Here is a 72089-nt window from a genome sequence, read left to right as displayed (position 1 = left end):
TGAGATAACAGAGCGGAGCAGGGATCAAAGATGTGTTTGCAGGTGTGATCAAGGTGGAGGACGAAGTGATGGAACAAGAGAAAGTAGTGTAGATGAAACAAATGCTTGTGAGTGTCACCAAAACGAGAATGCTTCAACCTGAGCTACCTGTGACATAAAATCAATGAACAGCAATATAAATTGTGAAGGAAACTCATGCATGGCAGTGGAATGAAGAAGCAATGCTAAATATGAAAGTGCATGAATGGATCTAAGTAATGCCTCAGCCTACTTCCAAACAACTACAGCAGTTCTAACTAATAAAACCAATCTATTTGACTTCTACAGGAAATCTAAATCAGCAGCTATACTCAAATGCATGTAAAGGAAAATGGAAACGAAATGCTAAAGGAACAATATTGATACAAAGGAGGGAGGCCTGAGCTCTCAGGTTGGGCCCAACCCCGAGAGCTTTAGGCTCCTTTAAAAACTCAAAATCTGATCCAAAACTGCTTGCTTTTATTCATAATCAAAAGTCTAATGTCATGCCAAAACTGGCTTACAAAGAGCGAAAACCAAATTGACTAACTAGCTGCTACGAAATGACTAACTACTAGCTACCAAAAATGACTACCAACTAGCTACAGAATGACTACCCACTAGCTAACCAAAATGAGGCCCCAAGCCTTCTTATTTATACAATTTGAGGACCCAACAGTCCTCCTAAAAGTTAGGGACTTGGCTGCCCAAGACTTGGAGTTAACAGCAGTCCAACTTGACTTGCTTGGCTGCCCTTGTGCTCATTAATTCGGTGGCCCTTGAACTCTGAGCTGATGGTGGAGAATTCGAGGTAAGGGTCCATAAATGAGGGGGACACCTTCCTACAAATCCTCTAGCTTGTTCTCCCACGAATTTGGCTGCCAAGTGCTCATTAAGACCTTCAATTTTGTCTCCAAGTTGACCAACAAGGCTACACAAAGCACCCATTAGACTTGTTGGCATAATGACTAACCAAATTCACTCTATTAACATAAAAATAATCAAAAACATGCAATAAACAAATGAGAATGGTGGACTAAGCCAACTTAGGAGGTTGAATGAGCCCAAATAATTGTACATTTTTGGGGCTCATCACAAGGAACCCACAAATTTGGAGGAGGGACTACCTGACGCTCAGCTTTTTGCTGTGCGCATCGTGGACGGACACTTCGAAGGTATAATCCACTTTCTGACCATAGGGACCACGCTGAAGGAATACTCTGTCCAACAAAAGAAGGAATTGGTGGTGTGCACTGTGGATTTTTCTGTCATCGCGGGGCACCTATATAAAATGGGAAATGATGAGATATTGCGAAGATACGTACCTAAATTTGAATGAAGTCAGATCCTCACAGAAGCACATGGGGGCACTGTAGGAGGACACTATGCAGGACGAGTAATTGTACAAAAAATTCTCCATGCAGGGTTGTGGTGGCCAACCCTGCACCAGGATTCGAAAGCACACTGTAAGGCCTGCGATATATGTAAAATGATTGGAAAACCATCACAGAGGGATTAGATGCCATTAAATCCAAATATGACATTGCAACCATTCGAGAAATGGGAATTTCACTTTGTGGGACCAATCAAACCTTAGGGAAATACGGGTGCGCGCTACATCATCACCGTAACGGAGTACCTGACACGATGGGTGGAGGCGCAGTCGGTCAAAGACTGCACGGCCGCTACAACTGCAAAATTTTTGTTTGAAAATGTGTTGGCTATATTTGGCTATCCGAAAATCTTAATGAGTGATCATGAAACACATTTCCTGAGCAAAACCATCAGCGCGCTCACAGAAGAGTTCTAGGTGTATCATCAGTAAAGTACACTATACCACCCACAAGCCAATGGGACTGTAGAAGCTTTCAACAAAATACTGGAGACTACACTGACCAAAGTGTACAACGCGCAGCAAAATGATTGGGACCTGCAAGTACCTACTGTGCTATGGGCTTACAGGACAACATGCAAGAAACTGATGGGACCGACACCTTTCTGGTTAGCTTATGGCATGGAAGTTGTGATGCCGATGGAATATATCGTACCTAGTCTATGAATAGCAGCACTCACAAGGATGACGGACCGCAAAGATCTGGAGAAAAGGCTTTCACAATTGGAAGAACTTGAGGAAGAATGGTTTTTGGGTGGGTTTCATCAGCAGGTACAAAAGCAGAGTGAAAAAGCCCGGCATGACTACCATATCAAGCTGCACACCTTCAAGATAAATGACTTAGTGCTACTATATGACAGTAAGTTTGAAAAATTTCTGGGAAAATTTAGAATTCCTTGACTGGAACCATACGTGGTTAAGGAATTCATAGATAGAGGCGTAGTCTAGCTAGTCAAACTAAATGGAGAACCCTTCCCAGGCAAAGTAAATGGCAACCACTTGAAGCCCTACATGGGTGAGCCGACTATCTGACTAGCTGACTGAAGCACATTCTTCGCGATTCGAGGAGACAGACAAAGGCACGAGACTATAAACATACGTAACAGATGCTAGTATAGATGTAAGGAAACAATTCAACCACGGAGGTCTCAGAACAGAGGATGCAACAGACTCAGCAAGTAGTGACGCAGTGCACTACCGACATCAGCACAGTTCAAGGACAGTTGGAGGGACTTCGCACCAAGATCGTCGTACCGACAGAGTGACTCGAGGGCGAGTCACGATGTTTGTGTTGGGGGCCTGTTGGGCATGGAATCCCCCCATGGCATGTTTTGGGGCTCAAAGCCCAAGTTTTGAGTTGATATTGTTGTAAAGCTCCACGAATTGTGGGCGTGAAATGTATGTTAGAGTCATAGGGCTATCCACCCTAGTTTTGAATGTAATGTCAGCCTACCCATGGTCTGCAGACCATGGGATTGTATAAATAGAGTGAGGCTCTAAGTTGTAAAGATAGCTAATGGAATAGAAAAATAGGCATGAAGGGTCTTAGAGATTAAGAAAAAGTGTGAAATGTGTCTTGGGTCATAGAGTAGGAAAAGGCTCTGCAGTTGAGAGCATAGAGGCCTAGTAGAGTTCACAGCTGAGTGTGTGGACCCCTGTAGCTAAGTGCACAGGGCATAGTCAAGTCTGTAACTGGAGAAGAGAATAATAAAATAAGTTCATTCCAAATTCTGTGTATCTGTTCTTGAGTTATTACATGTGTGATATCAATTGCTAATGTACTATTTTATTACTATGCGCCCTTGTATGAATGATTTAAATTGATAAGTATACTTTACACATGCAAGTAAGCTAAGTTAATCAACTAATATTAGATTACTAATAAGGACTTGGATAATAACACTGTTTGGCCCCCGAGTAGGGCTACGTGAAGGTAGCACCTCTGGCTGCGAGGAACGGGTAAATGCACGTAGCAATGTGCGCATAGGGTCAAACCACGGACCACTTAAACCCATCAGACATCTCTAGGGTGCAGAAACCTGGTTCTAGCACCCTCCCCTACTACTTCAGGTGAGACCTCAGTCTACGCTTTGTGGACTATTGTCGAATGGGCTAGTAGTGCCAGGATTTGTTTGGCTAAATCACCCCCGAACCTAGGTCAGGCCCAACAAGCCAACAAGCCTACTAGGAAGAAGTGAGAGGAGTTTGGGAACAAGTTGAAAAAGTGGTAACCAATTGTATGACCCAGATAGAAAATCAAGAAAGAAACAAGAGAAGCAATAGAAAATGGTTGAGGAATTAGAAGAGAAAGTGCATCTACTGATGGTTGACAAAAATTGAAATGTTTTCTTTGGCACAGCGAGCGATGGCGTGCTGACCTACTGCTCAAAGTTATGCTCTTATCCTCCATGAACAATACTTGTTCTTCTATTTGGAGAGAATCCATAAGGAGATAAGCCATGAAATCCAAGATCCGATACAATTTCTACGGATCCTGAGGGGTCACAATATCCTGAACCAACACTTAATGTGCGAACTCTACATGCACGATTATTTTCTAGGGAATGATAAATCGTTCAATCCAGTGCCATATGTGGAGGACATTTAGCTTAGAACTTTCACCTCCTTCACAATTAACCAGGTTAAATGGAAGAAAGTCTTCGACACGTTCAAAGAGAACCCAGTGAATAGGCCACTTGTAATTCGAAGGGAGCATTTTCAGGTTGTGAATATTTTTAACAAACATCGTACCTTCTTGGAAATAGAAGGACGGAAGGGTCATATTCTGGCAACACAGAAGTGGTGTGCTGACATGTGTACAAAGCATATTTTTACATGTTAGGAGGAGGCCCGTGATAGCTGTCAAAAATGATGGATGTTGTCATCATCAATAGTAAGGACACGCGAACCTTTTGGGGCCCCTAATTTTGTTTGGGATTTGGAAAGAATACCACGATATATCACATGTATTCAACATTGTGGGACCTGATGGATGGGTCTGAGATTTCGGTTTCCCATTGTTTGGCTGCGAGGTAAGAAGTACACACCAGCTTATGTGGTAGACAAGGATTGGTGGAAGGAAGTCCTTCACACAGTTGGATATAAGGTTCCCGGAATAGAAATGGCCATGAAATATGACCTTGCACAACTTTATGCTGACCACAGTATCTCTAACGTAGATCTGCGTAGAAGACGAGTTGCATGAGGACATGTAGAAAGGCTAGTTGGGGGGAGATGTTGGTTTCTAAATTTTCCTACTTTTTACCTGCCTTTTTATCCCTTTCTTGTACTCATTTCATAGTCAATTTTTACTCTGAACAACAAAGGTATAACTATTGTCATGTCTTTGTGAATTACTAATCGATGAAGCATAGTTGTAGGGGATTATTGCCTAAAGCAACTTTCTAACTTAAGTTTCCTTGCAAATTCGAAGGAATGATGATCAAGACCATGATTCAGCGTATGATGACTATTGAAATGGCAACACTACCTTTGGATATAAGCTGAAATGATGGTTCAACATATCTACCAGCAGAAGTTCTATCTTTATATTCTATTGTATCTTGAGAATCACAATGTATTTATAGGCAGACAACTACCATAATCTTAGGAAGTGTCAATTGTTAAATGAAATGCATAAGTAGTATTATGGGGTTGGGAAAGCAACCGCTAAGAGATACATGAGAATTATGAGTTGTAACATAATACCTCTGTAGTTTTATTTTGATTAATGCAATTTCTAATCTTCTGAGCATTTCATAGTTCTTGATCTTACCGCAACCCTGATCAGGGATTTGGGCCCACTATCTTGACCAAGCACTTTTGGATTAGTTGGGTGCATAGGTTTATTTCTATTGCGTTATTTTCTTGTTGTGAAATTACTTATTAGTGTGTTTCTGTGAGTCTTAACTTACTCTTACTCTGATTGTTGTTACAGTTATTACTTGTTATTACACATTGTTATGTTTATGATTGAATGTTCAATGTTGGGTAGGGAAACTGTGCCCTGCATATACCTTGCATGATAACCTTGAAATATCTAGTCATGCCCCAGGTTGACAATTAGTGTGGAATTGGGTGAATTGCATGATTCATATCTAAGGACCAACAATGGTCATTCAAAATATTTAGTGGAAACATGTGGAAACAGAACAAAATTTAGATTGATTTCTCCCAAATGACTTGGAAATTTGCAAAACACCAAAATTTTAAATGCTTCTAAGTTGTCATTGAAGTAGACAAGCATAAAGTAATTTATATACCTTTGTGTGGGGTTTTGCAATTTCAAATGCTACATCCATGCCTGTATCAAGTTGGGAGAATATCTCCCCACCTAATGGTGGTATATCCTTTCATATCATTTGTACATTGCCAAAAAACAAAAGAAAAAAAGAAGTACTCTAAAGTTATTTTTATTGAATACTTATCAATTGTGTAATTAAATATATAACTAGTGATTTAAAATCAATTAAAATCATACCAACCCGATACATCAATCTCTCATGGATAGAATCCTCTATTGAGACATGTCTAGTATGGCTACAATTAGAGCATCTAGTGTTATTTGACTTGAATTAGAAACATTGGTATACCTACAAGGAATTGATGGTCTATAATTAGTATGGATCGAATGCCCTATGCATGGAGGTATAAGATACTTATACAATGGATATTGTTTTGATGCCACAACATATTAATTAGGATGCATGAGACTATGCGTGAGACATTCTATCACATTGTTGTTAGCAAGGTGCTTCTGGGGGCAGGGGTGGGATGGGTTGGAATTATTACTAGGAGTAGGTGTCCCTCTTAATTCATTACTCCTAACATCTGGTGAATCTTAGGTATATCTAAGGCCAACCCCGTAGAGCCCACTAATGTCAAGATATTTAACATGGAGACGAATTATGAAATCGACCCACAATTTTGGAAGGAAATATAATGGTGCCTTCCTGTTATGACAAGGAGGTTTATCAAAAACAATAAACCAACACCTCATCCAAACCCCTTTCTATGGATCATATGTGCACCAATCCATGAAAATACCTCTTTATTAGATTAGGGGGTTGGTTTGTTCTTGGGTTAACAAATAGTCGCACAACCACCTTTTTGGAGATATTCAAATATCTAACTTGCTCTTTACTAATACCACTGGATTATATCTCTCTCATCTTAGCCATATATTTAGTGATATTTGTCATTTGACCATGGACATGGTTAATGGAGGCAATAATCTTGTCAAGGGATATGTCTAATGAGACTCATAATAGTTTCCCTATGTGCCTAATCTCTGCAATCAATATTTTTAATTGATTTAAATTTTATGTAATCTATGTTTGTGGGTTGAGATTTTCCTCTAGGTTAATGTTTTATTATGGCTTTGCTAAAGGGTTGCTTTCTTTTTTTTATTTTTTATTTTTTTATGGATCTTAGCTATGGTAATTGTGTTTAATAAATCCGCCATTAAAAAATAATTCCTTTAAAATTTTAGATTTTTGTTTCATTCAGAAAAGGGAAGGATGAATTACATATACCTAGTGAATCTAGGAATCCTTGAACCTTTACCTAGAGTTTGTGCATTCAATATGAGTTGGAAGTACTCATTGGATGGTATAATCTTATTGGAGGAATTAATGATATCCACTTCGTTTGCTTTTATTTATTTAAATATTGGAAGATAAATGCACGTATTATTTTTTAATGTGTTCATACTTTCATAAGAATAATAAATGTGCATTTCTTGGCCACATTAGAAGCCAAACTAGGATATTTGATAAGGAATAAACCTTTAAAAAAATGAACATGGTCATGTTTGTAAGAATACATGCATGCTTCCTAAGAAGTATGTTATCGCACTCCTATTGCACCAAAATTGGGTTGCATTTACATGGAACCACTTAAAATTTTAAGTATCCCATATTAACATACTATTATATGCATAACATATTCTTAAAATGGCCATTTAAAAGACATGGCAAAGAAAAAGGTGATAATCGTAAATATTAAAGTTTGAGATGTAGATATGTGTGTGAAAAAACATATTAAATAATTTAAAATATTCATCATAAATCAAAATGTTTTATAACTTTTTAAAAATAATATTTAAAATTTTAATATTAAGTATTATATTTAATTTAGGATTAGATTATCATAATTATTCTTTTCTCAATATTAAATAATAATTTATTATTTTTGTTGGGTTGTGTTATATTCTTTCCACGACTAGTCCACATAGTTTAGGGTGGGGGGCGGGGAGGGGAGCCCACATAGTTTAGGGTGGGGGGGGGGGGGGGGGGGGGGGGGGGGCGGTGTTAGAGGTGGGGCAGAGCCCCCCTTCGTTGCACTGATTACACAGTTGGGTGGTGGTAGCGCCCCCTATCCATGGGGTTTTAGGGGGGTGGCTAGCCTCTCTCTACAGGGTCTGGGGTAGCACCTTGGGGAAATTTCTTTTAGACCCTATATTAGGTTGGGTGAACCTACCTATGGTTTTGTGCATGGTTTTTGCACATGGTTTTGGACATGATGGTTTTCTGTCCATGGTTTTGGACGTGATGGTTTTCGGTCCATGGTATTGGATGCTTCGGCATGTATAAATATGTATTGTAACATTGAAAGGAACATAATGAAAAATCAATCTGGTAGTCCCGGCTTTGGGATCCAGGGGAAGATCTCTGTGTATATGTGTTTTATGTGTTATGCTCTTACATTGTTTATTTTTCTGTGTTTTTGTTTATTTTTCTGTGTTTTAGAATTTGTATGCAGGTAATTTATGTACGGGGTTAAAACCTACATTTGGTATCAGAGTTGTTTTGGCTTCAAGGGGACGCCTTTGTTGCTGAGGGGTTTCGCTCGGGCCTATGGTAGACCCTATTTAGTAGGAGATATGCAGGATCGATTCTAGTGGTGAAAGAAGATGGCGAGCAGTGGAAAAATAAAGATCAAGAAATTTAATGGCCAAAATTTTGAGTTATGGAAACTCAAGATGGAGAATGTGTTAGTGGATAAAGATTAATGGATTGCGGTAGATTCAGGTACTAAACCAATGGGAGTGTCTGATGAAGAATGGAAGAAGTTGGATCGGAAGGCAAAGAGCACAATACGATTGTGTGTCTCAGATTCAGTATTGCTGAATGTATCAAGGGAAGCTACTGTGAAGGATTTCTGCGGCAAGTTATGGACTTTGTACCAATCTAATTCTCTGGTGAATAAACTGTTCCTACGGAAAAATATGTATAAACTGAGGATGAAAGATGGAGACTCGGTGACAGAGCATCTGAATGCATTTAATACTGTGGTAAGTTAGTTATTATCTATTGATATTAAAATTTCAGATGAATATAAGTGCATTAGTTTGTTGTGTTTGTTGAAAATAATACTGAGAGGGGGGGGGGGTGAATCAGTATTATCTAATTCTTTTAATCAATCTTCCTTATTTGTTCTTTGAATTATTTTTGCATGTCAGTACCATAAAATAATGGGCATGAGCAAGGAAAAACAGATAGTCACACCAAAGAACACAAGATGTAAGGTGGAAACCCAATGTGGGTGAAAACCACCTGCTGCAATATGTCTCTATCTTCTTTCAAATTAGAAACTTCTTTTACAATGGTTTTGTACTGGTGCAGTCCTTTACCAGTACGCAGGCTGCAACCTGCAGAGAGCTACAACTCTCTCTCTCTCATTTTCCAGTCTCTCCTGGAAGGGAGCTACAACCCCCTACTTCTTTTCATAAAGCATCAAATGATCATCAAGTACATAAAAGTTACAGTCCACTACAGTTATCAGATCAGCAATAACAGAACTAACCCAGAACACCTTATCAACAGAAAAATTCAGTCAACAGAATATTTTAAGACAGATACGCAGTTTTCCCTTCTGTGGCCTGCGTCGCTACGCAGTTCACCTTCTGCTTTCCTGCGTATACCCGCAGGGATCCTTCTGCCGAACTGCGTGCCCACGCACTGTTCCTTGAACCGAGCTGCGTATTATTACTGCAGGGACGCACCCAGAGACATTATCGCGCCGCGTACTGTTACTGCTCGGACGCACCTGAAAATACTATCGCGCCGCGTACTTTTACTGCACGGACGCACCTGAACCTTAGTCGCTCTGCGTACCCACGCAGTTCTCCTTCTTCTGCTCTGCGTACCGACGCAGGTCTCCTGTATCTTCTCTGCGTCCCGACGCAGATCTCCTGTTTCTGCACTGCGTCCCGACGCAGATCTCCTGTTTCTGCACTGCGTACCCACGCAGCTCTTCTGTTAAACACCTGCGTCCTTCTGATTAGGGCCGAATAGGCAGTCCACCAGAGTGGCACAGTTGCTCAGATCTGATCATGCGCTCGAGAGATCACCCTTCACAGATTCGCCTTCAACTTCCCTTTCATATAGATCAAGCTTTTAAGACCATAACCCAAGATCTCAGATCTAAAGATATTCAATTGCAAAAGATGCTTAGCCAAGTGATCTCCTTTGCTTTATATAGGCAAGCTCCTCCTCAAATCATGGAACAATACCACGAGCCGACACCATAATAACACAATACCGTCGGCTAGATACCAAGAGTAAAACATAAGAAACGCCCTCGTGTACTTTTCTCTGCCTTGAAATGTGTGCACTGGGGGTACGCACCTCCTGAACGGCTGGCCTGCGTATCTGGACGCGGTCCCTGCATGGTGTACCTGCGGGTATGCACCTTCTGAACTGATTTCCTGCGTACTTCTTAATTTTCAATAAATTGAGAGCCTTGCCACGGGAGTTGCCATCAAGTACAACATCTGTAACATATAGCCATACCAGAAACATAATGCCAACAATCTCCCCCTTTGGACTTGATGGCAACCTCACAAACTTCAGCTTCATTCTCCCCCTTTGACATCAAGGGCAAAGGGGTATGCTCCCCCTAAGGACATGCTCCCTCTGAATATGAACCAAATCTGCAACAAAGAACCATAATCCACCATGAAAGAGATAGAGACATATTGCAGCTATTTCCAAGATCTCCTTCTGACCATCCTCCATAATGCCAACAATGCATTATATGCTCCCCCTGAACCTGTACCATCAATCAGAAGAGGTTCAGCAATAAGATGATGCATCAACAACCCCCAGCTTTTGCCTGAGGTATTCAAAAGTGTCCCTGGGCAATGGTTTGGTGAGAATATCAGCAACTTGTTCCTTAGAAGGAACATACTCCAACTTGACCTTCTGTTCAAGCACTTGTTCCCGGAGAAAATGGTACTTGATTGGTATGTGCTTGGTTTTTGAATGCATAACAGGATTCTTTGAGATGCTGATAGCACTTGTGTTATCACATAAGATGGGGATTGCTGGTGTACAAGTGATTTGATTGCTGAGGAGTTCTAGCTATAGAGAATTCTCTTCTTATCCCATGTTCTTCACAGAAATCGAAAAATTCATTTGAGGTAAACTCCCCACCTCTGTCGGATCTGAGGCACTTAATTTTGTGACCTGATTCATTTTCAACCAAGGCTTTGAAGGATTTGAATTTTTCGAAAGCTTCATCTTTGTGCTTCATAAGTCCTAGCCAGACAAACCTAGAGAAATCGTCAATGAATAATATCAAGTATTCTTCTCCTCTAGGTGTTCTTTTCCTGAATGGACCGCATGTATCTGTATGTACTAGCTCAAGAGGCATGCTAGCTGATCCTTCCTTCTCTGGAAAGTTAGTTCTGGTTTTTTTTTCAAACTGACATGATTTGCATATGGTGTTGTAAGGAATTTTGATATTTGGAAGATCGCGAACTGCCTGATATTTGCATGCTTTCCTTATTTGTGAAAAGCTTAGATGCCCCAACCTCCGATGCCATAACCAGTGCTCATCATCCTTGCTCAGATAGCATTGTTGTTGTCCTTCTTCAAATATGTACAGATTATTTGGATTTCTTTTGCCTTTGATCACTGTTTTACCTGTATCAAGATCACGAACAAGACATCCATTTGATCTGAATATAACCTCGGTTCTTTGATCACACATCTGGCTGACACTTAGAAGATTATGCTTCAATCCATCAACATACAAAACATTTCCAGCCTTGACCTTTTCTTTTAACTGAGCAATGCCTTTTCCTTTTATAGTCGCAGGAGTATCATTTCCAAAAGAGACTTTCTTTCCCTTTTCTAGAGCAGAATAAGACTCAAGTTTTTCTTTATCACCTGTCATATGCTTCGAACATCCACTGTCAATGTACCATAGATTTTCCTGTCCCTCTGCATAGAATGCTATCCCACATCTTTCTGTTTGAGGTTCCTTTATTCTCCATGTCTTGGTGCTTGAGGCTTGTTCCTTTTTCTGCTGAAATCTGCTCCTGCATTCAGAGTCTTCATGACCAAAGTTATTGCAAATAGAACATTCAACTTCATTTTCAAGAACCGAAAAGTTGTTATAGGTCCTTTTTGTAATCCCTGTCATACTTCTTTGTTTTTGAGCTTCCCTAGTCATGATCGTTTTATATGCAACACATTGAGCTGCTTTGTGACCAAAGTTATGGCAAGAAAAGCATTGTCCATTGAAAAAACTTCTGCGGTTATTGAATCTACCAGCCAACTGATTGTAATTTTTATTTTCATCTATTCTTGAACCAAATTGAGAAGATTTTACCTGTGGCTGGTTGTAGCTTTTGTTCACCCTTAAGATGGATTGCCCTTGATAGTTTCTGTTTGTAATCCGTCCCTGCTTTACCTGTTGATCTTCATTGTTCTTTTGCTCATTTCTTCTTGCTGCATCAAGATAACTTTTTGAGGTGGATGCTTGAGAAGTTTCTCCATTATAGCCCAGACCTGTCTTGTTTAGGGGAGACCGCTGCACATTGATAATCTCATCCAAAGTTTCAGATCCTTTGACAAACTTGAGATTAATAGCTTTTGTTTTCTCAATCTCTTTTCTAAGACCAACAATTTCACCTTCTAGTTTTTCAAGATGTTTTTCCTTTTCATCAATTTGAAATTGTAGAGTATCAATGATCATGTTCTTTTCTTCTATACATCTCTTGAGTCTAGTAATTTCATCATACAGGTTATCCACATCTACAGCATCCATATAATCATCATCTTCAAATGCCATTAACAACTTATATTCATTACCTTGTTCATCTTCATCACTGTTTGATAGACCATCACTATCTTCATGAGTGTAGTAGCTTTTCTTATTCGCGTTCTGTTTCTTGTTCCATCTAGCAGGTTCCTTTCCTTTATCCTTATAAGGACATTTTGTAGCATAATGACCTACTCTTCCACAAGCAAAGCATACAAATGCTACAATAAAAGACTTGGCAGAATTGTTGACAGCATCGATGTAGTGGTTGATGAGAAGGGATACATTCCTAGGCAAGTACATCATGAAGACATCGAAGAAGATGAAGGCTACACTCAAAGACAAAATGATGAACAAGAAGAACCTCAAGAAGAACCTCAAGAAGAACCAGAGGAGCAGACAAGAATAGAAGAGAAAACCCCATCCAGATATGTTCAGAAGAATCATCCAGAATCTCAGATTGTGGGGCAGAAAGAAGCAGGTGTACAAACAAGAAGAACAGTTGCAGAAGCCTCAAGCTATTTGGCATTACTCTCCTCCACTGAACCACAAAATGTGAAAGAGGCATGCAAAGATGAATGTTGGGTGAAAGCAATGGATGAAGAACTTGAGCAGATCGAAAAGAACAACACTTGGGAGCTGGTTCCTAGACCAAAGGATAAGAATGTTATCGGAACAAAATGGGTCTTCAAAAATAAATTGAATGAAAATGGAGAAGTAATTAGAAACAAAGCCAGACTTGTTTGTAAAGGGTATGCGCAGCAAGAAGGAATAGACTTTGAAGAAACCTTTGCTCCTGTTGCAAGACTTGAGGCCATCCGAATGTTCCTTGCTCTCTCAAGTTTTCAAAACTTTAAAGTATTTCAAATGGACGTGAAATCAGCTTTTCTAAATGGAGACTTGGAAGAAGAAGTATACATTGAACAGCCAGATGGGTTCATTCTTGGAAATGATCCAAATCTTGTATGCAGATTGAAAAAGGCTCTCTATGGTCTCAAACAAGCTCCAAGGGCTTGGTGCTATCGTTTGGACAAATATCTTCATCAACAAGGTTTTTCAAAAGGATCAGCAGATAGCAATCTTTATATAAAAGTTGAAAATGACAAATTGCTAATACTTGTTGTGTATGTAGATGACATTATTTTTGGGAGCAATGAAGAAGCTATGAGTCAAAGTTTTGCCTCGATCATGCAGAAAGAATTTGAAATGTCCTTGCTAGGAGAACTGACATATTTCCTTGGTTTGCAAATCCAACAAAAAGAAGGAGGAATCTTTCTATCTCAAACCAAGTATCTCAAACAGATTTTGAAGAAATACGGTATGGAAGATGCAAAACCAGTATGTACACCCATGGTCACAGGATGTAGCCTTAGTGCAAATGATGAATCTGCAGCAGTACATCAACCAACCTACAGATCTATGATTGGAAGTTTACTTTATTTGACAGGTACCCGACCGGACATCATGCATGCAGTTGGAATAGTTGGAAGATTTCAGGCAAATCCGAAGGAGACTCATCTTCAGGCAGTGAAGAGAATTTTCAAATATCTTCAAGGGACTCAAAATTATGGCTTATGGTATCCTAGAGATACAGATCTTACACTTCATGCTTATACAGATGCAGATTGGGCCGGAAGCGTGGATGACAAGAAAAGCACAAGTGGTGGTGCGTTCTTTATGGGCTCCAGACTGGTATCTTGGTTCAGCAAGAAACAGAGTTCAATTGCCTTGTCTACAGCTGAAGCGGAATATGTTGCTGCTGCATCTTGTTGCACCCAACTCCTTTGGATGATGCAAACTTTGCAGGATTTTCAAATCACTTGTACACCACCAATCCCCATCTTATGTGATAACACAAGTGCTATCAGCATCTCAAAGAATCCTGTTATGCATTCAAAAACCAAGCACATACCAATCAAGTACCATTTTCTCCGGGAACAAGTGCTTGCACAGAAGGTCAAGTTGGAGTATGTTCCTTCTAAGGAACAAGTTGCTGATATTCTCACCAAACCATTGCCCAGGGACACTTTTGAATACCTCAGGCAAAAGCTGGGGGTTGTTGATGCATCATCTTATTGCTGAACCTCTTCTGATTGATGGTACAGGTTCAGGGGGAGCATATAATGCATTGTTGGCATTATGGAGGATGGTCAGAAGGAGATCTTGGAAATAGCTGCAATATGTCTCTATCTCTTTCATTGTGCATTATGGTTCTTTGTTGCAGATCTGGTTCATATTCAGAGGGAGCATGTCCTTAGGGGGAGCATACCCCTTTGCCCTTGATGTCAAAGGGGGAGAATGAAGCTGAAGTTTGTGAGGTTGCCATCAAGTCCAAAGGGGGAGATTGTTGGCATTATGTTTCTGGTATAGCTATATGTTACAGATGTTGTACTTGATGGCAACTCCCGTGGCAAGGCTCTCAATTTATTGAAAATTAAGAAGTACGCAGGAAATCAGTTCAGAAGGTGCGTACCCGCAGGTACACCATGCAGGGACCGCGTTCGGATACGCAGGCCAGCCGTTCAGGAGGTGCGTACCCCCAATGCACACATTTCAAGGCAGAGAAAAGTACACGAGGGCGTTTCTTATGTTTTACTCTTGGTATCTAGCCGACGGTATTGTTTTATTATGGTGTCGGCTCGTGGTATTGTTCCATGATTTGAGGAGGAGCTTGCCTATATAAAGCAAAGGAGATCACTTGGCTAAGCATCTTTTGTTTCTTCACCCAAATTTTTCATACAATTAACAACCTCATCTACCCGAAGAAAATAGTTAGCCACACTTTCATCATTATACATTTTGAGAGTCTCATACTGAATTCTGAGAGTTTGAAGTTTAGCACGCTTTACCTGTTCGTCTCCTTCATAGCTTGTGACAATTTTGTCCCATATCTCTTTTGCGGATTTATAGTGCATTACCTTCATGAATTCTGATTGAGATATACATCCTAATAGAGTACTGACTGCTTTCGCATTTGTTTCATACTTCTTTTTCTCGGCTGCATCTGTAGGAGTAGCTGAAGGAAAAGCATAGCCTGTCTCTACGATGGCCCAAACTTCTGTACCAAGAGATTGAAGATAGGCAGTAACTCTTACCTTCCAATAATTGAAGTTTGTCCCATCAAAAACCGGTGGCCTGATTGATGCTTCTCTCTCGTAGTTGCTCATGATGAATGATCTACCTTCAAGCGATCAAGCTTTTCTGAAGGACCTGCTCTGATACCAATTGTTGAAAATAATACTGAGAGGGGGGGGGGGTGAATCAGTATTATCTAATTCTTTTAATCAATCTTCCTTATTTGTTCTTTGAATTATTTTTGCATGTCAGTACCATAAAATAATGAGCATGAGCAAGGAAAAACAGATAGTCACACCAAAGAACACAAGATGTAAGGTGGAAACCCAATGTGGGTGAAAACCACCTGCTGCAATATGTCTCTATCTTCTTTCAAATTAGAAACTTCTTTTACAATGGTTTTGTACTGGTGCAGTCCTTTACCAGTACGCAGGCTACAACCTGCAGAGAGCTACAACTCTCTCTCTCTCGTTTTCCAGTCTCTCCTGGAAGGGAGCTACAACCCCCTACTTCTTTTCATAAAGCATCAAATGATCATCAAGTACATAAAAGTTACAGTCCACTACAATTATCAGATCAACAATAACAGAACTAACCCAGAACACCTTATCAACAGAAAAATTCAGTCAACAGAATATTTTAAGACAGATATGCAGTTTTACCTTCTGTGGCCTGCGTCGCTACACAGTTCACCTTCTGCTTTCCTGCGTATACCCGCAGGGATCCTTCTGCCGAACTGCGTGCCCATGCACTGTTCCTTGAACCGAGCTGCGTATTATTACTGCAGGGACGCACCCAGAGACATTATCGCGCCGCGTACTATTACTGCTCGGACGCACCTGAAAATACTATCGCGCCGCGTACTTTTACTGCACGGACGCACCTGAACCTTAGTCGCTCTGCGTACCCACGCAGTTCTCCTTCTTCTGCTCTGCGTACCGACGCAGGTCTCCTGTATCTTCTCTGCGTCCCGACGCAGATCTCCTGTTTCTGCACTGCGTCCCGACGCAGATCTCCTGTTTCTGCACTGCGTACCCACGCAGCTCTTCTGTTAAACACCTGCGTCCTTCTGATTAGGGCCGAATAGGCAGTCCACCAGAGTGGCACAGTTGCTCAGATCTGGTCATGCGCTCGAGAGATCACCCTTCACAGATTCGCCTTCAACTTCCCTTTCATATAGATCAAGCTTTTAAGACCATAACCCAAGATCTCAGATCTAAAGATATTCAATTGCAAAAGATGCTTAGCCAAGTGATCTCCTTTGCTTTATATAGGCAAGCTCCTCCTCAAATCATGGAACAATACCACGAGCCGACACCATAATAACACAATACCGTCGGCTAGATACCATGAGTAAAACATAAGAAACGCCCTCGTGTACTTTTCTCTGCCTTGAAATGTATGCACTGGGGGTACGCACCTCCTGAACGGCTAGCCTGCGTATCCGGACGCGGTCCCTGCATGGTGTACCTGCGGGTACGCACCTTCTGAACTGATTTCCTGCGTACTTAATTTTCAATAAATTGAGAGCCTTGCCACGGGAGTTGCCATCAAGTACAACATCTGTAACATATAGCCATACCAGAAACATAATGCCAACAGTGTTCTCTACCAAAGTCGTGGGATAGTCTAGTTATTGCAATAGGCAGCGATGCAACTGCCTTGTAGTTTGATGAAATAGTCTCATCCTTGCTGACAGAGGAGATGAGACAGAAAAATATGGAGAGCCAAAATGGTGATGCCTTATCTGTACGAAGACGGTCCTAGAACATAAACAAAAATAAGTCATCGAGTGGGAGATATAAATCTAGAGGGAGATCTAAATCTCCAGGAAAACCTGTAAAGGTGGTGCGGTATAAATGCGGAAAAGAAGGGCACTACAAAAGGGATTGTAAATCTAAATCTCCTGACAAAGGAAAGGGATCTGATGATGCTTCTTTCGCAGAGGCGAAAATCACCTCAGATGAAGGTGGGGATGTGTACTTGGCTTCTTCAAGTACACATGTAGATCATGAGGCATGGTTGATTGACTCAGGTGTATCCTTTCACTTCACTACCCATAGAGAGTGGTTCTGCAAGTATGAGAAATACGATGGTAGTGATGTCTTCTTAGGGGATGATAGGAAGGCTAGAATAGTTGGTCACAGAAAAGTAAAGTTGAAGTTGCAAGGTGGAAGGGTTAGAACACTTTCGGGTGTTCTGCATATTCCTGCATTGGCCAAAAATTTGATTTCTGTAAGCAAGCTAGATGATTGAGGTGTAAAAATATTGTTCAAAAAGGACACTTGTAAGATGGTTCGGGGAGCACTGGTATTGATATGGGTAGTTCAGATTGGAATTCTGTACAAGCTGCAAGGTAGCACTGTTGTTGATGGGTGCAACAGTTCCGTGGTTCCTGAAAGTGGAGCAGAAAATCTAGTGGTCTCTGGAGAGAAGACCATGTTGTGGCATCAAAGGCTTGGACATATTGGAGAGAAGGGCCTTCGAATACATCATGGTAAAGGTATGGTAGAAGGATTTTGATTTATGTGAAAATTGTGTATATGGTAAGCAGAATCAAGTGAGTTTCCCCTCTGGTGGTAAGAGAGCAAAACAAATATTAGAGCTTGTGCACAGTGATGTGTTTGGACCTGTGAAGGTTCCATCACTAGGTAAGTCTATGTACTATGTATCATTTACAGATGAATTCTCAAGGAATACATGGATATATTTCCTTAAGAAGAAATTTGAAGTCTTTGACAGGTTTAAAGAATTTAAGGCTCTAGTGGAAAACCAGACAAAGAAGAAGATAAAGGTGTTGAGGATAGATAACAATGGAGAGTTTTGCAGTAAGGAATTTGAAGAATTCTGTAAGAAGTGTGGTATAGCATGGCAGAATGCTACTCCATACACACCTGAGAAAAATGGAGTTGCAAAAAGAATGAACAAGACATTGATGGAAAGGGCAGGAAGCATGCTTAGTAGTCCCAGGTTAGGATAGGAATTCTGGGCAGAGGTAGTAGAGACAACATGTTACCTGGTCAACTGATCACCTTCATCAGCGTTGGAGGATAAGACTCCACAAGAGGTATGGATTGGTAAGAGACCCTCTCTTTCACATCTGAGAGTATTTGGATGTGATGCATATGTACATGTTCCAAAGGAGAAAATAACCAAGTTAGATAGTAAATCTGAAAGTGCATCTTTATTGGGTATAAGGATGGTTTAAAGGGTTATAATATTTGGAACCCAGTAACAAGGAAGGTTGTGTACAATCGAGATGTGGTGTTCAGAGAGATGAAAGATGTTATTAAAATAAAATCCAACAAAAGGAACCTGAGAATATAGAGTTTGAGCTTAAGGAGAAAGAATCAGACTTTACAGCAGAGGAGGAATCAGAAGATGAAGAGCTACAAAATCCGGGTGTGAGAAGATTAGTTCAAGAAAGAAGGAAACCGGAAAGGTATAGTCCATTTGCTTTCTATTCAAATTTTGCTTTATCTATTGCTAATGATGATCCCAGAACTGTGAAGGAAGTAGTAGATTCAGAGGGTGGAAAACTCTGGAAAGAGGCCATGGTTGATGAAATGACATCTTTCCACAAAAATGAGGCTTGGGATCCAGTGGAGTTGTCAGCTCGAAGGAAACCCATTGGAAACAAATGGGTGCTCAAGAAGAAGACAAATGCAGAAGGAAAGGTGGAGAAATACGAAGCTTGTTTTGTAGCAAAAGGTTATTCCCAAGTGCCGGGAATTGATTTTGGTGATATCTTTTATCATGTTGCCAATGTAGCTTCTATTAGATTATTTTTATCTGTTGTTGTTGCTTTTGATTTTGAGGTAGAAGAGATGGATGTGAAGACATAATTTCTTCATGGGGATATGGAAGAGGAGATCTACAGAAGCAACCTGAAGGCTTTGAAGTGAAGGGTAAGAAATAATTGGTATGCAAGTTAAAGAAGTCACTGTATGGGTTAAAACAGTCACCAAGGATGTGGTATCAAAAATTTGATACATTTATATGGGGACTTGGCTTCACCAAAAGCAAAGCAGATCACTGTGTGTATTTTAAATTAATTGGTGACCATGTTATTTATCTGGTCTTGTATGTGGATGAGAGTTGCTGGTTGGAAATGACAAAGAAATTATCTAGGATTTTAAGACCCAATCGTCCTCCATTCGACATGAAAGATCTTGGTGCTACAAACTATATTTTGGGCACTGAAATTAAAAGAGATCGGGCAAAGAGGAAGCTCTAGTTAAATTAGAGGAAGTATGTCGAGACAATACTATAGAGGTTTAATATGCAAGATAGTAAACCAGTGAAGGTTCCTATACCTATAGGTGTAAAGTTATCTGTTGAACAGTGTCCCAAGGCACAAGAAGAGGAAGATGACATGTCACGTGTTCCATATGCAAGTGCAATCGGTAGACTAATGTATGCGATGGTCTGTACTAGACCAGACATTGCACATGCAGTGGGAGTATTGAGTAGGTTTATGTCAAATCCAGGGAAGGAGCATTGGAGAGCAGTGAAGCAGGTTTTTAGGTATTTGCTTAGCGCTAGTGATTATGGTTTGTGCTAGGAAGGAAGACCAGGATTGGATAGAGTTTTGGATATCCATGGCTTTGTTGATGTAGACTGGGCTAGAGATCTGGATCAGAGGAGATCTACAAGTGGGTATGTGTTTAACCTATTTGAAGGTGTAGTCAGTTGGATGAGTAAGAAACAATCTGTAGTGGCATTATCAACTACAGAGGCAGCCACTCATGCAAGCAAGGAAGTAGTTTGGTTGCAGAGATTGTGTTCAAGTATGGGGTTAGTATAGGGAGCTATAAGGATAGACTGTGATAGCCAAAGTGCAATTTTCTTGGCAAAGAACCCTGCTTATCATTCAAAGACAAAGCACGTTGATGTTCAATATCACTTTGTGAGGGATATGATAGAATAAAAAAAGATGTTGCTGGTAAAGGTGGACACTTTGAAGAATACTGCAGATGCATTGAAAAAAATCTGTGAGCTCTGAGAAGTTCTCTTGGTGTAGAGAAACAATGGGTGTTGCAGGGTTGGATAAATGACTAAGCTCTCCTTTGGCCCCCTGTGGAAAGAAAACAACAAGTGGGAGAATGTTGGGTTGTGTTATATTCTTTCCACGACTAGCCCACATAGTTAACCGGGGGAGTAGAGGGGGGGCGAAGCGCCCCCTTCATTGCGTCGATTGTGCAGCGGGGGGGTCACAGGGGGTTTGAGGGGGGCGGGTAGCCCCCCTTTATGGGGTCAGGGGCAATGCCCCAGGGAAAACTTTTTTGGACCCTATATTAGGTTGGGTAGACCTACCTATGGTTTTGTGCATGGTTTTCGCACATGGTTTTGGACGCGATGGTTTTTGGTCCATGGTTTTGGACACGATGGTTTTTGGTCCATGGTATTGGATACTTCATCATGTATAAATATGTATTATAACATTGAAAGGAACATAATAAACAATCAATCTGGTAGTCCAGGTTTTGGGATCTAGGGGAAAATCTCTATGTATATGTGTTCATGTGTTATGCTCTCCCATTGTTTATTTTCTGTGTTTTAGAATTCGTGTCCAGGTAATTTCTGTACAGGGTTAAAACCTACAATTTTTACATTAAATATAGAAATATTTGATTAACACCATGATAAACATAATTTAGCTATAATATGAACATTGTAATATATGCAACTAATTGATGTCATAATCCTAACCCCTTCAATCATTGTTAATCATAGTGAAACATGGCCAACCAACATGGTTAAACTTAGTTAATTTTATTCAAGCATAATGAATTATAGTAATACCATATCTACATCCTCTACTATAGTTAACATTAATGAATCATTGGTGGCAAACCATTCTAGCCCATATTAAACCAGTCTCAATCATGAATCACAATCAACATTATTTTTCATAGTCACCCATTATTAACCATAATTAAACATGGTAACTGATGAGCCTACAAATTAGACACAAATTAAGGCCCATCTAATCTTTCTTAGGCACATAAAGGCTATATTAAATCTCTCATTCTACACTTAATAATGTTTTTTTGGCTTTAATATGTTCTTAGGAAGGTTTATAGATAACTATATTATGTGCCTATTATTATTTATTTTTGTAGAATATTGAGAGAATATTGACTAAATTTTGAATGAGATAATATAGGGACTTGCTCCCTACTATAGGATGGACCAAGATTGAATAATAAATGAATAAAATATCATGGAATTATTGACAAATTCTGGATTTCCATTGATTGAGAAAATATAGGATCGTGTTCCCTGTCGTTTAATGAAGATTCCTAGTGTTGGGAACTATATCGACCTTTTGAGGGTTTTGAAGGGGAAAGTTGCCTACTTTCAAGGAGAGTCCTTCCTCATCAGTTTGTATAAGTACCAACTCAAATTTTCCTCTATGGGAATGTATTTCTAAAGTTTGGTTTCTTTCATAGTAATCTAATTATCCTTAGGCTTCACCATCTCATGATCCTCATGGCCCTCTTGTACAATCTCTTTTCTTTCTTTGAATGTCTTTTTCACTTGCATCTCTTATTTTTGCATTTATTATTCATGATTCTTTTGTTGTAGGTCATATTGGTTAATCAAATGATTGAAGTGAGTTTTTTTTGTAGGTTATTTAAATATTCACAAGCATTATGCATCATTATAATGACCTTGAAAATTCATATTCATCATTGAGCTACTTGGATTGGTTTACTAATTCGCAAATCTAGAATTTTTGGCAGTCCCTTGTTGCAAAATAGTAGTATTTTTCTGCTATTTTTTAGAACGTGTTAATGAGATCCATTTGATTTGATTCCACTTGTATTGGGTCATACATACATTCAAGTTAATAAAAAAATTTACCCCATATAATTTTCACTTGATTTGGTTACGTATTTGGTAGGTTAACTAGCTCACTAGTTCTTAAATTTTTGGTTTTTAGAGTAGTAATTTTTTGCTATTTTTTAGCATGTGTGAATAGGGGAATTTTGGAGTAATTCCGCTTGAAACAGAGTCCTAGGACATGATACTTAATAATAATAAAAATTCCCATCTCATTTTCATATGATTTACTTGGGCATTCGACAAGTTATCTCACTCTTGTAGCAAAACATGGCCTCCTGTAGCACCTTCTATAGCAGTCCGGTAGCACGTATAAACTTGACTAGATTTGCTCTAAACTATTGTTTTGTCCCTTAGTCTTGAATAATGACCTCTAGGCTCCAAAACCATGATTGATTAAGACCAAAAACCTCTTAAGCCTTGCCTCTTATTCATTGCAATTCACCTCCGCATTTATGGTTAGTGGACAGATTCATGACTTGAAGAGCATAATGATGATTTTCATGATTACTTTATGAAGAACCTTATGAACTTGGTTGAAAAAATATATCTTGAATTAATTTATTTAAGAATGATTTCATTTTGTTTCATACTTATTAAGCTATGGCTTCCATTTCCAACATTGTTATTTCTATTGCATAGACTAAGCTTCCTTTTGATGTACCATTCACACTCTAAAAAATTGGTTAATGTTTACATTTTTACAAATAGGATTAACATTTACATTCATGCAAAGTAAAATAGCCTTTCCTTTTTGCAAAAGTAACTAGGATTTCCTCTTTGCAAAATTAATTTGGTTTCCTTTCCATTTATGCAATTAGTTTAGGCTTGGATTTCATGGAATTCACTTCATTGCATCAGATCAATGAAAGGACACATTGCATGTTGCACATATAGTGCCAACACCTCTTAAGTTTGTACAAACCACAGGTTGATAATTTAAGTTGGTAGCCTTGGGATTTTCAACACTCTTGTTGCAATATTGGGGCTCATTAGTAACCATAGTAGAACATAGCTAACGATAACTAGGCATAGTTAACCCTGCTTAACTATAATTAAGCCTATAAAAAATTCTTTCATAAACACCAATGAGAAACATATGAAGTCAAGAAAAATTAACTAAAGTGATTTGCAACAAATATAACTTCTTAATGTCACAATGAAATACGTCCCTTAATGGATAGGCCAATCTAATTGAAAATTGAAGATAACCTCTTCAACCATTATCAGTCATAGTGAAACATGGCCAACAATAGTTATGATGATCAAACATTCACAATCATAATCAAGCATGGTCAACCATCTTCAACCATGTTTAACTATAGTTAACCATGGTCAAACATAGTCAATCATAGTCATCCATGGTCAAACATTATCAACCATGGTTAAACATGCTAAGCCATAACTAATCATCATCAACCATAATTAAACATTATTCATAATCAATTATGATTAGCCATAATCAATCATGACCCACTAAATTAAACCAAATTCAATGTGAGATAAAATTTTATGATTATTGTGATGGCATAGAAACATTTAGGAACATAAAAATTCCACAAAGCTGATGAACATAAATGTATTAATATCAACCAACATAACTAATGAGCCTCAGTATTTCAACAAGAATGCTGCAACTCCCAGGGCTACTAACTTTAATTACAAACCTAGGGTTCGTACAAACTTAAGAGGTATTGGCACTATATGTAGATCATAAGATATGTCCTTCTTTTTCTTTCGTGATGTAATGGAGTGCATGTACTAAAGTCAAATCCTAAACTAATTGTAGCAAATGAAATGTTTGAAAGGGAACCTTAACCTATTGCAAGAAAGAAAGTACAAAGAAAGAAACCTATTCTAATTGCATAAAGATCATGAACTAAATGTGAAAGAAACCTAGCTTAACCCTATTTATCACTAACTGAGCATGAAATTTGATCTAGAGAGTACTAACTACTGTGTGCATGTGTAAATATAAAAGAACTCATTTTTTAGATCTTTTTGCTTCATAAATGAAAATACTAATCTTTCCTTGATCTTTGGCAGAGGAGACAAGTGTGGAGAAAGAGGGTTAAAATGGTATTGATGGCATGGAGGTCAAGTAGAGGCCTTATCTAAAATTCAATGATGATTTTTCTCAATTCGGGCTCAAAACAGGCTTTCCTACAGGATGCAGATTTCCTACAGGATGCTACAATGATTTCCTACAAGATCCCCTGATTTAGTACAAGATGTTACAAATTTACTATACAAACTTATAATTCATCGAATTACCAAGGAAATCAAATCCAAATTGGATGGGAAATTTTTTTTTATTAACTAGGATTTCTTAGGTCCCCATTCTAAGTGAAATCACTCAAAAATACCTCTGTTAACCCATGCTAAAAAATAGAAAAACATTTCTAGTTGAAAATCTAGAAATTCGAGAACTAGTGAGCTAGTAAATCTAAAAACTGCCTAACCTAATCAAGTGAAAATGTAATGGGGTAATTTTTACTATGAACTAGAATGTTTTTTTGATATAATGCAAGTGGAACCAGCTCGATTGAAGCTCGTTAGAATGCTCTAAAAAATAGAAGAAATTCACTGTTATTTCTCACAAAGGAGTTCTAGAAATCTAGATTTGGGAATATGAAAGCTAATCCAAGTAGCTCAATGATTACTATGACCTTCCAAATATTTTCCAAGGATGAAATGATGTTTATGATCTTGAAAAAGAACTTACATTAACCATTAACTCAATCCTACAACAAGAAATCATTAATACTAAATTCAAAAGTAGAAAGAAATAAAGACAAGAGATGCATGTGAATAAGAAGTGAAAAGAAGGAAAAAAAATATACAAAAGGACTTTGAGGCTCCTAGGATGGCCAAGCCCAAGGAAACTCAGAGACCTATAGAGTAGAACAAGATTTAGAAGTTGAACATGACACCAATCTTCATTATTTTCATCAATACAATTACATCCCTGCAAGAAAATACAATGGAGCTGCAGAAATAAGAGGTCTCCCCACAAGAACACTAATGAAAATCTCCCCCTAGAGGCAAATCTGACTTGTTACTTATACAAAATGATTAGTAATCATTCCCCATGAATGGAGGAAGCTTTCCCCATCAAAATCCCTTGGTTAGTGGATCTAGTCCCCAATACTAGGAATTTGCATTAAATGGCACGAAACGCATTCCTAGATTTTTTCAATCATTGGTGTTCCACAATCTATTCCATAATTCCATAATATCTTGTTGATTTATTATTTATTGTTTATCCTCTTGTGGTAGGGAGTAAGTCCCTAAATTATCTCCTCCTCCAAATCTTCATAATCTGCCCAATATTCCCAAAATATTCCACAAAAATAAATAATATTAGGCACAAATATGTAGTTATTCATAAACCTTCATAATGAATATATTAAAGTTAAAAATACATTATCTAATGCAATAAAAGAGGTTTAATGTGCTGAAGGATGGTCATATGCCTTAATTTATGTTTAATTTAGAGGCATGTGCCTCAATTTATGTCTAATTTATAGGCCCATCATACCCTCCTACTGAAAGTGTTGCTCATCCTCTGAGCAACTTAGTGACCTAATTGTGCCCCAGCCATGGCCTTGGTGGCCTCTCTCTTGTGCATTAAGAATCTTGGTTGTAATTTCTTCAAGGACAATCCCAAAAACATATTTGTGCAACGAAAAATCATTGTTTCTTGAGACCATTAGCTTGCCTTCTTCCCCTTTATTCAAGATGGGTTCTTGAATATTTTTCAGTTTGGCAAGGTGTTCCACACCCTTATCAACCTTCTGATACCTTGATCCGCCATTTGGACACCTCTAACATCTTAAAAATGCATTTAGATGAGAACTAGGACATCTTGTAGTAATTCCTATCAAAACTACAGGAAACCCTTTTAAAACTACAAGAAACCCTTTTTGAGCATAAATGATATTCTGAGCCTAGGACATGCCCTAAAATTGACTCCCATGTCTTTTTCCCATTTTTAGGCCTTGGACAAAAGCTAGAAAGAGATTGGAGACCTCTTGGAAAAAATATTTTCATCACTGCAGTTTGATTTTTGTTTTGATGGTGAATGCCTCATTTCTTTTTGTTGCCTTCTTCTTCTCTCTTGTGGCCTAGATGACTGCCTAATGGCCTTGGAGTTCTCTGAAAAATCTCTACCATCTTTTAGCATAATTTTTCATTTCTTCCTTCTTGTAGCAACATGTTTCCTTCCTATAGTAGTCATTCCTCCTCTTTCACGGTCTTCTAACTGTATGGGGGTGATGAGAAATGATGAAGAGAGATTGGATGATGATGCTAGGGCTCAAAGGGAGTAGTGTAGGTTTGTGAAAATGGAGAGGATGCTCTATTTTTTTTTTCAAGAATGAAATGGGGTGGATGAATGATGAATATATAGTGAATATGAAGTGGATGGAGGGCTTGAAGTGTTGTGGTGACTTGGCCTTTGCAAAAATTTATTCTTTTAACTATTGTCCTCATTCCTTGAAATCATCACCCTTCATAATTTGACTTTTCAATGTTGCATGAGTGAAGGAGTGAGTTGCAATTAACTAGTTGAAAGTGGCTGAGACTGTTAACCTATCCTTAGCTTATAAAACCTCATCTCTCATGCATTGATAACAAATTTCTAACTATAATATGTTCAAGAGAAGAGGTCAAGAATATTGCATACCTGTAGCTACCTGATGGCCTTCCTATAGATGTTGTTTTCTTGAGATCAAAATCCTTGCTTGTATTTGTTGCATGTGTTTTTCTCTTTTCTCTCTTTTTTTTTGTGACGTTGTTCCTTGATGTGCAGTACTAGATGGTAATGCTGATAAATCCTCAATGTGCGCGTGGGTTCCCTCTTGTTAAATCCCCTTGTCATGTTTCTTTGATGGATGTGGAGGGTTGTATATGTCTCCTTATCAAATTTAATGGATGAGGAATTTTAGATGAAAATTATGTGTATACAATTCCCCTAGACTGTAATATTTTTCAACACAAAATAGAAGGCTTTTCTATATTCTTTTCACATCGAAAAATGTGGAAACGTTCAGTTCCTACCTCCTTATCACTCTCTGATGAAGCAAACCTCTGCTTTTTCCTTTTAAAACTGCTCACTGCCAATCTTGTAGGTGTTGTTTTGTATCCTGTAGGATCTCATGTAGGATCCTACAGGTTTACAAGACAACCTTTTGTAGCCAAATTTCTTTATCCATATATCCCAACCAGTAGAATGAATTGACATGAAACTTTCTGAGTATGTTGCCATCATCATTATGCACCTCCCCATAAAAAAAAATTCGGTTAGTGGATGCATGGATCTCGAGAAAAACTAAAAATGGTTGAAGGTGATGGAGGCCAATTTCTTGGAAACCATGTACTAGAATTTGCTGAAATTGCTTGGCCATGTTAGGATCATCTATATGCATCTCCCCATGGAACAAATTTTTAAATGGATGCACGAATATCGAGAAAATGCAAAAATGGTTTTAGGTGATGGAGGTTGATTTCTCGAAAACTGTGCACCGGAATTTGCTAAAATTTCTTGAGAATGTTTCCATCAACCATATGCATCTCCCCATGAAACATATTTTTAAATGGATGCATGGTTTTCAAGTTATGACTAAAACAAATTTTTGCTCTATGTATTTTTGTATCCTGTAGTAAAACAGAGCATCCTGTAGTTTTTTAGGTCAACAAGCAAACTGAATGGTAGAAGCTTGAGAATGATGGGTGGATGGTGGAAATATATGAGGGTGATGGATTGGCATGGCCTTGGCCTTGTTGGACCATTTGAGCAAAGGAAGAGAGTCAAAATTTGACTTTTTTTAACTAGGTTTGACCTATTGTTTCTTTTCTTTGGTGCGAACCTGTTTTTTTTCCTTGTAGATGTTGGAGAGTACATGCATTAATCAGAGAGATACATGAAGCAAATATTTTTTTTTTCCTTTTTTTTTCTTCTAGGCCTGCTAGCTACCTCAACGAGGTTTTCTACTAGTAGGTCTGCCTAGGTGCCTCAAAGGAGGTTTTCACCTAGGATCTTTTCTTTTTTCTTCTTTCTTCATTTTTCCTAACCCATTGAATGCCTCACTGAGGTTTTCAATCAAGGAGACAATCTGAGGTGCCTCAAAGGAGGTTTTCGCCTGATATTTTTATTTTTTTCTTATTTTTCAATTTTTAATTTTTTTCTACCCTACCCTATTTGAAAAGCAAAATCGCTTTCAAGCATAAGGATAATTCCAATGGAGCCATGTGCACATCAAGATGATAGAAAAACTGATATGCAGGCTTGAAATGTATGCTTTGACATGTACCTGAATTTGAGTGATCAAATGTTTTGACTTTGATGTATACAAGCACAATTGAAGAAGAGAGTATTGTTGCAATTTAGTGATTGTCTGGAACCATATTTCAATATAGTTGTGATGTCCCTAGTCCTTTTGCTGATCTGGATCATTCTTCATGTCTTCTACTACCATGACCTTCAAATCTTCCTCTTTTTGAATAGTGTTCTCTTGAATACATGGAGGATTTGATGGTAGCCATGAGGGAGATTTCTCAATCTCTGATTTTAATGTTTGTTCTTCATCAATTTAAGCCCATGGTACTATGGTCTTCTCATTTGAATCTTCTTCTTCTGGATGTGGTCCTTCAATGATATCAAGATAATCTTTTTTTTTGAATACTCTTCCTGAGCTATGGAGAATACCATTGATCTCAAGAGGAGATGTTTGGAAGTGTTGTATCTCACCATTGTAAGTGGGCTGAGCTACTTCAATATGTGGGTTTGGAAATGGCAATACAGGTAGTTGAGTGGGAGTGGATATTTGAGATGGATGTGGTTGCGGTTGTGGTTGTGGTGGAGATGAATGGTAGGGATAACATGGAGTTGGGTATGGAGGATATTGAGGAAAATGTTGAGGATATTGTGGATGGCTCCCATAAGTTCTGTGCCAACCATGTTGCCAAGATTGGTTTTGGGGTTGAGACGGCCAATATTTCCAAGGAAAAGGTGTTTTCCAATTACTTTAAGGTGGATATGAATAACCTTGAAATTGTGAATTCGACTCTTGCATCATATCAGGTTGAATAGGCTACCACGGTCCTCTTGGAGCTACATAAAATTGTTGCATTGGTAATTGACTTGCTCTATTGTCCTCTTGGTGAACTTCCTTCAACCTTGGTAATGACGAGCAACATTTAACATCATTTGATTATTCATGGACAACACAAACATGTTCTTTTTTCTCATTTTTTATACTTAACATTTCTACTTGTTTGGTTAGATTGCTAACAATTTCTGTTTTAAAGTCATCAAACAACTTTTCAAGTTTAGCTTGACTCACCGATCCTAATGTTGATTGACTTACTCTTGCCTTTCGTATTGATATGTGTTTGTTTTTTCAAAAATTTCTTCAAATGATAATTGATATAAATAACCTCTACTCATGAGATCAAGAATATGAATCCACTCATCTCTAATTGTTCTAAGTAAGAGGGTTTTTAGTGTGTTGGATCCTAAATGATGTAGTTTTCCCCTCTTAACATTATACATGAACCTCTCTATTAGATCCTCTAGACTCTCATCTTCTCTTTGATTCATTCTAAAGATTTCTTCTTTAAGATCATGATCTTTATATTTTTCTAGAAATATCTTTTGCATATCATTCCATGATCTTATTGAATTAGTCCCTAAACTCATGAACCATTTAAGAGCTCTATCCTTCAATGTTGCTGGAAACAATCTCAATTTTTGAGTTTTTAATAAGTAACCATAAGATCTACAAACAATTTCAAATTGAAAGAGAAAGGTTTCTAGATCCTCTGACCTTAGATCATGAAATGTTGGAAGAAAAGATAGAGGGATGTTCTTCATGTGCACACTACCATCAGTATCTTGAATGGGAAATCTGAGAGGATCTTCCTCATTGTCGTCATCTCTATCTATTTCTTCTACATTCTTTGCCATCTCTTCTTCTTGTACCTGCAAAAGTGGATGTTGATGTGGCTCTTACTGCACCATGTGATCAAATGGGGGGGTGAGTTGGTGTTGGAGAATTTTTTTTATTTTTTATTTTTTATTTTTTATTTTTTTAATTTTTTTTTATGATTGAATGAAAACTATAATGCAATGTATTTTTCTACTTTTGAATTAAATATTCCTAATGAAAATATTTTGTTTTTGCAAAAAGTGAAAAGAAATGAATCAACTAGGGAAGAAAACAATGCATACCTTGACACCTCCCCAGCAATGGTGCCAAAAAGTGATGAGCCTCGGTATTGCAACAAGAATGCTCCAACTCCCAAGGCTACCGATTTTAATTATCAACCCAGGGTTCATACAAGCTTAAGAGGTATCAACACTATATGTGCAGTGTTAGTGTCGGTATCTTCATCCCTCCATCAGTGATCAAATTTCTCTTTTTGCATGCATATTAGGTGTCCCATTTGATCAGCTACATTCCATTAGGTCATGGATCAACTAATGGTAGTGGTTCATTGTCAATTCCCTCATGGCATTTACCTGCTAGCTTGTTTTCACATGTTTAGGTCATTTACTATCATTTTTGTTTCATTTCATTTACAAAAGTTAGTTTTAGGGTTTTAGTCTCGTTAGGTCTAGGGCTTGCCACCATGATCATCCAAAATGCAATAAAAGGTCAGCAGGCAAATGAGGAGGTTTTACAAGTTCAGGGAATCATAAATTCACTGATGATATGCTCAATAAATGGTTTTTACCTCAAAACTCTATTTTGAGGTGAAAATAGGGTTTTTTTTATTTTATGTACAAATTTTATGTAATTTAAAGTGTTTTTATATGTAATAAGTTCCAACTGCTGCCCTTTCTCACCTTGCCAACTCCAGCCACTGCAAACAAAAGCAAAAGCATCAATGCATCAGTTCATCAAGTGATCAAGAAAAGTCAATTCAAATGAAAAATAGAGTTTTAAAGCAAAAGTGACTATGACATTATAAAAGTGGGTTTGAAAGAAGGAAAAATCAAAAGGCATCCATATATAAAGTGAAAGGAGTGCTATTCATCTATTTCATTGTGCAAGATACCCTTGGAGAGCTAAAATTGCGATTTGGAGGCAAATTGAACAAAGGAAGTTGAAAAACCTGTTTTCCAAGAAAATCTGCCTGGTGCTGCACATTAGAGGCAGCGCGATGCACATTAGAGGCAGTGCATTGTGCATCACATTGGTGTTGTGCATCAATGGATTTCTACCAGTGTTAATTTACAAGGGCGTTGCGCATCAGTGAAAAAATTACCAAAACATTCTAAATCACCTAATAACCATCAAAAACATTGCATTTCTCTTCTACAAGTAAGTCTTCATTGCATTTGAGCTGAATTTGATCTTCTACATGTTTTCTTCATGAGTTTTGCATTTTAAAACATCAAACCCTAGCTTGTCTTCATCATTTTCCATTTCATTGTACAACTTTCACTCCATAACCAAAACCAACATCATTTTCCCCTTTTCTATCTTACATTGCCCTAAATCAATCCATTAATCCCATTTTCCATATCCCACTCCCCTAAGACAACTCATTCCCTTCATCAAACCCTAAATCCCTCACAAAACCCTAGTTTCCTAAAACCTATCCCTTCATTCCCCAACTCCATTTCCCATTAGTAAAATCTCTTCATACTCATCTCCCTTGTCCTCCCCCATTATCATTTTCCACCATATTATCATCACATCACTTCCCTAAGACAAGCACCAAGCACCATGACAAGAAACAGTGAGTCAAGTTATGAAGAAGAAACACTAAGTGACAGCTCAAGAGAAAGAAATGTACAGCCTAGGAGACCTCATAAGGGTGGAAAAATTATCAGAGAAGAACCTATTAGCATGACTGAACTCCTTGCTTGCCCCCTTGCTACCACTTGTTTCAGATACCAGTCTTGCTTTGAGTTTTGTGAGATGGTTGAGAGGGTTAAGTACCATCATGAGTTAGCAAGGCAGTTTGTCATAAACATGGAGAATAATGTGGTACACCTTGCTAGGATCAATTTCACTCTTTCACCAGCTATTATTGCAGAAGCCACTAGAATGCCAGATGTAGGGGAAAAGTGGAACAGAAGGCAGAATATCAGCAAGCAACATTATGAACCATATATTAAGGCCAAATATCATGGTAAATTGAGCAGGGTGTTTCCTTTCAAGTTCTTGGAGGACCGGTATGTTCCACTTATGAAACTTATCATCAAATACTTCACATGTGAGGGTAGGTTCTCCAGACTCTATGCCTACCATATCAGATTACTTATGCACTTCACTAGGGTCAGAATGATGAGTATTCCATATTTCATATGCAAAAACATAGAGAGGATGACTGTGATTGCAAAAAGAAAACCATACCCACAGCAGCTCAACAGTATTTATCACTTTGTTGTCATCAAAATTGTTGTTGTGCATCAGCTCACTTAGTTGGGAGTGTCATGGGAAAATTTCATTGCCCATGAAATCTTCAAGGGGCCTCAAATTTTTGTAGATCCTTAAGAGGAAGGTGAACCTTCTGGGCAACAAAAATAGCCTAAAATCAAAACTGAAGAGGCTCACATTCTTGTGTTTATAACTTATGAGAAAGGCACCAGGAGGCTTTTTGCAGCTGCCAAATGAGTATTATCTCCACCAGGGGTGGAAGGGGTCTCGTTTTCTTCACCGGATCACAGGAAAATGCTATCTTCACCTAGGGTGAAAGGGGCTTTGCCTTCTTCTTCAGCTAAATAGGTACAGGACAGAGACAAAGGAAAGAAACAAGTGCATGATGAAGGCCCTACTGAAGGGCGGGAAAGGGATTTTGTTTTAGTTGAGGAAAATGACACTGATTTGGGCTCTCAAGGCTCAAGACTCAAGGATATGATCATCAAAGAGAAAGAGGCTGAAGTCCAAGCCTTATCACTTGACCTTGAGAGGGCTAAATGGATCATTAACTTCCTTGAGCAAGAGAACAAGCAACTGGAGGACAAACAAGCAATTATGGAGCTGCAAACAATTAGAGAAAATAGGCAAGTGGCAAAAAGAAGAAAAACCAAGATGACATCCCTAGAGCAAGAAATTGAGGCTGACCAAGAATCATGGTTGGAAAGAGTGAATATCCACCTTGAGAAGCTACTTGATAAGGCTAATAAGGAGAAGAAAATGTTGCGCCACATGGCTTATCATTACTTAGCTCGGAATAAAATTTGCAAGACAAGGATAAATGGCCTAAAAGCTAAGTTAAAGAGAGCCTTGAGAGCCAAAAAAGAACAAGACAAACTTAGAATTTTGGTTGAAGCTTCCTTGGCTCAGCAAAGAAATTAGTAAGCTTGCCTCTTGCCAAATTTGAAGCAATTTTGAGAAAATTTTGTCATTTCACAATTTTTAAATGTAAAACACATGAATTTTCAGCTGATCGTAGTGCCACCAACGCTGCGCATTGAGTTGGCTCAATATTTTTCAAAATGGCTTGAATTTTTGGATTCCTAATGAAAAAATAATGAAACCCAGAAATTTTCATGAAATTTGGAGATCTGGGTCACCTAAAGGGCAAAAAACACCTAAAAAATTCCCTCTCTACCACTTTTTGGACCCACAGGAACCAATGTTGGGAGAAATTATTTTTGAGGGGGCAAATGGACTCCAAATCCAAAAGTTCTAGTTGTTCCAGAAATTATATAGGCATAACTTTCCAACAAGCTATCTTGTGCCTGATTTGGTGAAGTGGAAGGCCTTCAAATTCAGCCTTGAAGTGGCGCTATGCATCAAGCTTAGGGCACTACACATCAGGCAAAATTTTGCCAATTTTGCCTAAAAACTAAGAATCCTAGTTTGTTGTCAGTTTGACTTTTTATTATCTCTTTGGTAAATTTATGATGTAATATGATGTAATATGATGTACCATGATGTAAAAATGATGAAAAATGACTTAAGGAGGTAAATACATCAGTTAGAGTTGGTCTGAGGATGAATAAATCGGTTTCCATAGTTTTAGAGTCAAGCTGTTCCACTGCCTATTTTTCAGTTCCTAGTTTAGATCTTGTTGAAACAACTCCTTGACTCATGGAATTGACCCCTGATGGCTAGCATAGGTGGTTTGATGCCTATATTATGTACTTTCTTAGTCATTTGTAAAGGTTGGACTCTTATGGATGCATTAATCTACTTTGTAAATCACTTCTGCAGTTTGGCAAGGAAATGAACCAGGGTTTTGCAGCATTTTGTGGGATTCTTGTTGTAATGTGAATTAGCAATGTTTTCTCCTTTGTTATTTATTTTATCTTATGTGTGTATTTTCCATCATCTATCTTTTTATGCATAACTAAATGAATCAAGATTAAAGGGTGGAATCCATTGGTGTTTAGTGCTCTGCCTTGGGGTTTTATTTAGTTTTAAATGTTTTTTGCTGTTTGAAGAGGACTCATGAAACTTGCATGCCCTCTCCAACTCCCCATCAGTCTTTAGACTCACCATCACATTCATTTCAAAGTGCTAAAACACTTGCCTACCTCGCCCCACAAAAACCTTTGCAAATCTAAGTTAATTTCCTTGACCGAAAGCTGCATTCCTCAACTGATCCAACAAACAACCATTAAAATCAATCAAATTCCTCTGAGCATATATGTAGGCTAAAATTAGTATTCATTTCAGCCATGTCAAGCCTTACTTTCCGTATTTTCTTTGAGATTGACAAGGATAGAGCCCTCTCCTGACCTGGTAGGGCTAGCTACCAAGTTAAGCATGGTTTGATGTTACCCTAGACCTGCCTTTCTCAGCATGAGGTAGATTTAGGCACTAACATGCAGCATAAAATGTGTCCTTCCTTTACTGTCATGATGTAATGGAGTGTATGCACTGAAGTCAAATCCTAAACTAACTGCAGAAAATGAAATGTTCGAAAGGGAACCTTAATCTATTGCAAGAAATAAAGTACAATGAAAGAAACCTATTCTAGTTGTATAAAGATCATGAACTAAATGTGAAAGAAACCTAGATTAACCCTATTTATCACTAACTGAGTATGAAATCTGATCTAGATAGTACTAGCTACTGTGTGCATGTGTAAATATAAAAGAACTCATTTTTTTATATCTTTTTGCTTTATAAATGCAAATGTTAATCTTTGCTTCATCTATGGCAGGGGAGACAAGTGTGGAGCAACAAGGTTAAAATAGTCTTGATGGAATGGAGGTCAAGTAGAGGCCTAATCCCAACTTCAATGATGATTTTTCCTAATTGGACTCAAAAAAAGGCTTTCCTACAGGATGTTGCAGTGATTTCCTACAGGATCCCCTAATTTACTACAAGATGTTACATATTTATTATACGAACTTATAATTCATCGAATGAACAAACAAATTAACTCCAAATTAGATGGGACAATTTTTTTTATTAACTGGGATGTCTTAGGTGCCCGTTCCAAGTGGAATCACTCAAAACGACCTCTATTAACCCACGCTAAGAAATAGAAAAACATTACTAGTGGAAAATCTAGAAATTCGAGAACTAGTGAGCTAGTAAATCTAAAAAATGCCTAACCTAATCAAGTTAAAATGTAGTGGGATTATTTTTATTATGAACTACAATGTTTTTGTGATCTAATGCAAGTGGAACCAACACGATTTAATCTCGTTAGCATGATCTAAAAAATAGCAGAAATTCATTGTTCTTTGTCACAAATGAGTTCGAGAAATCTATATTTCGGAATAAGAAAGATAATCCAAGTATCTCAATGATTACTATGACCTTCCAAATATTTTCCAAGGATGAAATGATGTTTTTGATCCTGCAAAAGAACTTAAATTAACCATTTAACTCAATCCTACAACAAGGAATCATTAATACTAAATGCAGAAGTAGAAAGAAATAAAAACAAGAGATGCATGTGCATAAGAAGTGAAAAGAAGGAAAGAAAATTATACAAAAGGGCTTTGAGGCTCCTGGGATGGCCAAGCCAAGGAAACTCATAGACCTATGGAGGAGAATAAGATTTAGAAGCTGAACATGACACCAATATTTATTATTTTAATCAATCCAATTACATCCCTAAAAGAAAATAAAATGGAGCTACAAAAATAAGAGTTCTATCCACAAGAACATTAATGAAAATCCCCCCTAGAGGCAAATTCGACTTGGTACTTATACAAAATGATTAGGAATCATTCCCCATGAATGGAGGAAGATTTCCCCACCACAATCCCTTGATTAGTGGATATGGTCCCCAATACTAGAAATCTGCATTAAATGGCAAGGAACACATTCCTAGATTTTCTCAATCATTGGAGTTCCACAATCTGTGCCATAATTCCATAATATCTTGTTGATTTATTATTTATTATTTATCCTCCTGTAGTAGGGAGCAAGTCCCTAAATTATCTCCTCCTCCAAATCTTCATAATCTGCCCAATATTCTCATAATATTCCACAAAAATAAATAATATTAGGCACAAATATGCAATTATTCATAAACCTTCCTAATGAATATATTAAAGTTAAAAATACATTATCTAATGCAAGAAGAAAGGTTTAATGTGCTGAAGGATGGTCATAGGCCTTAATTTATGTTTAATTTAGAGGCATGGGCCTTAATTTATGTCTAATTTAGAGGCCCATCAATAACCCTCTCTAAATTTTGTAATGTGACAAAACTGTTACTGAATGCTATAATGTGACATTACATTTGATGAATGTTGCAATGTGATAAAACCTTTAATCAATGTCATCATGAATGTTGTAATGCAACATACCCATTAATGCCACAATATGAATGTCACCTTCTAACCATAAAGGAATATCACATTGCGACAAAATACTTGATGAACATTTCAATATGAAATAACTAGTGAGGAACATAAGAAGTCAACACAAGTCAACCAACAAGAGAATCGTTACCTAAAGTCAACCAAACTTAGTACAACATGACCTTTGATGAACGTCACAATACAACATAACCATTAAATTTAACGTACAAGTTGGTCTCGATGAATGTTGCAATTTTACATAAACACTAAAGAATGCCACAATGCAACATAACCCTCAATGAATGTGTAATCTGACAAAACCCTTAATGAATGTCATAATGTAACATGACATTTGATGAATTTTACAAAGGGAGAGAAACTGTATGTCACACTTTGAAATTACATTTTATAAATACTATAATGTATCATAATCAATAACACCATAAGAAGATTGTCACAACATGAAATAACAACTAAATAATTTCAACCATGGCCAACCAAATTTAAAAAGGTTCAATGGGACATTACCATTATTGAACATTGCAATGCATTGAAATCTTTAAGTTAGCAAAGATAAAACCTTTAATCAATGTCATCATGAATTTTGTAATGCAACATACCCATTAATACCACAAGATGAATGTTACATTCGAACATAACCATAAAGGAACATCATATTGTGACAAAATCCTTGATGAACATTTCAATATGACATAACTAGCGAGGAAACTAATAATCAACATAATTCAACTAACATGACGCTTGATGAACATCACAATGCATCATAACCATTAAACTTAACATACAAGTTGGTTTAGATGGATGTTGCAATTTTACATAAACATTAAGGAATGCTGCAATGCAACATAACCCTTAATGAATGTTGTAATGTGACATGAAATTTAATGAATGTACAAAGGGAAATAAACCCTTATTTAATGTCACACTATGTGTTAGGGCCCTATAATACTAGTGATTACCCCATTACTATTGTATTTGTATCCCTTATTAATATTGTTGTGCCCCTATTTGTCCCCATATTGTTATTACTGTTCCCCATAGAATCCCTCTGTTGTTATTTTTGTGGCTTTATATTATTATTGTTAGGTCAGATGGGTTATATTGTGACTCCTTAGACTCCTATATATAGAAAGGAGGTTTTGTCATTTGAATCATCAAAGAATCATTCATTTGTGTAATGTAAAGGAGGTTTCCCCCTCGAAGAGGCTAAATTCTAAGCCGTTGATCTATCTTTTCTATCTTTTTGTGAGCTGGTTTCATAACATTTGGTATCAGAGCTTTGGATTCTAGGGTTTCACTGCTCCAAATAGGTCATCGTGGCATTTTCGCTATAAACGTTTTCTATGACATTTCAGAAGCAGAAACAAAAACCAATTTGGGACGAAATCGCACTGAACCTCAGGTCCAAATTTGAGATCTTTTCAAGCTATATTTGTGGAGATATGATCTGAGGAAGTTGGTCTTTTTGCAGACTCTTGAATTACATTCCAAACAGGTGATCGGGGGAAAATTGTCATAACTTTTTCTCTGAGCATCAGATTGAAATTTCATAAGAAGGTATAGAAAGAGGACGGACTGTAGTTTCGTGTATATATTTTCCAAAGCCAAAGGTTGAAACAGGGACACGTGGCATGTCATACAATTTCGCTCTACTGAACTAGTCTATAATCAGGTCACTGTGGGAGATTTGGCATAACTCTTCCTTGGAGAATCCAATTTGGATGAGACTGGTGGCATTGGAAAGAGGACACAAAGGGCTACTGCACATCACAATTTCAGAACTGGATGATTCGAAATTACAGAGATACATTAGAGGCAATATCAAGCTCCTACAAAGTGAAAAAAGGTGTGTAGATTTTTTAAAATTTTTTGCTTAAGCTTGGTTTGAAAAATTATTTTGAAGGAATTCAAAGGGCATAGTAGAGAACTATTATTGGTAACTGATGCCCGAGGAAAGAAAATGCAAACACCTAGTAAGAAACCTGAAAGCTCTAACATGACTCATGAAGAAGAGGAAAAAATGCTACATGATATATCAAAATTACAAGACCAAGTGCAACAAATATCACTCTCACAAAAGCTAATAGAAGCTAAGATAAATGGCGTGGAATCTAAGATAAAGGGCATGGAAGCTAAGATGCATGATTTGAAGATAGATTTGAAGACAAATTTGATGAGAGGCATGGCAGATTTGAAGATAGATTTGACAAATTTCCTATAAGAAATACTTACTAATGGTGAAAGGGTAGTAAAGGAAACTCATGATGCAAACAAAAGAAATGTTAATCATGATTTCATAGACTCTAATGTTGGATCAAATACCCACAATATATGAGGAAGTTTGTTGGCAAGGATACCGCAACATGGATATTACAGATGAAGAAATTTTTCGATCTCAATAATGTGCAAAACACACAAAAGGTATGTATTGCAACTTTATATTTGGAACCAAATCAATTTGTATGGTATCAATGGCTTTTCTCTCGTAAACAAATTATCACTTGGGAAAATTTTACGGAAGAATTGACAGCACATTATGAGGATACAAAAAGAAACACTTTTTTTAGCCAATTGATAAATCTCAAACAAAAGGGTTCAATAATGGAGCACATTGAGGAGTTCCAAAAATTGAACATAAGGGTAAAAAATATTCGAGAGGAGCATATGATTGATGTGTTCATAGGGAATTTAAAGGATAATATCCAACATGATGTTCGCCTTTGGGAACCTGATTCATTAGAGAAGGCATTCAGGTTAGTAAGAAAAATGGAAAGCAAAATTATAGCAACCAGGAAGCATACCACTCATAACTATAAAGATGGAAGTGTTGTTGCCCCTAGTCTTCCACAACCTATAAGGTTGACACCACAACAATTGGAAGAAAAAAGAGCAAAAGGGCTTTGTTATAGTTGTGATAACAAATACACTAAAGGTCATAAATGTGCTGAGAAGAAACTATTCTACATAGATTATGAAGTGGAAGAAGAAAAGGAGCAAGAAAGGTCAAAAGAAGAGGATATACTCCAGGAACAAAACTTAGAGAAAGAAGAAATGAATCCGACCATATCTTGTAATGCATTGGCTGGAATTACCACTCCTCAAACCATCAAGATAGAAGGACAAATCAAGAATAAAAAGGTAATAGTGTTGATTGACTCAGGAAGTACCCACAATTTTATTCATTGTAAGGTAGCAAAAGAATTGAATTTCTTCCTATGTCTAGCACCAGAGTGTCAAGTGATGATTGCAAATGGAGGAACAATAAATTGCTCTGGAAAGTGCCATAATATCAAGCTATCCATGGGAGAATATGTATTGACTAGCCCAATGCTTTCCATTCCAATGGGAGGTGCTGATGTTGTACTAGGAGTCTAATGGCTACAATCCTTGGGTACAATAGCTTTTAATTTTCAAGAACTTTTCATGAAATTTTCTGTGGAAGGAAAGGAAGTTGAATTAATGGATATTGTAAGGAAACTGGGAAAGATAATCAGCTCTAATAGTATGACCAAGCTTCTAAAAAAGGAACAAAGAGGTGTAATTGCACAATTATGTTCGCTAGATGTTTCCACATTGGAATCATCTATTTCTCCAGATCTCCAAAAAGCCTTGGATAATCATTCCAAGGTATTCGAGACTCCCAAATGTCTCCCACCTATTCGTGATCATGATCATGCTATTCATCTGATTCCAGGAAGTGTTCCTCTAAACATCAAGCCGTACAGATATCCCTATGCCCAAAAGAGTGAAATTGAATGTATGGTTGCAGAAATGCTAGAGGCTGGTATAATTCAACCTAGTCAAAGTTCTTTCTCTGCTCTAGTAGTATTGGTGCACAAGAAGGATGGATCATGGCGCATGTGTCCAGATTATTGGGAGCTCAACAAGCTCACTATTAAAGATAAGTTTCCCATTCCTGTCATTGATGAATTACTGGATGAATTGCATGGATCAATTTACTTCACCAAGTTGGATCTTCATTCAAGATATCATAAAATAAGAATGAAGATGAAGACATTCCGAAAACAGCATTTAGAACTCATGAGGGTCATTATGAATTTCTGGTCATGCCTTTTGGCCTTACCAATGCACCTTCTACATTTCAATGTTTGATGAATTCCATTTTCAAACCCTTCCTTAGAAAATTTGTGTTAGTATTTTTTGATGATATACTAATCTACAGCAAGTCTTGGAAGGATCATGTTGAACATGTTGACTGGGTGCTACAACTATTGGAGGAGAAACAATTATATGCAAAAAGATCCAAATGTTTCTTTGGAGTCCAAGAGGTGGAATATCTGGGTCATATTTTATCTCATGAAGGAGGTAAGGTAGACCCTAGCAAAATTAAAGCCATTAAGGAATGGAAAATCCCCACATCCATAAAGCATCTGCGAGGATTTCTTGGGTTGATAGGGTATTATCGCAAGTTTGTTAAGAATTATGGGAGAATAGCAGCACCTCTAACAACATTATTGAAGAAAGATGCATTTTCATGGACTCTAGAAGCAATAAAGGCCTTCAAACATCTTAAAGAGGCAATGTGCCAAGCACCGGTCTTAGCTACACCGGACTTCACAAAAACCTTTATTGTGGAATGTGATGCTTTAGGAAATGGAATTGGTGCTATTTTAATGCAAGATGAAAGACCCATTGCTTTTGAATGTCATCCAATCAAGGGAATTTTTTTACACAAATCTATTTATGAGAATGAAATGTTGGCAATACTACATGTGCTTAAGAAATGACGACCCTACCTAATGGGAAGACACTTCAAGGTAAAAATGGATCATGATAGCCTTAAATACTTTTTAGAACAACTATTATCCTCTTAAGAGCAACAAAAGTGGGTCACAAAGATGTTGGGTTATGACTTTGAAATCATCTACAAAAAAGGGAAGCAAAATGTGGTGGCAGATGCACTATCAAGAAAGGATGAGGATGTGGAAGCATTGTTGTGCGCCATTTCTATTATCTAACCAGATTGGATAAACGAAGCAAGGGAGGAATGGAAGAATGATGAAGAAGTGTGGGCACTTATTCGAAATTTACAACAAGATTCCAGTACATCTGATACATTTAGCTGGCAAAATGATTCGTTATGGTACAAAGATCGCTTATACCTCTGTAATAATTCCCAACTCAAACAAAATATTCTTATGGAATTGCACACTTCTCCCTTAGGAGGGCACTCAGGATTTTTAAAAAATTACCACAGGGTTAAGAAGGAATTTTTTTGGGATGGCCTTAAATCGGATATTCAAAAGTTTGTGGCAGAATGTTTGGTTTGCCAACAAAATAAAGTTGAAACAATTAAGACCCCCGGTCTATTACAACCTTTATCCATTCCAAGCCAATGTTGGGAGGAGGTTTCAATGGATTTTATCACAGGTTTACCCAAGTCTGAGGGAAAGAGTGTCATCATGGTGGTAGTTGACAGACTTACCAAGTATGCACACTTTTGTGCATTATCACATCCATTTAAAGCCAATACAATTTCTACTTCATTTATGGAAACAATTCAAAAGCTACATGGAAACCCAAAGATTATTGTAAGTGACAGAGATTCCATTTTCATTGGAAATTTTTGGACATAATTATTTTCTTGTCTTGGTACTCAGTTAGCTCATAGCTCATCTTATCATCCTCAATCTGATGGGCAAACTGAGATAGTAAACAAATGTTTGGAAGGATATCTTCATTGCTTTGTATCTGATAAATAGACACAATGGGTCAAATGGTTGCCTCTGGCCGAATGGTGGTATAACACTTCCTTCCATATAACAACAAAAATGACCCCATTTATGGCACTTTATGAATCAGCCACCATCCATCACATCATATTTACGAGAAAATTCTAAGGTTCAAGTAGTGGAACATCACATAGAACATCAACAACAATTCCTCGAACTCTTAAAGGATAACCTTGTGTTGGCATAGAATAGAATGAAACAACAGGCAGATCAACATCACAGTGAAAGAAGTTTTGATGTAGGTGATTGGGTATTCCTACGACTACAACCATATAAACAAATGTCCCTCAAGCAAGCTATGAAGGATAATAAATTATCACCAAAGTATTATGGTCCGTACAAGGTGTTGCAAAAGATTGGTACTATGGCATACAAATTGGAGCTTCCTGCAGCTTCTCGAGTGCACCCAGTTTTCCGTGTTTCATGCTTAAAGAAGGTTATAGGTGACAAGCTCCCAATTCAAACAATATTGCCAGAACTTGACAAGGAAGGAAAAATTATATTGGAACCGGAAGCAGTCACATAAACAAGAACTCGACAGCTACGAAATCGATCAATTTCGGAGTATCTCATCAAGTGGAAGAACTTATCCACTGAAGATTCCACATGGGAGGATGAGAATTTTATACAGAAGTATCCGGAACTACTCAAGTGTTGAGGACAACACTTTTTTAAAGGAGAGGGGCATGTTAGGTCCCTATAATACTAGTGATTACCCCATTACTATTGTAGTGGTATCCCTTATTAATATTGTTGTGCCCCTATTTGTCCCCATATTGTTATTACTGTGCCCCATAGAATCCCTCTGTTGTTATTTTTGTGGCTTTATATTATTATTGTTAGGTCGGTTGGGTTATATTGTGACTCCTTAGACTCCTATATATATAAAGGAGGTTTTGTCATTTCAATCATCAAAGAATCATTCATTTTTGTAATGTAAAGGAGGTTTCCCCCTCGAAGAGACTGAATTCTAAGGCGTTGATCTATCTTTTCTATCTTTTTGTGAGCTGGTTTCATAACACTATGACATGACATTTCATGAATATTATAATGTATCATATCAATAATCACACAATAAGAATGCCACAATATGAAATAACAAATAAGGAATTTCAGGCCAATAAAAGTTTAAAAAAAAAAGTTCAATGGGACATTATTGTTATTGAACATTGCAATGCAATGAAATATTTAAGTTGGAAAATATGAATGTGATAATGTGACATAACCATGTTGGAATATCACAATCCAACATAATCTGAGAAAAATGTTATAATCTAATAAAACTCTTAATGAATGTTGCACTGTGACAAAATCCTTGATGACTATTACAATATGATGTCACCTTTGATAAATTTTGCAATATGACATATAAAAATTAGTGATATCATTAAAAAAATAACATAATCCTCTGTGAACATTGCAATGCGACAAAACCCTTCATGGGCATTGTAATGTCGAATTCTAACACACCATTTCTTGAATGTTGCATTGTGACACAACCATTAATGCCACAAAATTATTCTAAAATAATACAAGAAACAAATTCTATAATTGGCAAAGAATAAAGTCACAATTTCGCATAACTATTGAGGAATGTCACAATCCAACATAACCATTGATGAGTAGTGCAATGCAATAAAATCCTTAACGAATGCCACTATGTGAAATCACATTGGATGGTTTTTTCAATGCAATGAAATCCTTAATGAATGTGGCAATGTGGCATCACACTTTATGCTTGCTACAATGCAACGCAACCACTAACATTGCAAGATGAGTATTAGAATATAAAATTACTATTAATAAATGCAACAATCCAACAACAATGCAACATGCTCATTAAGGAATGTACTAATTTAACGTAAAGAAAATGAAAAAGAATCTCATTGTAAAACTATGAAAGTTAAACATAATCCTCATTGAACATTACAATACTGTAAAAATCTTAATGAACATTGCAATATGACATCACACTAATATAATATTTTTATTATATATAATATCATATCACTAAATATATTATCATATTATATTTAATAATATTATACAATATTTAGTATTATATTATTATACTTGTTGAAACTAGTAAAACTTATTTGATTTCAATTAGTTTACAATTTTTTCAAAACATTTAATAAATATTATTAAAATTCATATTATTAAATAAGTTTATATTATGATGTTTATTTTTTAAAAATGAACATAATTGACGAAATATATATATATATATATATATACATATTTCATATCAAAAAATTTACCTTATGAACCAGATCCCCATACTCATCCAAACTAATACAAAAAATTTATAAATTTAAACATTTCTTGGTAAAAGTGATCTATATATATAACGTAATAGACTTTCACCTTTGACATTTTGAGGTGGGAAGAATCCAACAAACTTTCATGAATTACGATGGATACACGCTAGTTTTGAGAGGGATATAAGCAAAAGCAAAGTGCACTGTCTCATGGCTTCAACACCAAACACTACTCGCTGTACTGTGTGAAGATTGAATAGCATAATTGGGATCTATAACTTTATTTAGTGATGTGGAAAATCCTCTCCGATCATGAAGAGCAAAGTTGGAGTGTGAGTTGATAAGTGACTCACTTCATGTTATTCTTTATAAACTACTATTGCCATGAAGTGCAAAACACTCTACGTCTTTTATTTATCGTTTACACCTACGAAAGCATATTACAGGTGTCGTCGCCAGATCTTATAAAGCATGGCATTCCCTGAATGAAGGCACGGCTATCAACCTTTTGCTCGCATGATAGCTATCCCCTATCACCTCCTCGAATCGAATGCGAACCTAAATTGTGTGATTCCTATAAATGAGTCGAGTCGAAGGATAATTATTAGTGTTGCAAAAGAGACTTGGAAAGTGAAGTTGGCAAGGCCCAAGAATATAAAAACAAGAAGCGGTTGTCCATCATTTAATTGTAATGTATTGATTCCTTAAATCGATGGGTGTCACTTTTAAAAATATGATGTTATTCCTTTCCATCGTCATGCACATATTCTCCAATCAACCGTCGTGTATATAAGGCCATTCAATAACAATATAGAACCACCACCATCATCTCGTTTCGTGCTATCTGAGGTTAGTAATTTGTGTTTATTTCAAGAGTACTTAGCGTTTGGCATTCTGTGAATCAATCAATCCATGGCATACTATGGGGAGTACGATTCATGCCAAGAGAGGAACCAGAGGATTTACGAGTCCCCGCCTATTTCAGGCTATGGCTATCAGCAGCAGCCGTCACGTCCCCCTAGCGACCCATGCCTAAATGTAACAGAAGGAGGCCATGGATTTAACGAGTATGGAGGCCCCGCTGCTTCTAACAAGTATAACGCAGGAGGAGGCTACATGATGAACCGCCAGAAAATAATTCCACAAGGCCACATCGTGAGGGTCGGCTCGAAGGCCAACCCTGACTACGCTTTGGCTATCAGAGATGGCAGTGCCGTCATGCTCTTCTACAATCCCAATGATCCCACAATGGTAACAATCTCATATTCATTAACTGCATGAATAGATTCTGTTTAAATATATATTTTCTTGATTAATTTTTGTTGCCTGCATAGACTCTGTTAATTTTCTTGATTGATATTTGTTGATATATACAATGTATATATGTATGCATGCAGCAATGGGTGAAGGATGAAAGCTGGAGTAACCAGGTGAGGGACCAAGTGGGTCATCCTGCATTCGCTCTGGTGAACAAAGCCACTGGTCAAGCTCTCCGCCATGCCATTGCTGAATGTCAGGAGGTTCTGGTCACTCAATACGAGGGCCCCTCCACTTATGATGAGAACATTCTGTGGAGTGAGAGTGAGGACATGGGTTATGGGTATCGAACAATAAGGATGGCCAACAACATTGGGCTCAACTTGGACGCATTCCACGGCGACAGGAGGAGCGGAGGGATCAGAGACGGCACTCGCGCTGTGATGTGGAAATGGAACAAGCAGGACAACCAGCTCTGGAAGCTCTCTCCATGCTATTAATTGCTGCATGTATATAATATATCTAGTATTATACTATGTTACTATTAACATGGCTGGCATGAGTAGGAGATGAAGCATAGCAGCATAGCATAGCAGCTACCGCATGGATACGAAAGGATAGAATGACTGATTATTATAAGATCAGAAAATATAGACCAGAGACGCCTCTGTGTGTGTATGTGTCTTTTTATCATCTCATAAATAAATAAATAAAGCCGTTTCAGACTGTCAAATATATACTATCACTACCGCATGGATACGAAAGGATAGGATGGCTGATTATTATAGTAAGATCAGAAAATATAGACCAGAGACGCCTCTGTGTGTGTATGTATCTTTTTATCATCTCATAAATAAATAAATAAAGTCGTTTCAGACTGTCAAATATATACTATCACTCAACTTGCTTGCCCCTCTCTGCATTAAGATTAATGTTTAAGTTGCCCTCTCTGAATTAAGAGTAATGTTTAAGTTTATGGTACAGTATGGATTACGTTAATGTATTCCAAATTAAATTTGTATTTTTTATTAGCACAATTATATTTATAAATGTAGGCGATAAATATCATATTTATAATTATACATTAATATATAATATTATCTATATATTCTATATGAATTTAATTGTTTACCATGTATTGAAATATACATTCATGTAAATAGTAATATTATTAATAATACAATTTTTGTGTTTAAATATAAATGGTTTAGAAGTATTATAAATCCAATCAAATAAAATTATAAAACTAAGGTATATAAACTTTTTTTATATTTTCTTTAAAACTAAAAAAAATAATGGTAATTAATGTAATTGCATTAAAAAAAGAAAAAGATAGTAGAAACAGGTTTAATTTAACCAAACAAACAATAACAACAACACCAATAAATGAAAGGCTCATGCAATATCTTCTAAATGCTCAATTTACTGACTTTATCAATCAACAAATCTATTCACATGATGAAAAAGAAGCGCAAAGAAATTATCAATCTGCATATAAAAAATTGCAAGAAACAGTAACAATTATATAGAAGTATTCATCTTTTTCTCAAAGGCATGCAAAAACACCAAACCATTCGAACAATATTATATCCTTTGAATATGAACCATCGCACATCATTTTTGAATTGATTCCTCTGAACTACCCTACATTTTGTCACATTTGTAAACACAACCGCCATGCATTATATCTCATCCTTTATCAATTAGTCCATTCATCAAATTAGGTTGTCATTAAGGACATCTCTTATCGAGGACAACACACACTTACAATCTCCATGTATCAAACCTTTGACCAGGTTGTTGTTCCATCATTCTGTCACCTTTGATCTGTCATGTAGATTCATCTAGTTACCATATACTTGTTCTGCTACAAGTGAGTTTCCATCAAGGACAACACATGCATCATAATTCCAACAAGGTGGAATCACTCTTTGATGGGTTGAGGTGGATGAACTCATGAAGCCCTGGATGAATTTTGATTGATGTGTTCTATGAGATCCCACATTCATGCTTGGAATATGGCACGGGGGTGAATGACTGAAGAGAGATTTGGCTTAGCCATTCTATGGTCGGATGGAAAATGGAAGTCCCATCTCGAGTTTGGATTCTACATCATTAATGAAATGTTATTTCTCCTTATATCTCTATGAGAATTATGGTGGATTATATGTGGTTTATATGGTTGTGATTTCATTGGTATTACTATCCCTATTATGTTGGTTATGTATGTATTTTATGACAGCAACTGTGTATGGCTCTCATCATGTTCTTACTTGTTATTGGATGATAAATGTATCTATGACCTAATGGATGAAATAGATGCTAATGTGATTAGGAGACTATGCTTCATAGCAAATCTCATATAAGTATGAGACCCCTATGCTCAGATAAGTTATTTACACCTGTAGCTTCCATATTTACTAAGTGTTTGACAAAATGTTTGTCATGGCTAGTAGGGGTCCAGGCAAGGTCTTGAACAAGCATTTGCTTTAGTAATGTCATTTCCATGTTATTTTACTGATTTGAAGAGATGGTTCAATTCAGGGCAGTGACCTAGGCTCTGGGCTTGAAAAAGTGGCTCAAATCCCGGAGCGGCTGACATAGCACTGACAATTTGGGTCTCTAGTCACTAGAAAGCAAGGAAGTGAGAGAAACTATAGGGTTACGATTGCATGCATGACTTGTCATGGGGGCGACTTTGGGTTTAATTCATCTAAATGCTAGGTTAACTCAGGGGTTGGGCACCTAGAGTGGTGGATTAGCTCCTGAGGGCCCTGTAGAACTTGAGAGAGGTTTGTGTGTTGTGTTTCTATCGATTCCATTTCCTTAAGTTTACCTAGGAGGCTGAATCATATCATAGTAGCCTCTCATTGCATGTTTTCCTTTACTGGTTAGGTTACTTGGGTAGATGTGGGAGGAGGGCGTTACATTCTTAGTCTTCTTGTGGAGAAAACCTATTATTTAGCGGCTCCACTTTCATTTCTAACAGGGATGTACTTGGATGGATTCAAATAACGAAGTTTGGTGCCATTTTTAGATTATAAAGCTTAGTTTATTTCATAGGAATCTTATTATCCTTATGTTTAGGCATCCCAGGATCCTCATAGCCCTCTCGTACAATCTCTTTGTTTTCTTTGAATGTCTTTTTCACTTGCATCTCTTATTTCTGCATTTACTATTCATGCTTCTTTTGTTATAGGTCATATTGGTTAAATGATTGAAGTAACTTGTTTTTTAGGTTTTATTTACAGAGTCATAGGAATTATGCATCCTTAGAATACCTTTGAAAATTCATATTCATCATTGAGCTACTTGGATTGGTTTACTAGTTCACAAATCAAGAATTTTTCGAAGTCCCTTGTAGCAAGATCGTAGTAATTTTCTGTTATTTTTAAGGGCATTTTAATGAGATTGATCTAAGTAAAAACATTCAAGTTAAAAAAAAATACCCCATACAATTTTCACTTCATTTGGTTAGGCATTTGGTAGGTTAACTAATTCACTAGTTCTTGAATTTTTGGTTTATAGAGTAGTAGTTTTATGCTATTTTTTAACATGTGTTAACAAGGGTATTTTTGAGTGATTCCACTTGGAACTAATTCCTAGGATATCCCACTTAATAATAATAATAATAAATCTCATCTCATTTTCATTTGATTTACTTGGGCATTTGGCAGGTTATCTCACTCCTCTAGCAAAACATGGCCTCCTGTTCTAACTTGATCACTGAGATGTAGGATCCTTTTGATTTCTATACTGATCATGGGTTCACTTTGGCTACTGAAAAATTGGGCAACTGGGTGAATGAAACAATCAATGAAGTCTGAAAATCTGAAATCAGTTGAGTTCTTCCGAATTAATGAGGTCCACTGTGTGACTGCTTTATTCATTTGTTGAACATCCTGCTTGTGTAGAACAATAGGTAACCTATCTCCCTGCTGCAAAATAAACATATGTGCTAGCACAGAGGAGTATTTAAACACTCCTTCAGTAGTTATATTCATCAATTTCTAATGCATAGCTTTAGCCAAGAATTGACTATAATTATACATAAAGGCAAGGTTTTTTTTTTATAGAGAAAATGGATAGATAACCTAGGATATATTCATCTGCCCATTGATTTGTTTGATAGTATAACAAGCAAGAAACTAGGGAAATGATGTGTTTAGCTCTATCAACAAATATGGATGTTGGATAAGGAGGATTCTTGTTAGGGAGCTCAACATCTTCAGGGAGAAAGATCTTAAATATTTGAGCTCTTTGAGGGAAGGTGAGCTTTTGATATAGGTCCATTAATACTACAGTGGATAAAAAGCTAAGGGAATCGTTTTCAACGATCATAAAAATTTGGTTGATGATTTATGGGGTGATAGATATCAGAATATCTATATTCTAAGCTACTACAATTCTCTATAAAGGGTTATACTTAGCTTGGCACCATATGACTAGATCAAGAAAAGGATGGGTTTGAGGGAACATGTAGAGAGGCAGAAGGGATTCACATTGGCTTATGTCATCAGAGTCAATGTAGGTTTGTTTTAGCCAATTATGTAATTTGAACATGTCGAATTCACATTCCATGTCAGTAATTTTAAAATATTGGTAAGCTAATGGGATGTGGTCAAGGTCTAAGGAACCAAAGGCCTTTGGGGTTTCTTGTAATGCAGAAGAACTGGTAGATGGTTTGTCTTTCTTCTTAGGGGCCATGATAGCATAACTGAATTGAAGGATAAGAGAAAAAGGAACAATGATACCTTTAGATGATGTGTACTGTTGGTAGGCTCAGCTCGGCAGACACTATAAAATAGGAAAAGTGAAATTAAACGGTGAAAGAGCAGTTGAGGAAAGTAGTCGTAATATGGTGAAGCGATATTTATCATCAAAATTAGCTTACCATTACGGGAAAGTCGTTATTGACCAAGAAAATGGTCATTTATTGTAGGGATATCAGCAACGAGAAGCAATAAATTGGCAGCAACTGATAAGCAGATATGGCTAGGTGGCAACGCGCATGTGGCAAGCAATGGTTGGAGGTAGAAGGCGTGGGAGATGCTGCCATTGATGCGGTATTGGGAAGAGTGGGAAACCAAAAAGAGGATTTCAAGGGGGGGTGGTCGTAAGCAGTAAGGATTGAGGGGGGTGCAAAGAGCGGAGGTGGTGACACATTAGTGGGGGCCGCCGTGGGAAAAACAAATTTTCCCACACCCCCTTGTCGTTATCCAATATCATAGTGAGGGTGTGCAAAGTGGCTTCCCCTTTGTTGATCTAGCTGGGGAGGTCGATCACCATTGATTATTGCTTGCCTTTTAGTGCTTGATGACAAATCACCTTTGTTGTGTATGACTTTGACTATAAAATATATAAATGTTTATTTATAACAAATTAATCACCGTTTAAAAGGTAATTAAATGTTAATTAAGAATTAATCTAATTTTGGTGCATTTATACTAGCAACCATTATTTTCCTAATTCACTAATTAATCCTAATCTAATACAACTTTGGCCAAATTTTGAGCATATTAGGCCATTAATTTATCCTATTCTATCCTATCTTCTAATGTTTAACCAAGTTTAAACAGTTTGGTGAACTTATTCACTAATCTATAACATAAATTTAAATGGTTTGATCAAGATTAAACAATTTGATCCAAATCAGAAGAAAAGGTTGTGGCATAAAAACAAGTTGCATGCAAAACCTTTATTTATTACAAATGCAATGTATTTCTATAAAGTGGGATTTAAACATGCACACTTATACAATTTTTTGATTTTCTTTTGGTGGTGTTTTATTTCATCTCTTTTTTTATTTTCTATTTTTTCATATTTCCATTTCTTTCTTTATTTTTTCATACCCTCTTTTATAAAATAAAGACTAACTTATCAAAAATAAAGCATGTTACAACATCGGCTCCAACTGGGGACTGCTTCCTCTTGCAAGTTGCAGAGAACTTGCAGATCCATGTGCCTTCTCCTCGGGCTAATGGGGTCTCTGTTGAAACAAATACACACTGCATGTAAAATAAACTCTCCAATATAATACAATGATGAATGAATGGAAACCTCTCAATACTGAATGTAGTGCTTCAAGTATTTCCCATTAACACGCAATGAGGAATACTCGCCCTCCAAATTCTGTAGAATGAAAGGGTTACTACCCTTAACCTCAACAATTCTAAAAGGACCCAATAAGAGGTTGTCAAACTTGCCATGTTTCCCTTTGTCTTCTCTTCTAGCATCCCATCTTAGTACCAAATCACCTTCCCTGAAATCTCTTTCCCTAGCTTTCCTATCAAACACACTTTTCATTTTACTCTGATATTTCTTAAGCTTGTAATGAACTTCATCTCTATCCTCATTTAATTCTGTGATCTTATTTATTCTTCCAGAGAAGTCATCAGGCTCTTCATTTGACTCTTGCAAAACCTTCATAATAGGAAAAGCTAAATGTGTGGGAAACATAGCTTCTTTACCATAAACAAGATGAAAATGGGATTTACCTGTTGAGCTTTTGGGTGAAATCATGTTGGCCCAAAGTGCATAAATGAGATGGCTGTCCCAACTCCTTTTACGATCCTCCAATATTTTCTTTATAAATTTAACCAAACTTTTATTTGAGGACTCTGCCATTCCATTTCCCTGTGGATAGTATGGTGTAGAATGATGGAACAAGATCTGATATTTCTGACATAACTCAATCATCTTAATACTACTAAATGATGCTTCATTATCTGTCACTATTTGCTTGGGGCATCCAAATCTAGACAATATGTATTATTCAATAAATTTGATAACAATAGTATTAGTTGCATTTTTATTGGAATGGCTTCTACCCATTTGGTAAAGTAATATGTAGCAGTCAATATCCCTTGTTCCCATTTGGTAAATTAATATGTAGCAGTCAATATCCCTTGTCACCTTTGATAAATTTTGCAATATGACATATAAACATTAGTGATATCATTAAAAAATTAACCATGGTCAACCATAATTAAGCACCATAGTAAACCATAATGAAAAAAGGGCCAACCAAAGTCATTCAAACTCCATCCAACCCTTGATGAGCATTACATTGTAACATAAACATGGAGAAATATAACAATTTAACATAAAGTTAGTAAAGAAGAATACCACTATTTGACATAACCCTTGGAGAAAGTTACAAACCAACATAATCATTTGTGAATATTGCAATGTGAAAAAACCATTGATGGGCATCATAATGTCATATTGTGACATACCATTTCTTGAATGTTGCATTGTGACATAACCAATAATGCCACAACATTCTTCCAAAATTATACAAGAAAAAAATTATATAATTGACAAAGAATAAAGAGACAATTTCACATAACTATTGAGGAGTGTCATAATCCAACATAACTATTGATGAGTAGTGCAATGCAATAAAATCCTTAATGAATGCCATAATGTGAAATCACATTGGATGAATTTTTCAATGCAATGAAATCCTTAATGAATGTGGAAATGTAGCATCACAATTTATGCTTGCTACAATGCAACACAACCGTTAACATAGCAAGATGACTATTAGAATCTAAAATTACTATTAATAAATGTCACAATCCAACAACAATGCAACATGCTCATTAAGAAATGTACTAATTTAAAGTAAGGTTAATGAAAAAGAATCTCATTGTAAAATTGTGAAAGTTAAACATAATCCTCGTTGAATATTACAATACGATACAAATCTTAATGAATGTTGCAATATGACATCACACTAATATAATATTTTTATTATATATAATAGCATATCACTAAATATATTATCATATTATATTTAATAATATTATACAATATTTAGTATTATATTACTATATTTGTTGAACGTAGGTTATATTGTAATTAATTGTTAATAAAACTTATTTTATTTCAATCAATTTACAATTTTTTCAAAACATTAAATAAATATTACTAAAGTTCATATTATTAAATAAATTTATATTATTAGGTTTATTTTTTAAGAATAAACATAATTGACAAATATGTATATATATCAAAAACATTGATTACATAGTTTAGCTTATGAACCAGATCCCCATACTCATCCAAACTAATAAAAAAAATTATAAATTTAAATAATATATAAAATTATACATTCTTCGTATAGTGATCTATATATATATATATATATATATATATATATATATATATATATAGATAACCTAATAGACTTTCACCTTTGATATTTTGAGGTGGGAAGAATCCAATGGGCTTTCATGAATTACGATGGATACACGCTAGTTTTGAGAGGGATATAAGCAAAAGAAAAGTGCACTATCTCATGCCTTCAACACCAAACACTATCGTGGTATTATGTGAAGATTGAAGAGCATAATTGGGATCTAACTTTTTTTTCAACGTTAAGGATCTAACTTTAACTTTATTCAGTGATGTGGAAGATCCACTCGGATGAACCAAATCCCCATACTTTAACTTGTTTTTGTTCCTTGTAGATGTTGAAGAGTACATGAATTCATGAGAGAGATACATGAAGCAAATATTTTCTTATTTTTTCCCTTTTTTTTTCTTCTAGGCCTACTAGCCACCTCAACAAGCTTTTCTACTAGTAGTTTTGTCTAGGCGCCTCAAAGGAGGTTTTCACCTAGGATCTTTTCTTTTTTCCTCTTTTTTCTTTTTTCCCAACCCATTGAACACCTCATCAAGGTTTTCAATCAATAAGACAATCTTAGGCGCCTCAAAGGATGTTTTTTATTTTTCTCTCTTATTTTTCAATTTTTATTTTTTTTCTACTCTACCCTACTTGAAAAACAAAATCGCTTTCAAGTATAAGAATACTTCCAATGGAGCCATGCGCACATCAAGATGACAGAAAAGCTAATATGCAGGCTTTAAATGTAAGCTTTGACATGTACTTGAATTTGAGTGATCAGATGCTTTGACTTTGATGTATACAAGCACAATTGAAGAAGAGAGTATTGTTGCAATTTAGTGACTATCTGGAACCATATTTCAATATAGTTGTGATGTCCCTAGTCCTTTTGCTGATCTGGATCATTCTTCATGTCTTATTCTAGCATGACCTTCAAATCTTCTTCTTTTTGAATATTGTTCTCTTGAATACATGGAGGATTGGATGGTAACCATGAGGGAGATTTCTCAATCTCTGATTTTGATGTTTTTTCTTCATCAATTTCAACCCATGGTACTGTGGTCTTCTCATTTGAATCTTCTTCTTCTGGATGTGGTCCTTCAATGATGTCAAGATAATCTCTTTTTTTCAATACTCTTCCTGAGCTATGGTGAATACCATTGATCTCAAGAGGAGATGTTTGGAAGTGTTGTACCTCACCATTGTAAGTGGGTTGAGCTACTTCAATGTGTGGGTTTGGAAATGGCGGTACAGGTAGTTGAGTGGGAGTGTATATTTGAGATGGATGTGGTTGCGATTGTGGTTGTGGTGGAGATGAATGGTAGGGATAACATGGAGTTGGGTATGGAGGATATTGAGGAAAATGTTGAGGATATTGTGGATGGCTCCCATAAGTTCCTTGCCAACCTTGTTGCCAAGATTGGTTTTGGGGTTGAGATGGCCAATGTTGCCAAGGAAAAGGTGTGTCCCAATTACTCTAAGGTGGATTTGCATAACCTTGAAATTGTGAATTAGGCTCTTACATCATATCAGGTTGAATAGGCTGCCACGATCCACTTGGAGCTACATAAAATTGTTGCATTGGCAATTGACTTGCTCTGTTGTCCTCTTGGTGAACTTCCTTCAACCTTGGTAATGACGAGCAACATTTAACATCATTTGATTATGCACGAACAACACAAACATGTTCTTTTTTCTCATTTTTTATACTTAACATTTCTACTTGTTTGGTTAGATTGCTAAGAATTTTTGTTTTAAATTCGTCAAACAAATTTTCAAGTTTAGCTTAACTTATGGATCTTGATGCTGATTGACTTACTCTTTCCTTTCCTATTGATATGTGTTTGTCGTTTCAAAAATTTCTTCAAATGATAATTGATATGCATAACCTCTACTCATGAGATCAAGAATATCAATCCACTCATCTCTAATTTTTCTAAGTAAGAGGGTTTTTAGTGTGTTGAATCCTAAATGATGTAGTTTTCCCCTCTTAACATTATACATGAACCTCTCTATTAGATCCTCTAGACTTTCATCTTCTCTTTGATTCATTCTAAAGATTTCTTCTTTAAAATCATCATCTTTATATTTTTCTAGAAATATCTTTCACATATCATTCCATGATCTTGTTGAATTAGTCCCTAAACTCATGAACCATTTAAGAGCTCTATCCTCCAATGTTGCTGGAAGCAATCTCAATTTTCAAGATTTTAATAAGTAACCATAAGATCTACAAACAATTTCAAATTCAAAGAGAAAGGTTTCCGTATCCTCTGACCTTAGACCATGAAATTTTGGAAGAAAAGATGGAGGGATGTTCTTCATGTGCACACTACCATTAGTATATTGAATGGGAAATCCGAGAGGATCTTCCTCATTGTCGTCATCTCTATCCATTTCTTCTACATTCTTTGCCATCTCTTCTTCTTGTACCTGCAAAAGTGGATGTTGATGTGGCTCTTACTGCACCACGTGATCAAATCAGGGGGTGGGTTGGTGTTGGAGAAATTTTGTTTTTCTTTTTTTTCTTTTTTTATGATTGAATGAAAACTATAATGCAATGCAGTTTTCTACTTTTGAATTAAATATGCCTAATGCAAATATTTTGTTTTTGCAAAAAGTGAAAAGAAATAAATAAACTAGGGAAGAAAACAATGCATACCTTGAAACCTCCTTAGCAACAACATCAAAAAGTCATGAGCCTCAGTATTACAACAAGAATGTTGAAACTCCCAAGGCTACCGACTTTAATTATCAACCCGAGGTTCATACAAACTTAAGAGGTATCGACACTATATGTTCAACATACGATGTGTCCTTCCTTTACTATCGTGATGTAATGGAGTGCATGTATTGAAGTCAAATCCTAAACTAATTGCAAAAAATGAAATGTTCGAAAGGGAACCTTAATCTATTGCAATAAATAAAGTACAAGGAAAGAAACCTATTCTAATTGCATAAAGATCATGAACTAAATGTGAAAGAAACCTAGATTAACCCTATTTATCACTAACTAAGCATGAAATCTAATCTAGAGAGTACTAACTACTATGTGCATGTGTAAATATAAAAGAACTCATTTTTTTAGATCTTTTTGCTTTATAAATGAAAATATTAATCTTTCCTTGATCTTTGGCAGGGGAGACAAGTGTGGAGAAAGAGGGTTAAAATAGTCTTGATGGCATGGAGGTCAAGTAGAGGCCTAATCCCAACTTCAATGATGATTTTTCTCAATTCGGGATCAAAAAAAGGCTTTCCTATAGGATGTTACAGTGATTTCCTACAGGATCCCCTAATTTACTACAGAATGTTACAGATTTACTATACGAACTTATAATTCATTGAATGACCAAACAAATCAACTCCAAATTGGATGGGACAATTTTTTTATTAACTGGGATGTCTTAGGTGCTCGTTCCAAGTGGAATCGCTCAAAAATACCTCTATTAACCCATGCTAAGAAATAGAAAACATTACTAGTTGAAAATCTAAAAATTCGAGAACTTGTGAGCTAGTAAATCTAAAAAATGCCTAACATAATCAAGTTAAAATGTAGTGGGGTGATTTTTATTATGAACTAGAATGTTTTTGTGATTTAATTCAAGTGGAACCAACTCGATTGAAGCTCGTTAGCATGATCTAAAAAAATAGCATAAATTCATTGTTCTTTGCCACAAAGGAGTTGGAGAAATCTAGATTTGGGAATAAGAAATCTAAACCAAGTAGCTCAATGATTACTATGACCTTCCAAATATTTTCCAAGGATGAAATGATGTTTGTGATCCTGCAAAAGAACTTACATTAACCATTTAACTCAATCCTACAACAAGGAATCATTAATACTAAATGCAGAAGTAGAAAGAAATAAAAACAAGAGATGCATGTGCCTAAGAAGTGAAAAGAAGGAAAGAAAATTATACAAAAAGGCTTTGAGGCTCCTAAGATGGCCAAGCCCAAGGAAACTGAAAGACCTATGGAGGAGAACAAGATTTAGAAGCTGAACATGACACCAATATTTATTATTTTCATCAATCGAATTACATCCCTACAAGAAAATACAATGGAGCTACAGAAATAAGAGTTATATCCACAAGAACATTAATGAAAATCCCCCCCCCTAGAGGCAAATTCGACTTGGTACTTATACAAAATGATTAGGAATCATTCCCCATGAATGGAGGAAGATTTCCCCACCATAATCACTTGATTAGTGGATATGGTTCCCAACACTAGAAATCTGCATTAAATGTCAGGGAACACATCCTAGATTTTCTCAATCATTGGAGTTCCAAAATCTGTGCTGTAATTCCATAATATCTTATTGATTTATTATTTATTATTTATCCTCCTATAGTAGGGAGCAAGTCCCTAAATTATCTCCTCCTCGAAATCTTCATTATCTGCCCAATATTCTCATAATATTCCACAAAAATAAATAATATTAGGCACAAATATGAAATTATTCATAAACCTTCCTAATGAATATATTAAAGTTAAAAATACATTTTTCTAATGCAAGAAGAGAGGTTTAATGTGCTGAAGGATGGTCATAGGCCTTAATTTATGTTTAACTTAAAGGCATGGACCTTAATTTATGTCTAATTTAGAGGCCCATCAATAACCCTCTCTAAATTTCGTAATGCGACAAAACCGTTAATGAATGTTGTAATGTGACATTACATTTGATGAATGTTACAATGTGATAAAACCTTTAATCAATGTCATCATTAATGTTGTAATGCAACATACCCATTAATGGCACATTCTATCCATAAAGGAAGATCAAATTGCAATAAAATCCGTGATGAACATTTCAATATGAAATAACTAGTGAGGAACATAAGAAGTCAACTCAAGTCAACCAACAAGAGAATCATTACCTAAAGTCAACCAAACTTAGTACAACATGACCTTTGATGAACGTCACAATGCAACATACCCATTAAATTTAAATACAAGTTGGTCTCAATGAATGTTCCAATTTTACATAAACACTAAGGAATGCCACAATGAAACATTACCCTCAATGAATGTGGTAAATGAATGTGGTAATCTGACAAAACCCTTAATGAATGTCATAATGTAACATGACATTTGATGAATTTTACAAAGGGAAAGAAACCCTATGTCACACTTTGAAATTACATTTTATAAATACTATAATGTATCATAATCAATAATGCCACAAGAAGATGTCACAACATGAAATAACAACTAAATAATTTCATCCATGGCCAACCAAATTTAAAAAGGTTCAATGGGACAATACCATTATTGAACATTACAATGCAATGAAATCTTTAAGTTAGCAAAGATAAAACCTTTAATCATTGTCATCATGAATTTTGTAATGCAACATAACCATTAATACCACAAGATGAACATTACATTCGAACATAACCATAAAGGAACATCATATTGTGACAGAATCCTATGAACATTTCAATATGACATAACTAGTGAGGAGCCTAATAATCAACATAAGTCAACCAACAAGAGAACCATTTCCTAAAGTCAACCAAACTAAGTGCAACATGATGCTTGGTGAATGTCACAATGCATCATAACCATTAAACTTAATATACAAGTTGGTTTAGATGGATGTTGCAATTTTACATAAACATCAAGGAACACCACAATGCAACATAACCCTTAATGAATGTTGTAATGTGACATGAAATTTGATGAATGTACAAAGGGAAATAAACCCTTATTTAATGTCACACTATGACATGACATTTCATGAAGATTATAATGGATCATATCAAGAATCACACAATAAGAATGTCACAATATGAAATAACAAATAAGGAATTTCTGGCCAATAAAAGTTAAAAAAATGTTTAATGGGACATTACTGTTATTGAATATTGCAATGTAATGAAATATTTAAGTAGCAAAATATGAATGTGATAATGTGACATAACCATGTTGGAATATCACAATCCAGCATAATCCGAGAAAAATGTTATAATGTGATACAACTCTTAATGAATGTTGCACTATGACAAAATCCTTGATGAATATTACAGTATGATGTCACCTCTGATAAATTTTGCAATATGATGTATAAAAATTAGTGATATCATTAAAAAATTAACATAATCCTTTGTGAACATTGCAATGTGACAAAACCCTTCATGGGCATCGTAATGTCGAATGCTAACACACCATTTCTTGAATGTTGCATTCTGACACAACCATTAATGCCACAACAATATTCTAAAATAATACAAGAAACAAATTCTATAATTGGCAAAGAATAAAGTCACAATTTCACATAACTATTGAGGAATGTCACAATCCAACATAACCATTGATGAGTAGTGCAATGCAATAAAATCCTTAACGAATGCCACTATGTGAAATCGCATTGGATGATTTTTTCAATGCAATGAAATCCACACCAAACACTACTCGCTGTACTGTGTGAAGATTGAATAGCATAATTGGGATCTATAACTTTTTTTAGTGATGTGGAAAATCCCCTCCGATCATGAAGAGCAAAGTTGGAGTGTGAGTTGATAAGTGACTCACTTCATGTTATTCTTTATAAACTACTATTGCCATGAAGTGCAAAACACTCTACGTCTTTTATTTATCGTTTACACCTACGGCTATCAACCTTTTGCTCGCAAGATAGCTATCCTCTATCACCTCCTCGAATCGAATGTGAACCTAAATTGTGTGATTCCTCTAAATGAGTCGAGTCGAAGGATAATTATTAGTGTTGCAAAGGACACTTCGAAAGTGAAGTTGGCAAGGCCCAAGAATATAAAAAACAAGAAGCCGTTGTCCATCATTTAATTGTAATGGATTGATTCCTTAAATCGATGGGTGTCACTTTTAAAAATATGATGTTATTCCTTTCCATCATCATGCACATATTCTCCCATCAACCGTCGTGTATATAAGGCCATTCGATAACAATATAGAACCACCACCATCACCTCGTTTCGTGCTATCTGAGGTTAGTAATTTGTGTTTATTTCAAGAGTACTTAGCGTTTGGCGTTCCGTGAATCAATCCATCCATGGCATACTATGGGGAGTACGATTCATGCCAAGAGAGGAACCAGAGGATTTACGAGTCCCCGCCTATTTCAGGCTATGGCTATCAGCAGCAGCCATCACGTCCCCCTTGCGACCCATGGCTAAATGTAACAGAAGGAGGCCATGGATTTAACGAGTATGGAGGCCCCGCTGCTTCTAATAAGTATAACGCAGGAGGAGGCTACATGATGAACCGCCAGAAAATAATTCCACAGGGCCACATCGTGAGGGTCGGCTCGAAGGCCAACCCTGACTACGCTTTGGCTATCAGAGATGGCAGTGTCATCATGCTCTTCTACAATCCCAATGATCCCACAATGGTAACAATCTCACATTCATTAACTGCCTGAATAGATTCTGTTTAAATATATAATTTCTTGATTAATCTTTGTTGCCTGCATAGACTCTGTTAATTTTCTTGATGGATATTTGTTGATATATACAATGTATATATGTATGCATGCAGCAATGGGTGAAGGATGAAAGCTGGAGTAACCAGGTGAGGGACCAAGTGGGTCATCCTGCATTCGCTCTGGTGAACAAAGCCACTGGTCAAGCTCTCCGCCATGCCATTGCTGAATGTCAGGAGGTTCTGGTCACTCAGTACGAGGGCCCCTCCACTTATGATGAGAACATACTGTGGAGTGAGAGTGAGGATATGGGTTATGGGTATCGAACAATAAGGATGGCCAACAACATTGGGCTCAACTTGGACGCATTCCACGGCGACAGGAGGAGCGGAGGGATCAGAGACGGCACTCGCGCTGTGATGTGGAAATGGAACAAGCAGGACAACCAGCTCTGGAAGCTCTCTCCATGCTATTGATTGCTGCATGTATGTAATATATCTAATATTATACTATGTTACTATTAACATGGCTGGCATGAGTAGGAGATGAAGCATAGCAGCATAGCATAGCAGCTACCGCATGGATACGAAAGGATAGGATGGCTGATTATTATAGTAAGATCAGAAATATAGACCAAAGACGCCTCTGTGTGTGTATGTATCTTTTTATCATCTCATAAATAAATAAATAAAGCCGTTTCAGACTGTCAAATATATACTATCACTCAACTTGCTTGCCCCTCTCTGCATTAATATTAATGTTTAAGTTGCCCTCTCTGAATTAAGAGTAATGTTTAAGTTTATGGTACAGTATGGATTACGTTAATGTATTCCAAATTAAATTTGTATTTTTTATTAGAACAATTATATTAATAAATGTAGGTGATAAATATTATATTTATAATTATATATTAATATATAATATTATCTATATATTCTATATGAATTTAATTATATACAATGTATTTAAATATACATTCATGTAAATAGTACTATTATTAATAATACAATTTTTGTGTTTAAATATAAATGTTTTAGAAGTATTACAAATTCAAGAAAATATAATTATAAAACTAAGGTTTATATTTTTTTTAAAACTAAAAAAAAATTAATGGTCATTAATGTAATTGCATTAAAAAAGAAAAGAAAAAGATAGCAGAAACAGGTTTAATTTAACCAATCAAACAATAACAACAACACCAACAAATGAAAGACCCATGCAATATCTTCTAAATGCTCAATTTACTGACTTTATCAATCAACAAATCTATTCACATGATGAAAAAGAAGCGCAAAGAAATTATCAATCTGCATATAAAGAATTGCAAGAAACAAGAACAATTATATAGAAGTATTCATCTTTTTCTCAAAGGCATGCAAAAACACCAAACCATTCGAACAATATTATATCCTTTGAATATGAACCATCACACATCATTTTTGAATTGATTCCTCTGAACGATCCTACATTTTGTCACATTTGTAAACACAACTACCATGCATTTTATCTCATCCTGTTTATACCTTTATCAATTAGTCCATTCATCAAAATAGGTTGTCATTGAGGACATCTCTTACTGAAGACAACACACACTGACAATCTACATGTATCAAACCTTTGACTAGGTTGTTGTTCCATCATTCTGTCACCTTTGATCTGTCATGTAGATTCATCTAGTTACCATATACTTGTTCTGCTACAAGTGAGTTTCCATCAAGGACAACACATGCATCATAATTCCAACAAGGTGGAATCACTCTTTGATGGGTTGAGGTGGATGAAATCATGAAGCCCTGGATGAATTTTGATTGATGTGTTCTATGAGATCCCACATTCATGCTTGGAATATGGCATGGGGGTGAATGACTGAAGAGAGATTTGGCTTAGCCATTCTATGGTCCGATGGAAAATGGAAGTCCCATCCCGGGTTTGAATTTTGCATCATTAATAAAAGGTTATTTCTCCTTATATATCTATGAGAATTATGGTGGATTATATGGGGTTTATATGGTTGTGATTTCATTGGTATTATTGTCCATCTTATGCTGGTTATGAATGTATTTTATGACAACAACTGTGTATGGCTCTCATCATGTTCTTACTTGTTATTGGATGATAAATGTATCTATGACCTAATGGATGAAATAGATCCTAATGTGATAAGGAGACTATGCTTCATAGCAAATCTCAGATAAGTATGAGACCCCTATGCTCAGATAAGTTATTTACACCTGTAGGTTCCTTATTTACTAAGTGTTTGACAAAATTTTTGTCATGGCTAGTAGGGGTCCAAGCAAGGTCTTGAACAAGAATTTGCTTTAGTAATGTCATTTCCATGTTATTTTACTAATTTGAAGAGATGGTTCAATTCAGGGCAGTGACCTAGGCTCTGGGATTGAAAAAGTGGCTCAAATCCCGGAGTCGCTGACATAGCACTGACAATTTGGGTCTTTGATCACTGGAAAGCAAGGCAGTGAGAGAAACTATAGGGTTACGATCGCATGCATGACTTGTCATGGGAGAAACTTTGGGTTTAATTCATGTAAATGCTAGGTTAACTCAGGGGTTGGGCACCTAGGAGTGGTGGATTAGCTCCTGGGGGCCCTATAGAACTTGATAGAGGTCTGTGTGTTGTGTTTATGTTGATTCTATTTCCTTAGGTTTACCTAGGAGGTTGAATCATATCATAGTAGCCTCTCGTCGCATGTTTACCTTGACTAGTTGGTTGCTTGCGTAGATGTGGGAGGAGGGCGTTACATTCTTAGTCTTCTTGTGGAGAAAACCTATTATTTAGCAGCTCCACTTTCATTTCTAATAGGGATGTACTTGGATGGATTCAAATAATGAAGTTTGGTGCCATTCTTAGATTCTAAAGCTTGGTTTCTTTCATAGGAATCTTATTATCCTTACGTTTGGGCATCCCAGGATCCTCATAGCCCTCTTGTACAATCTCTTTGTTTTCTTTGAATGTCTTTTTCACTTGCATCTCTTATTTTTGCATTTACTATTCATGCTTCTTTTGTTATAGGTCATATTGGTTAAATGATTGCATGCATGCAATGGGTGAAGGATGAAAGCTGGGGTAACCAAGTGAGGGACCAAGTGGGCCATCCTGCTTTTGCTCTGGTGAACAAAGCCACTGGTCAAGCTCTCCGCCATGCGAGTGCTAAATGTCAGGAGGTGCTGCTCACTCAGTATGAGGGCCCCTCTTCTTATGATGAGAACATACTGTGGAGTGAGAGTGAGGACATGTGTTATGGGTATTGAACAATAAGGATGGCCAACAACATTGGGCTCAACTTGGATGCATTCCATGGTGACAGGAGGAGCGGAGGGATCAGAGACGGCACTCGAGTTGTGATGTGGAAATGGAACAAGCAGGACAACCAGCTCTGGAAGCTCTCTCCATGCTATTAATTGCTGCATGTATGTAATATATCAAGTATTATACTATGTTACTATTAACATATATCTAGTATTATACTATGTTATTATTAACATGGCTGGCATGAGTACGAGATGAAGCATAGCATAGTAGCTACCGCATGGATATGAAAGGATAGGATGGTTGATTATTATAGTAAGATAAGAAAATATAGACCGGAGACGCCTCTGTGTCTATATGTATCTTTTTATCATCTCATAAATAAATAAAGTTGTTTTAGACTGTCAAATATATAGTATCACTCAATTTGCTTGCCCCTCTCTACATTAAGATTAATTTTTAAGTTTATATTGGTAGCTTGTCGGAAAGATATAGGAGGGCAGACACAAATTTAACACAAACTTCACACACAATATGAGTGGTAGTTCTTGTATTGATCAACCAAGTTTAGTGTAGATGCATTAGTTTCACTGTAAGCAATAAAAAATGATTGACAATGTGCATTGATTTTTTCGTTATAGTAATTCAACCAATTAATTTTGGAGAGCAAGAGAGAGAACTTATGATGTTTACTACAATAGTTCGAGTTAAATAATTGAATAGTTTACGATTTCAACTATCCTTTTCATATAATCAATATGGAAATATGGAAAAAGTAACATATGATGTAAATATTTTGTAAATATGACTACTCATAAAAAAAATTCAAAATTACATTAATTCTTGATTTTTGGAAAACAAACTATAGATAAAAAAATCATCAAAATATTTTGAAGGAAATAAATTATTTCAAACATTAGCAATGAAACAAATGATTTCAAGAATAACCTTCGTGTAGTAAATTATTAAAACTACTCTTCAAGATATATTTAATAATACCTGGAAGGACACTAAAGAATTATTAATTGTCAAAAGTTGTGATACCAAAAATTAAATGAAATAAATGTGCAATATCAATCCTCTTACAAACTATTGAAAAGATTGTCTCCCTCCTTCATCACCAACTAATTATTAAGAGACAATTACATATAGATATAGAAATATAACACAACAAACATTACCATCCAAATTCAAACACATAAACACACAAACCACTCAAAACATCCAAGCCTAGACGTACAAACCATTCATGGTAAGCAACAAAAAACAAAATTAAAGAAGAGAATGATATAATCATGTCAAACAAATAAAACATAATGTAAATTTCAAAGTATGAAGTTTATCTCAAACATATACATAATAATGATAATCTAAAAATGTGTCATTTTTGCCCTCAACTAGAACCAACCTAGATCCATCGAACTTCGAATAAATCATGCGCCGAGAGGGATCAAATCCCTTGAGGTGAAAACCTTTCCTCAAATTCTACACTCCAAAAAGAACGTTTACACCTCAAGGGATTTGATCCCTCTTGGTGCATGATAGATCCAAAGTTAGATGGATCTAGGCTAGTATGAATTCGATCATGGTAAACCACGGTCAACCCATATTTTATATAATAATCATGGTCAACCATGGTAAATCATGGTCCAATGTTGCATTGTGACAATGATTGTCTCAATATGAAGCTAAAACATGGTCCAACGTTGCATTATGACAAATATTACCTCAATATGATAATCATAGTCAACCATGGTCAATTATGGTCAACCTTTTTATCACCCTAAAATCTTTATCTCTAATCTTTGGAAAGTTGCCTTGTTTCTAGTCATAGTCTTATAAGTTTTGAGTCATCTCATCAAAATTAGTGTCATTCTCATTTACAAACCCTTCTTCTAGTCATGGTGTTAAAGGGTCTCTAGGTCATTTCATGCTTTAAGGGTTAGGTCGTAAGGTTAGAAGTCTTTTAAGGTCACATCTCTTTTTGAAATAAAGTTTGACAACCTCATTCCATGTCCTAGAAGCCTCACCATGTGTTTAGAAGTCATATCTCACATCATTTTGGAAAAATTTTCAAATTAGCTACGAATCCATGTTTTCGTAGCGTAGACAATGTAAAAATCCTGTTTTGCACTATGAAATCAGTGTTTTCGTAGCGCGCTACGAAACCCCTAAAAAACCTGTTTCACCATAAAAAAACATTGTTTTCTGCTTTTACTAGTTAACTTCCATAAGGTTTCCTGAGCAGCTGAGATCTAAATTTTGAAAACTGAAAGAGGCTTCTCTTCCTCACATGCGGAACTACAAAAACCTCTTTAAGTTTCTTCAAATTCGTTTTGAGGTGAGAGGAATTTATGGTTAAACTTGCGCTATGAAACTGCAAAAGTCAAGCTTTGTCTTCTGGTTTTAGCAGTCTTTTTTCAAGATCAATTTTTGGTTACAGGAAAACGTATTTTGGAATTCTGAGGGAGTCTTCTCTTCATAAACTCTCCAGCTACAATAACTTATCTCACTTTCTTCATAAGTGTTTTCAATTGGGAGATACTAAGCTTTCATTGAGACCCTAATTTCAGAAAATGGATTTTTCCTGTTTTACACGTGTTTTTCAAGGATAGATTCTGGACAGCTGGAGAAGTGTTTTAAAAAACCAAGAGAGTTGTTTGTTCTAGACATCATGGAATAAAAAAACCTCCTTCAGTTTCGAAAAATGTGTCATGGATGAGAAGATAAAGGCTTTGTCCCACGTGCCGTTTTCAAGGATCCTAAACCTAAAAACAAGGAAACATGCTCCCTAATTTCTAGGGTTTGTCATTAGCAGTCAGGTGACAACGTGGGATGCTTCATCAAATTCAACTTCATGAGGTTGCAGTTGTCAAAGAATGCTTTAAATATTTAGATAAGGTTGTTGTAATCATATTAAGGAGTTACACTCCTAGTTGTATTAGGTCTCTAGGACTGCTAGTTAGCTGTCATTTGCATTTAATAGTTAGTTTTGAGTATCAATAGGTGTCATAGTAGGATGAATTCGAATTCCCCTCATGCTAGAGGAGGAATCTAAGTCATGTAATGAACTCTATATATTGGAGAAGATGTAATGCACAAAGGGTTGGAATTTTTTGTAAAGAACTCTCATATGGTGCTTTTGTGTAAGACTCTGTTTTAAGTAATACAGTATTTGGCTTTGCTTCTCAGGATTCAGAAGGAATTCAATGTTCAAAATGTCTTATGGTTCTTCTCTTCTCATTACTTACAGTGGTATGAATGCATGATTGCTTAGAATTCATTGGTTATGCTCTAACTTCCTTCATACATTTGTAGACTGTGTTTTCCTTTATGCTACTGATGTACTCTCCATATGTTGAATTCTAGATGCCCTGACTTCCATGTAAAGCTAATATTATTGTCATACTGAAGCATTTCTTGACTCCATAAGCCCAATGGATGTTTACTGATTGTGTTCAACCATTCATATTTCTTCACTTGTTTCATAGAGTTAGCCATCTAATTCATTATCAAAATCTTTAACCTAGTGAGAGAGCCCTCTCAGGTTGAGGAGGCTAAGCCTCAGCCAAAAGTTGGTTTGAAATAGTTACTCAAAGTCTTCCTGATCAGCAGCCTATCAGGGGTCTGATTTTGTGATAACAAACCTCTGTCAGCCATGTTTTATAAAATCAAACATGGTCATCCATGGTCAATCACAGTCAACCATTGTCGAATGTTGCATTGTAACAAATATTGTCTTGATATGAAAATCAAACATGGTCATACATGGTCAATCATGGACAACCATTGTCAAATGTCGCATTGTGACAAAGATTGTCTTGACATGAAAATAACCATCGTTAACCATGGTCCAACGTCGCATTGTGACAAGGATTGTCTTAAAATGAAAATCAACAGTGGTCGACCATGGTCAACCATGTATATTTTTGTGTTTATAATATTTATCTTAGGGTTTATATACCTTGGATTTATAATATTAGTCCCTTGGTTTCATAATCCCTTGGGGATTCATTATTAACCCCTTGGGTTTATTAATCCCTTAGGTTTATAGTATCAATACCTTGGGTTTATTACTCTCTTGCATTTCTAATATCAATCATGGTCAACCATGGTCATTTATAGTCATACGTGGTCAACCATGGTCGAATGTCGAATTGTGACAATGATTGTCTCAATACAAAAATCAACCGTGGTCCAATGTCTGATTGTGACAAAGATTGTATTGATATGAAAATCCATCATAATCAAGCATGCTCAATGATGTTCGTACTTTGCATTGTGAAAAGAATTGTCTCAATATGAAAATCAATCATGGTCAACCATGTTTATTTTAGGGTTTATAATATTTATCTTATGGTATATATACCTTGGGTTTATAATTTTTATCCCTTGGGCTTATTATTCCCTTGGGTTTACTGATATAAGGGTTCATATTCCTAAGGCTTAATATTATTCCATTAGGTTTATAATGCCTTTCTTTCTTTGTTTTAATCCTCAATGTTTATTATTCACATGGGTTTATAATATCGAGCATGATCAAACATGGCCGACCATGTTTTATAGTCCCTTGGGCTTTAGTATTAATCCCTAGGGTTTATTATTCCCTTGGGCTTATAATATCAATCATGGTAACCATGGTCAACCATGATCAACCATATTTTATAAAATCAATCATTGTCAACCATGGTTTATCATAGTCAATCATGGTTGAGCGTTGCATTGTGACAAAGATTGTCTCAATATGAAAATCAATTATCGTCTCTACCATGTTCCAACGTCACATTATGACAAATATTGTCTCAATATGATAATCATGGCCAACCATGGTCAATCAAGGTCAACATTGGTCAACCATGTTCAACCATGGTCGAGTATTTCATTTTGACAAAGATTGTCTTAATATGAAAATCAACCATGGTTAAGCATAGTCAACCATTGTCCAATGTCACATTGTGACAAGGATTGTCACAATATGAAAATCAACCATGGTCCAACGTTTCATTATGACAACCATGGTTAACCATGGTCTGCCATTGCATTGTGACTTAGAATGTCTCAATATGAAAATTAACCTTGGTCAACCTTGGCCAACCATAGTCCAAGATCGCTTTGTGACAATTTTTCTCGCAGTATGAGAATCGATCATGGTCAACCATTGTCAAACATTAAATTGTGACATATATTTTCTCAATATGAAAATCAACCATGGTCATTCATGGTTAACAATATTTGTTTTAGGGTTTATATAAACCCTATGGTTTTTAGTATTAATCCGTTGAGTTTATTTTCCCTTGAATTAATATTATTCCCTTGGGTTTGTAATCCCTTGGGGTTTAGTATTAACCCTTGGGTTTATTGTTCTCTTGGATTTATAATATCAGTTCCTTGGGTTAATTAATCTAAGGGTTCATATTCTGAGGGTATAATATTATTCATAGGGTTTGTAATTAATATTAATCCTTAAGGTTTAATATTATTCCCTAAGGTTTATAATTCCTTGGGTTTTTAGTATTAAACCTAAGGGATTATAAACCCAAAGGAATAATATTAAACCCAAGGAATTAATATTATAAACCTAAGGTATATAAACCCTAAGATAAATATTATAAACCCTAGAATAAAGATGGTTGACCATGGTCAACCATGGTCCAATGTCGCATTGTGACAACGATTGCCTCAAAATGAAAATCAACCATTCGCAACCATGGTAAACCATGTTTATTTTAGGGTTTATATTATTTATCTTAGGGTTTATATACCTTAGGTTTATAGCATTAATCACTAGGGTTTAATATTATTCCCTTGGGTTTATAATTTTTTGGGTTGTTAGTATTAATCCCTTCGATTTATTATACCTTGGTTTAATATTATTGCCTTGGGTTTATAATCCCTTGGGGTTTTAGTATTAAACACTAGGAATATGAACCCTTACATTAATAAACCCAAGGGATTGATATTATAAACCCAAAGGTTAATACTAAAATCCAAAGTTATTATAAACCTAAGGGACTAATATTATAAATCCAATGTATATAAACCATTGGATGACCATGATTTATATTAAACCTAAAGGATTAATATTATAAACCTATGAATAATATTATACCCTAGGAATATGAATCCTTAGATTAATATATCCAAGGGATTGATATTATAAACTCAAGGGATTAATACTAAAAACCCAAGGGAATATAAACCCTACGGGTTTTAGTATTAATCCATTGGGTTTATTATCCTTTTTGTTAATATTATTCCCTTGTGTTTATAATCCCTTAGGGTTTTAGTATTACCTCTTTGGGTTTATGATTCCCTTGGGTTTATAATACCAATCCCTAGGTTTTATTAATCTAAGGGTTCATATTTATATTACATAATTTAAAATGAAATAATAATAAATAATATTAAATAATAAATAATTATTATTATATAGAAATAATTATTATTAATTATAATGATGATAATAATATTTTAATTGCATTAGTTTTTATTATTATTATTATTTCTATTGTTACATATTTATCAATGGTAGATACAAATGAAGTCTTGGGCTATATCAACCATATTAATATTTTTAATGTGGTTTTGCTAGTTCAGTTACTCTAATCAACTCTGCATCATTGAAACATATACTTTTTAGATTGTTAGATCGGACAAGCATGTTAAGGAAGAGATAAAGTTGGAATCCTCAGGCTAGCTCACCATATTATGATACCTAAAACATCAAAATGTCTCATCAAGAGGTCTTGTTGAAGTTTAAAGACAATAAAATTGCTCGAATGATTCTTTTTTAATGGACATAGGAAATAGCTTCGTCCATAACATCTAGAGACATAAAATCTACAGAAGGTAGCGAGGAAGCATCAACATTTGCATTT

At 36.2% G+C, this 72089-nt stretch overlaps 2 protein-coding genes across 2 annotated transcripts; both read left to right on the top strand.

Moving 5' to 3' along the window:
* The first annotated feature begins 45946 nt into the window (after window positions 1-45946).
* Window positions 45947-47243, top strand: LOC149229968 (ricin B-like lectin R40G3). Its single transcript, XM_089375968.1, has 2 exons — window positions 45947-46404; window positions 46551-47243. Exons 1-2 carry the CDS (start codon window positions 46066-46068, stop codon window positions 46908-46910), a joined length of 699 nt encoding a protein of 232 aa, XP_089232094.1. The 5' UTR covers window positions 45947-46065; the 3' UTR covers window positions 46911-47243.
* A 14252-nt stretch (window positions 47244-61495) lies between these two features.
* On the top strand, window positions 61496-62655 carry LOC149229967 (ricin B-like lectin R40G3). Its single transcript, XM_089375967.1, has 2 exons — window positions 61496-61916; window positions 62063-62655. Exons 1-2 carry the CDS (start codon window positions 61578-61580, stop codon window positions 62420-62422), a joined length of 699 nt encoding a protein of 232 aa, XP_089232093.1. The 5' UTR covers window positions 61496-61577; the 3' UTR covers window positions 62423-62655.
* Window positions 62656-72089: the final 9434 nt, after the last annotated feature.

Source organism: Pinus tabuliformis, chromosome J, assembly GCF_031772625.1.
Source record: "Pinus tabuliformis cultivar Carrire ecotype Pingquan chromosome J, CPIR1, whole genome shotgun sequence".
Classification (NCBI taxonomy): domain Eukaryota; kingdom Viridiplantae; phylum Streptophyta; class Pinopsida; order Pinales; family Pinaceae; genus Pinus; species Pinus tabuliformis.
This window is presented reverse-complemented; position numbering and strand designations above follow the sequence as displayed.

What these genes read in the sequence shown, in the direction of transcription:
- LOC149229967 (XM_089375967.1), top strand. Translation starts at nt 61,578, where the DNA reads ATGGCATACTATGGGGAGTACGATTCATGCCAAGAGAGGAACCAGAGG. An exon ending in ATCCCAATGATCCCACAATG is followed by an intron (nt 61,917 to 62,062) that starts GTAACAATCTCA and finishes GTATGCATGCAG; the next exon opens with CAATGGGTGAAGGATGAAAG.
- LOC149229968 (XM_089375968.1), top strand. Translation starts at nt 46,066, where the DNA reads ATGGCATACTATGGGGAGTACGATTCATGCCAAGAGAGGAACCAGAGG. An exon ending in ATCCCAATGATCCCACAATG is followed by an intron (nt 46,405 to 46,550) that starts GTAACAATCTCA and finishes GTATGCATGCAG; the next exon opens with CAATGGGTGAAGGATGAAAG.